The 72,089-nt window shown below is 33.2% G+C and overlaps 5 protein-coding genes and 1 pseudogene across 12 annotated transcripts; 2 read left to right on the top strand and 4 right to left on the bottom strand.

Moving 5' to 3' along the window:
- Positions 1-3,315: 3,315 nt before the first annotated feature.
- Positions 3,316-5,641, top strand: LOC131172730 (YTH domain-containing protein ECT4-like). The gene is made up of 5 exons (XM_058134249.1): positions 3,316-3,372; positions 3,831-4,017; positions 4,465-4,500; positions 4,652-5,028; positions 5,168-5,641. Exons 1-5 carry the CDS (start codon positions 3,316-3,318, stop codon positions 5,639-5,641), a joined length of 1,131 nt encoding a protein of 376 aa, XP_057990232.1.
- A 3,080-nt stretch (positions 5,642-8,721) lies between these two features.
- On the bottom strand, positions 8,722-10,936 carry LOC110666519 (disease resistance protein RUN1). Its single transcript, XM_058135727.1, has 2 exons — positions 10,136-10,936; positions 8,722-9,904 (listed from the first exon to the last, which is right to left on the bottom strand). The coding sequence occupies exons 1-2, from the start codon at positions 10,606-10,608 to the stop codon at positions 8,734-8,736; spliced, it is 1,644 nt and encodes a 547-aa protein (XP_057991710.1). The 5' UTR covers positions 10,609-10,936; the 3' UTR covers positions 8,722-8,733.
- Positions 10,937-14,632: 3,696 nt separating this feature from the next.
- On the bottom strand, positions 14,633-35,912 carry LOC131173400 (uncharacterized). Of its 8 annotated transcripts, XR_009143702.1 has the most exons (11): positions 35,162-35,912; positions 34,979-35,087; positions 28,154-28,284; positions 26,713-26,809; positions 26,498-26,634; positions 24,531-26,330; positions 21,176-21,275; positions 20,618-20,755; positions 16,158-16,308; positions 15,592-15,993; positions 14,633-15,194 (listed from the first exon to the last, which is right to left on the bottom strand). XR_009143702.1 is itself a non-coding variant. In XM_058135729.1 (4 exons), exon 4 carries the CDS (start codon positions 26,286-26,288, stop codon positions 24,774-24,776), a length of 1,515 nt encoding a protein of 504 aa, XP_057991712.1. In that variant the 5' UTR covers positions 26,289-26,330; positions 26,713-26,809; positions 34,979-35,087; positions 35,162-35,912; the 3' UTR covers positions 24,074-24,773. The 8 variants fall into 8 exon arrangements, 1 of the variants encoding a protein (XP_057991712.1); XR_009143701.1 differs by lacking the exon at positions 26,498-26,634; XR_009143698.1 differs by lacking the exon at positions 28,154-28,284.
- Positions 35,079-40,188, top strand: LOC131172729 (YTH domain-containing protein ECT4-like; annotated as a pseudogene).
- A 161-nt stretch (positions 40,189-40,349) lies between these two features.
- LOC131172728 (disease resistance protein RUN1-like) lies at positions 40,350-46,010 on the bottom strand. Its single transcript, XM_058134248.1, has 5 exons — positions 45,174-46,010; positions 42,783-43,845; positions 42,351-42,662; positions 40,626-42,013; positions 40,350-40,544 (listed from the first exon to the last, which is right to left on the bottom strand). Exons 1-4 carry the CDS (start codon positions 45,656-45,658, stop codon positions 40,652-40,654), a joined length of 3,222 nt encoding a protein of 1,073 aa, XP_057990231.1. The 5' UTR covers positions 45,659-46,010; the 3' UTR covers positions 40,350-40,544; positions 40,626-40,651.
- Positions 46,011-67,473: 21,463 nt separating this feature from the next.
- On the bottom strand, positions 67,474-68,052 carry LOC131172727 (uncharacterized). Its single transcript, XM_058134247.1, has 2 exons — positions 67,697-68,052; positions 67,474-67,639 (listed from the first exon to the last, which is right to left on the bottom strand). The coding sequence occupies exons 1-2, from the start codon at positions 68,050-68,052 to the stop codon at positions 67,474-67,476; spliced, it is 522 nt and encodes a 173-aa protein (XP_057990230.1).
- Between the last annotated feature and the right edge of the window lie 4,037 nt (positions 68,053-72,089).

Here is a 72,089-nt window from a genome sequence, read left to right as displayed (position 1 = left end):
CTCTAAACGATTTTGGGTTAAATCATATAAAAATATCATATTGTACTACTCTCCTCTAAGTCAATTTAGGTCTACTCCTTCTTTTCTTTCTATTATATAACTTAATATGCTCTACTTGTCTAACTGGAGCCTCCGTATATCTACTGACCAAACTATCTCATCTCTCTTCTCTCAACTTATCCTCAATTGGCACCACACCTACTTTTTCTCTAATACTCACATTATCGATTTTATCTAATCTAATATGACTACTCATCCACCTTAAACATTCTCATCTATAGATTTCTTAAACACTTAATTAAAAAAAAATAAATTAGATAAATCAATCAATAAATAAATTAATCAACCTATGTTAATACACTTAACAAGTCAGAACAATCAAAATACACAAATAAACATATAATTATCATATAATATACATATAATTTAAAAGAAAAGAAAAAAAATGATAGTTCTTCACAGAAGAGGCAGAGAAAGTGCTAAAATTAGAAAAAAAAAAAAAGAAAAAAAGAAAAAAAAAACTAGGCGTTGACTAGCTATGCTTCTCAATCTTCTGCTTCAAAGAAAGATCTGAAATTGTACCAAAAAAGGGAATGCAGCTAAAGGGAGACTCATTGAAAAGGTGAAGGAGAAAAGGGTCAATGAGGTAAAAGCGAGAAGGGGTCACCATTGAATTTTATAATTTTTTTTCATTTATTTATAAAAAAGACAAATTTAAAATTTTATATAAATTTCAAAAATTTATTATCACATTAAATCTATAGATGCCTAATTTATTTTGTTTATAAAATTAACTTTATTTAAAAAAAAAACGAACTTTTAATTATAATCGGTATAAAGTCAATAAAAAAGGCAATTAAGATTAGAAAAGATCTTATGTAGATTAAAGTATGAATCTATACCCATAATTAAATAAATATTAATTATATCCTGTATAATTAATAATGCCTTAATAATAATAATAATAATGTATTGTTACAATCATCAAAATATATATACATACACTAAAGTTGATTACAAACCATTTATGCATTACATGGTCCTATGTTCAAATCTCCTAGCACCCTATTTTCGATTTTTTTTTTTTTTAATTTTAAACGAGTTAATTAAATCATTTAAAACCCGAATGCGTAACCAATGAACCCTAATTTTCTAACATTTCAGATTTATTATCTAAATCAAATTGATTATTAGTTCTTTACCTAATTAAACCCATCCGATTCTTACAACAATAATGTTAACTAGAGTAATTATTATTTTTATTATATATATACCAATTTATAAAAATTAAAAAAATAAATTATAAACTAAAAATTAAAATGAATAAAATACACACGCATATCATCAAATTTCAAAATAATATGAATTAGTTGTATGGTAGAATTCACATGGAGCATCCCTTATGTAGGTATGAACTATTTTCTCAACAATAAATTAATATTTCATAGAAGAAATTCATTCCATGTAAATATTTTCTTATTTATATAAAAATATTAGTGATTATATTTACATTATCTTTTTAAGCCATAGACATTTTAATTAATGAATTATATTAAAAAAAACTTTTAATATATCATAAAATATATAAATATAGTCATGTCATTATAAAACTAATATAAATTATAATTTATATATTTTGTACATTTTTAATTATATTTTTAACCAATCAAATTGACATATGCAATTTTTTTTTTCAAATCAATAACAAAATAACACTAAATATCGAACCTACCTAGATAAGTTGTGAATTATATCAAAATTAAAATCTGAAATTGGCTCAAATTAATAATTTAAGGGTTTGAATCGGAATCAAACTGATTATAATTTATAGAGTGATGGGTTTTAATTTATAGAGTGATTATAATTTCTTCTTCTCAAACCAGGAACTCATCTCACCTGTCCGATCTTTCCATAATTAGACCCTTTTGTTTCCCTTCTTCTCCTTCCCGACCTTCACTTCACTGCTTTCTTTTCTTTCCTTCTCTGGAAAACCACTTTTCTACTCTACTGAAAAGCGGTTTTCCGGACCCATCAGATCGGGTCTCTCGGTTTCGTATCGGCCTCGATCCGTCGCTTCTAGGTCCGCTTCCGATTTCCCATTTTTCTTCGTTTTTAGTCCTCTGTTACTTCCTCTGTAGCATATGCGTATCAAAGGAAATGAAAAGTTTTAATTTTTTTTGCTCTCTATGAGCAGTTTGATTCGGTGACTTCTGTTTCTAATTTTCTATTTTGTAAATTGATTTCTATTTTATGTGGACTTGAAGTTGCTAACGTGTGCCTGGTGGACACTGGAGAGCGTGCAACCAGAGTTTTTGCTTTTGAAGATGAGATTTTTTTTTTTGAATTTTATTATTAAAAGGAAAACAATAAAATTCAATTTTTATAAGAATAAATATTTTGTTTTATCGACAGTGGTTGAGTTTGGTTGTATTGATATTGTTATTAAAATTATTATTAAAAAAAATTATTTTTTAAAATATATTAATTATAAATATTAAAAAATAATTAAAAATTAAATTAAATTTATTTTAATTATAAAATAATAAATTAAATTTTTTAAATTATTTTTTTAATAATATTTAAAATAATATTTTTATCCAAAAAAAATAATTTCACCCATCAAAATACAATGCTAAATCGTAAGACTTTTGGTATAAAAGTACTAGTGCTTTAACTTTGACTAACACTTTTGCTATTTATTTTGTCTCTCTGTTTGCAGGTGTTAACTTGGGCTTTTATCGATCGACGATTGCCGCTGGAACAGAACTTGCTCTCTTATTGGGTTTCTTTTCCCCTTTCCCCCTCCTCCTCTTCTTCCCCCTCCTTCCCCACCGCCAACCCCCACCCTCCCCGCCCCCCCCCCCCCCCAAAACTTTTTAAATATAAAGCTATTATGGGTTCTATTTTTAATTTCATTTGTGTTACTTTTTTTTAACTGAAAATGGGAAAAAAAAAATCTGGGTTGTTCATTTTATATTGAAGATGGGTAATAATTATCATGGATGATCAAGATTTTCATTTTATGGAAAGTAAATTGTTTGGCTTGTTTGATTTATGCCCTTTTCGCCCCTTTCAGTCCTTCCTCTTGCTGCTAAAATTGCGTATTGGCTTTGTCCTGTGGAAAAAAAAAAAAAGAAAAATTCTGTATTGACTATTTAATGGTGTAGATATTGTTCGCAACTCCATGATTTGTTGGCTAATTGAATAAGTATTGTATTCTTAACTATATAATGCAGCTGAATCTCTTCCTACAGAATTGAAGTAGGAGTCCATTAGGAAATTGGCTGGGCGTGATGTGGTATGTCATATTAATCTATGTTGCTTTTGTTTTCTTCCTTGTGGATAATTGCTTGGAAAAATGGCGTTATGAAGGTGAAAAGGCTTGGTTTTAATTTATTGTGGATTCCTATCTTTCTTGTAGTTGTGCCAACTTTCACTTTGCGGTTTGGTGTATGGTATGCATTGGATTACTGAGAATTATAAAACACTAAAAGGTCAAGGAAATATGTTTTTGGTCATTATAACATAAGTTCAAGAATATGATCTATTTGTGTGAGTACCATGAGATCCATTCTTCTTGTTTAAAAGGATTGCTAGTGTTTTATTTAAATTTTTTGGATCTTAGATTTTTGTGGCTCTGTATGTGTATCTCTAGGCATCCACATTGCACAAATTTATTCTGTGCATGGTAGATGGTTATTTTAACAACAAACTTAATGCTTAGTAGAACAAGATTAGATGGTTATTTTAAGAACAAACTTACTTAATGCTTAGTTGAACAAGATTATCTTTTTATTATCTTATTTTCCTTTGTATGTCTTTGTTTTCAGGCTTCTGGAAAAGATGGATTACCATGTGGCTCAACATCATTCAGTTGCTTTTCACGGGATGCTACTTCTAATACCAAAGGTGAAGTAGATGGTAATTCTGGTATCAAAGGGGAGACTGACCAAGAGTCTGTTGGAGACCTTGGTATTTACAATCCACCGACTAGTAGTTACAATTATTACTACCCAGGTGGGATATTGAGACGGTTATATATTCTTCTTATATATAATCTTTTGGAGTTGTGATAAAGTCAATTAAATGGAATGCCATAATCTTAGTTAAAAGTACTCATAATAGGTTTTCAGTAAAGTTGAGACTTGAGATGTCTGGTAATATACTCCTCAATGTGTTGCATAGGATGATGTTAATCGGCCTTGTGATTAACTACTCATATTTCTTAGTTGACTTCCATATAGTCAGAATCATTTTTTAGGCTAATGGTGCAATCATTTGAAAAATGAAAAGATAATACTTTAGCACGTCTTCAAGCATGATAATTTTGAAAATATTAAGTTACTTTACTTTGCTTCAATTAAAGATTTTTTTTTTCAGTTTGATTTGCAGCTCTGAAGTTTATAATTTGAGAATTAGATTAATTTATGGTATATTATTTCTTAAACTTACTCTTTGTTGCAGAGTATAATGGATCCTTCACACAATTGGATGATCATGGTTATTTTCAAGCACATGGATCTCATATGGTATGTTCTTCTGACGTATACTTTCATTTCTATTTGCAAAAATTAGGCAAAACTATGTCTCGTTCTGCTTGGCTGATAAGGGTAGTTTTGTATAATTGTGTCTTGTTGATAATTGATACTAGGGTATCGGTTGATCACATCAGGGATGCAATCAGACAATGGATCACTAGTCTATTATTTACCTGGCTATAATCCATATGCTTCTGGGGCAGTGGTTGGGGTAGATGGGCAAAGTGTTGGTCAACAAGCATATTTTTCTTCACCTGGATACCTTCCACATCCTGTTTTCTATGGATCAGAAGCCATGCCTTGCTATTCATGGGATTCAGCATATTTTAGTGATGTCTCAAATGGCAATACTGGTTCTCAAAATGGAAAATATGGATCAGCTTCTACTTTTGCCAAGTCCAGTGGTTTTAACTATATGAAGTCTAACGACAATACTGCTGGCAAATCCTCTAAGTCTACTAATACACAAGCAATCAGACCTTTAAACAAGGTATGAAATATTCTTACTTTTTATGTCTATATCTTTAAACTTTCCCAAAAAGAATTGATTTTGAAGTTTGTTGTGCTTGTTGGTCATCACTAGTCTTCAGTTTTGAGTGTTTTTGCTGATTTAACTTTTTTTGTTACAGGTGTCTGCATTGGGTTCTGATTTCTCAGCAGGTCTCTCGAAAGGATACCATCCTGTAGGAAATTTGCCTCCTTTTTCTATCCAAAAACATGGTCCATTCCCGCATAATTGTCCTATGAACTATAGACAGAACGGAAGGATATGGAATGGAAATGATAGAAATAAATCTGGAGACAGATTCTATAAAAACAGTGATTTTGAAACCTCAAATGAACTAACTTCTGGTCTTAGGGGCTCTAACAAATTTCCTTCTCTGGAGACTGCTGTCAAGGAAGACTTGGGAATCACTGTACAAAGAGATCAGTATAACAAACCAGATTTTGAAACTAAGTACGCAGATGCTAAGTTCTATGTTATCAAATCTTACAATGAAGATGACATTCATAAGAGCATTAAATATGATGCATGGGCAAGCACTCCAAATGGAAATAAGAAGTTAGATGCAGCATTCCGTGAAGCAGAACAGAGATCTTGAAAATAATGGTAGGCGGCCTGTAACTTATAGCAGAGACACTCAAGAGGTATCTCCTTTGCTTTAGAACTCAATTGTCTTCTGATGTTTCTGTTGTGAAAGCCAGTCTGCTCTACATTTACATCTTCTAATTTGTTATATTATATTTTAAGAAATATGGCTAGAACTAAATACATATTGATTGTCGAAAATTGTGTTTACTTCATGGTAGTGCTGCTTTACAATGAATATTTGTTATACCTGACCTTGTCATGTTGGGAATGGAGCAGAAATATTTTTAAGTTCATGTTAACCTCAAAAAAAAAAAAAAAAAAAAACTACTCTCTATTTTTGAAGTTCGTGGTTTTGAGAAAAGACCTGTTCTCTTACACAACAGCTTCTATTTGTGGAAGTCTTCTGCAATATGCTGTGCATATGGTTCCCCTGCATTAAAAACTCAACTTAGCAGAGTATGTTGCCATTTTTCTGTTATTTTCAGTGGTTGTACTATACAATTTAGGCTTGATATTTCAATATATCTGGCAAAAGATGCTGCTAGAATAGAAACTTGTGCATGGTGGCCTCTGTTCTTGTTGAATATATTAAAGGTTGGATTGACACGATTTGTTATAATAATTTGCAGATTGGACTTTAGCAAGGTTTGGAAATGCTGAATATATTTGAGAGTTATTCAGCTAAGACCTCATAATGTTAGATGACTTCAATTTCTATGAAAATCGAGAGAAATCTCTACACACTAAAAAGAACAATAAGCCTGCAACTTTGCAAATGGAGATACAAGAAAATGGTGAGTTTCTGCAAGTTCACTCTCGAAAACTAGCCTTATAGTTGTGTCAACAATTCAGGTTTGACCATTGCATCTTCTGAGAAGATGCATTTATTCCCTAAAATTTGCTATTGTTAAAATCATGATCTTATTGTTATCAGTTTGGACTAGTAGCTGAATTCTATGAATTTTGCTGTGCAATGTTAGGGATCTTGCCTAGATACAACAACAACTAAACCTTAAGTCTTGCCTAGATACTTAACTAAAATTGAATGACTATTTATATGTTCACACAACAACATATTATATTGTAATATTGTTCACATTACATATAACGAAGATACTATTTATCATTTCACCTGTTGTTTTTCCCCTGATTTGAGCTTAATTATTCTCCTGTATAGTCTTCCCTCTCTCAAATGACAATAGAGCGGCAGATGATAGAGCTGCAAAAGATTGCAGTTATTTGTAAGAGTAAAGCAATTAAGAATGCTAAAAAGTAACGGCAAACTAGAAATGAGTTATACCTGTTGTGAAAGTGAGTGGGGTTTGGTTAAGAGGAAGCAGGAAGAGATAGAGAGAGATTTAGATCGAGTGAAGAAGAAGAAGAAGCTTCCTCCTCATTATTTATTCTTCTTCTCTTCGATTTGTCTTCCAATATTTGAAGAAGTGATTGGCATTCCTCGTCATCTTGATGCTTTTCATTTCTGCTTCTCCTTTTATCTCTACTATATATAGGATGGACCCCAGACTCCATAATTTTCTCCTCTTGCCAGTAAGGCATGCAGCAAAATGAGGCCTTAACCAAACACTCTTCATCAAAACGTGTCCTCAATCCATTGAATGAAAGCAACACGTGTGATGAGTCCGAAAGATACGGAGCTGCATAATAACCATTCCAATTCGCAACGTCCTTATTGCTAAATAAGTTGAACGCATGCGTTCCGCCTATTTCCAGATTCACATATGAAATCCACTTCAAATCTAGGAAAATAAAACCACCTGGGACGAAGAACAACGCAGAAAGAGAAGGCAATTACGTGTGAAGGTCAAGTTTGAAGGAAAGCGAGGTTCCTTTATTCTTATACCTCATCCTTTCTGGCACTTCACCTCCTGCCATCAATAATGTAACTTTCTGACCCAACAGGTGCGCTTCAAAAACATCCTCCATTACTTTCTTATTCAATTTGACGCAATTACTAAAATCAAGAAATTTGCAATCTTTAGATTCACTTTTATGTGCTTCTTCATTTTCATGTTCACTTCTATCTGCTTCTTCATTTTCATCTTCATGTTCTAAGAAATTGAAAGAAATTGATGCAGATTCCAGAGAGCGACAATCAGTTGCATTTAATAATTTTAAGCATGATGGAAGCCCTGGTAAACTTTTAAGTCTCTTGCAATCTTCTAAATTAAGCTCTTTCAACTTCGAAAGTTGTTTGATGCTTTCAGGAAGACTTTCTAAATTTGAGCAATTCTCGAGAAATAAATATTCAAGACATTTCAACTCGCCTATCTTTGCTTGGAATAGTCACGAGACTTGGACATTCGGATAGATGAAGTTCTTCAAGACGCGTTTCAAATTGCCAATCTTTGCTTGGAAGACTCTCGAGTCTTTGTACACTCACCCAAGGACAATATGACAAGTTGAGACAGATGCTTAATTGATGAGGGCAGTTGTTCTATTCCAGTTCCGTCTAATTTTAGAATCCTTATATTACACGGAATCTCTGGACAATCTTTGACTTCATCGCAGTAAGTTAGATCAAGTTCAGTAAGCTTGGTCATATTTTGAAGAGAGGGAATTTCAACCAAACTCGAACATTCTTCCAAATATAAAAACTCGAGATTTGGGGCAATACTAGACAGGTTCGGAATCCTGATCAGGTCATCAGAGTAGTTGAGGTCCATTATTTTCAAATTTCCAAGAGGCTGTAATTAAATAGAAAAATATCAATAAATTAGAAGATACAAATTAACTTCTATAAATGTATCTAAAATTTATAAAGCTGCACTTATCTCCTCCATTCCACAGTTGTATGAGTTTGCTCTCACGCATACGAAGTTCTACAAGATTCTTTGGCCAAAAATTTAATGGCAAAGATTCCAGAGGATAATAATCCCAGTAAAGACATCTTAGTGCTTGTGCACAAAATTCAAAGTTCTTAGGAAGGAGCACTCTGTTCGACTTTGCATATACTTCGATGAATCTAAGATTGCACATCTTCGCAAAGGCCGTGGCACTTAGCTTCAAAATACCTCTCCCACCTGGACGAAACGATATGGCCTCAACATTTTCGGTTCCCTAGTAAAATAACAGCAAAAAGGATTATTGATTAATACTTAATTCGTCACGAGATCTACAATTCTTACAAAATTCAAATATGATAATGATCAAAGCTTCAGTGATTAATTTGGTCCTCACCGTTTCTGTTATCAATACATGATTAATATCTTCATAATTCCACAACCTGCTGCGCCTTCCAAGCTGTTTGCATTCCTCATTAACAATATCCTTGCCCATTTGCTCTAACAAGTCATGCATATCTACCGCACCGTTTGAAATAGTTATAAGAGATTTCTCAATTAGACGAGGTATTCCACTTTCTGGATAGAAACCACATGCTTTTAATTTTCTCTCAACCTCATCTTTATCTTCCCCTTTGAAGAAACATGCAATATCAAGAAATATTTCCTGTTCACTCTTTTCTAGCCCATCATAACTTGTTTTCAAAACATCTTGAATTTTCTTAAGAGATTTGCCTTCCAATTTTTCCAATTCACTTTCCCATTCTTTTATCGTCCTGCGAAATAAATGAGATCCCAAAACTTTAAGAGCAAGTGGATTGCCTCTAGCATAGATTGTCACCTTCTTTGATAGCTCCAAATATTTTTCCTTAGGAAGATTTTGGTTGAAGGCATGCAAGCTAAAGAGTTCCATACTTTGAGAATCAATTAACTTCTCAACCTCATATACGCCTTTCTCTGAAAAATCAGAATTAAGTACGTGTGAATCTCTACTAGTTATGATGATTCTACTTCCCTCACCATACAAATCACACTCTCCTGCTAAATCTTTTAAATGGTTTCGATCCTCTACATCATCAAAAACAATCAATACCTTCTTACTCTTAAGCCTTCTCCTAGTAGAATCATTCAAACTGTCTACATGTTTGTCCCTTAATAATTGTTGAATGATTTTGACTCGCACTGAATTTGATGATTGCTTTGTCATTGTTTCCCTAACATTTTCAACGAAACAATGACCATCAAATTTATTCTTGTTTCGATGAAATACTTCTTGTGCAATAGTTGTTTTACCAATGCCTCCCATCCCCCAAATTCCTACAATCTGCTTCTCATTTAACAACCGTTCCACTTCTTCCACACGCAGTTTAATTCCAATCAAGTTGAGATCATAAGAATCATCACCTTTAGACATATCACTAAATTTGTTCAAAACATCATTGACAATTCCCTCAACTAATTTGGCCTCATATCTAGTCACATGTGAACAACAAACACTAGTAAGTAATGGTAGACTTACACTTCTAAGTAAACAGTAATATATAATTACTATGTTTTCCGTATAAGTGCTGTCTATGTTTGAATTGGTGCTTTGTGTTAAGATTAATGTACTCAGTTAAAAATTTCTAAATTTTGATTCCCTTCCCTTAAATTGAAAACTAGAAAAACTACAGTAAAGAGTAATTAAAAAGTAATATACTTACTTGATTTCCTGTAAATCCCATCCTGCAAAGTTGCTTACTTCCATCAAAGCACGCTTCCAGCTGTCCACCTTCTGTGAATTGCCTTTTTCTCCATGCATAGCAAGTGCCTTCCCGAAATTCCCTGTCAGGTCTTGAACCTCAGTGGGATCTACTTTGTAAAAAACTGGTAGGACTATTTGTCCTGATTCTTCCCTGCATTTAAGTATCTCAACAAGCTCATCCAAGCACCATGCAGAATCTGCATAATTTTCAGAGAAAATGACTATTGAGACACTGGATTCTTGGATTATTTTCAAGAGAGCTGGTGAGATCTCTTCTCCTTTACGAAGTTCTTCATCCAAGAAGGCATTGATTTGCTTTCCCTGCAAAGCTTCAAAGAGATGGGAGAGAATACCATAACGGGTATCTTTGCCTCTAAAACTAATAAAAACATCGTACTTGCAGGGAGGGGCTGATGAAGATGTAGAAGCCATGATAACTGAGTTTGAAGAAGGTAGAGAAAGCAAAATACTAGAGATGAATATTTGGGTAATCTAGTCTGATACAAGAAATTTGTGAACAAATGAAGAAGTAAAGGAAGAACTAAAAAAGAAAGAAGATGAAGATGACCAAAAACACCATAATATTCTTCTAGGAAGGAACATATTACTAATGGACAAAAAGGAATGACTAGCATTTAGTCAACAAAGTATGTGATAATTATGTAGAATCATTTCGTCAACATCAGAATCGCCTTCCAGGAAGGATCGTATAGCTTTATTTAGTCCACACAAAGTAAATGCAAAACAGTAGAGTAGAGTGGGTCTAATAATTCGTTGGGATTGAATTCCAAACTTACTCTTAGCGTGTGGGGTTTAGTAATAGGAACTATCAAAAGCTTTGCCCTTTATTTTCTTTTCTTCCTTGTAGAAAAATTTGGGGCCTGTTTTGTTGTTAGTGAAAGGAAAGGGAGAAGAAAATGGTTGCGGAAGATAAAAGGCAATTACCTTATTTTGTTGGAACAAAAATGCTTAAAGAGTATTTTGTGTTATTTTGTTTTCATTTAAATTAGCTAGAAAAGAGAGGAAAATAAGATTAATTTTTTTTTAAATTTTTTTCCTTTAATAATTATTTTTATTATAATTTATTTATTTATTTAATATGAGTATAATAATAAAAATAAAATAATTTTCTTTCTTTATTTATATTTTAAATAAGGAAAATAAACATACCACTTTTTTTCATTTCATTTTCCTATGAAAAAAATTTATAGTAATTTTAAAAGAAATTTATGAAGCGACAAAATTTACTTTTTCTGATATTTCTAAGTTTCAACAATCCATTTCTTTTATTTTAAGATACTGAAATAAAAAATCCACCCAAAAGAAAATAAAGAAATAATTTTTTTTATTTATATATAAATTTATTTAATAATTAAATAATAAAAATAAAAACAAAAATGAATGTCCAAATTATTTAGATACGCATGTTTTATATTACGCCCCAATTGTACCCTGATTCATACTAAAAAAGTTTTATATCTTGATGTTAAAAATTAAATTTTAATTTCTTACCCAATAATAATAATAATAATAATCACAAATTCACACTTTACCCGAGTCTTCATGAATAATTTGATTTTAAAATTATAATTAGAATTAAAATAATAATAAAATTTTAATTTTGAATATATTTTTTTAATATCAATGTATTCTATAAGAATTAAACTTCAATAGTAAAATTGCACAGCTTTTAGAATATAAAATATTAAATTTTTTTTTCCCTAGAATGCCATGCATATAAATGCTTAAAATACAAAGCATTACAGGTCGAATTGCAGGGAAAGGTTGATGAAGGAACATATTATTTACTAATGAACAATTAAAGGAACGGCTAGCATTTTGTCAGCAAAGTAAATCCACAAAGCTGCAAACAAAGTCCTCATAAATTTGAATTCCAAACTTAATGTGGAAGGCAACGTTTAAGGGGTAATTTTTATAGTTGTATTTGAATTTTGCCCCATATTTTATTTTTGTTTTTTAATTTTAAATTTTTTATTAAAAAATTCTTAAATTTTAATTTTGTTTAAGAAAATTCCTCTAATATGTAATAGTGAATTTTTAAATTAAAAATTTACTCTAAACTATAGTATGATATCTATAAATATAGTTTCAGTATAGTAAATTTTTAAATTAAAAATATACTCTAAACTATAGTATGATATCTATAAATATTGTTTTAGTACTTTTCATTGATGGATAAATCCTCTTATTTTAAAGAAAATAAATTATTATGATAGTATTGATATTTTTATAATAAAGTCCAAGTAATTTTTGAAATGGCTGATTTTTTTTTTTTTTTGGTTGAATGTGAAAGGATAAGGTGTAAAAAGATAATTTCTATACAAACACTGCTAAATACAACACAGAACACAACCACGGTGTCAACCTAAATAGTCTCAACAAAACAGACCTTTCAAGGTTCAAACAACCCAACAAGCCATTATCTGGTGCAGCCAAAAAATGCACTCGATCCCAGTGTTAGATTGAGTTCTTTCTCCAGAATGAGAGCACCAAAATTTTCAATGCTTATTACTGAACTTTGATTCAAGATTGAATTTGCGTCCCCTGTAATAGGAAATTGAAACCAACTGTAGGAAGGTCATGTTTAGAATAAAATGTAAATTACCTACGTGTTTAGAAAACAGAAAAATGAGAAAATGGCCAACTACTGATTTGGGAAATTCATACCTAATTGCTTCTATGAAAATTATTCCTAATTTGAGAATGAACATTGTCCTGCTTGTCAGGGCACAAGGCATCAATTGGCAATTGACTGCCATTACATACCTAGCAACCGATTCTGAATCGATAGCTAAATTGTAGAGTCTTTTTTTAATTGGCTCTATAATTTGCAACTGATTCACAATCGGTTGCTATTAGCAACTAATTTTTGAAACCAACTAAAATCAATTTAGCAACTAATTTTTGCAACCGATTGTTAATAGATTGCTAAATTTAGAGGCAAAAATATCATCAATTTTTTTGAAAATCCATTTTTTTTTCCCAATGGATTTACGAATCAATTGCTAAATTGAGAGGGAGAGATACCACCAATTTTTAAAAAATTAGTAACCAATTCTAAAATCATTTGCCAATTTGTTTATATAAATTAATTAATACCAGTCTCATTGTAATCGACTAAATTGGTTGCTAAAGTAATTAGCAATCACTTTTAATGGATTTGCAATCAATTCAGTTGGTTGCTAATCATTTTTTCTTTTTTAGTGAGCATTTTTCAATGATGTATGTAGATGCATTAAAATTACAAAAAATTTATTGAAATTTGACCAAAATTTATATTTTAAATTTTAAATTTTATTTTAATAATTGCTTTAAAATTATTTTAATATCGTTCAACATATTTAAATTATTTTTATATATTTTAAAACTATTTTGAACGTCTGACATTTTTTTAAAAATTTTTGAGATTTAATTTGTCTAAAAGCATAGCAAAAAAGCAAGAACTACGTAAAATGAGATGAAAATTACGCACCAAACGACGTGCTTATTTACCCTGGTTGTATCAAACAAGTAAGTGGAAGAATTTAGAAAAATAATGCTACTGTTATTTTGATTCAGGACAATACCATCGCGGGACTGGAGGGTATTTGTTTCTCTAGTTTTTCAGAGAGAGGATTTCTTTGTGTGTGTTGCTCCTTCTCGAGTCCAAGTCCTTGCTTGTCTCAGTCGTTCCAGGCTTTCCCGTGCCCTTCCTAGGCAAGGGAAGGCTCTTCTCCGACCCAGGGTGTGGGACACTCCCTCCCTACTTCTGGATTGGGCTGCAAATATCTTCTCTTTTCGTTTTGTTGTAGATTACATATTGTTTTGTCATTGGTTTTTTACACTAAACCTGCGTTGGTGTGTTTTCCATTGGCTTAAGCCTGCAATCGGCTTAGTCTAGTATTTCGATTAGCCCCACGGGAGGCTGCCTTCTATTGCTGAACGTCAAGGGTCCTATAGCCAACACGATCTGATGATCTAACCCCCAAGGCAAAGTTGCCATTTGAGTTTTGCTTATCAACTCTTTCCGCTAATCACCGAGTAAAGATCTGATTTCATTGTCTTGAGGCCCTTGTGCTTTCTCTAGAAGATTAATATTAATGGATAGTGACATGAATTACGTCTATTACTTGATCAAAACGCCCTTTTATCCCTTCTTCCAGCTTCCCAAGTTAACCCCCCTTTTTTTACTTCGCCATGTGGGCCTGCAAGCCGATAGACAAGTGTCTATTCTAGAAAAAAAAAACAAAATCTAACCAAGCTTGGAATGTTCGCAATTGTAACTTTGGTTTCAGCGCATGAAGGCTTCTACCATATTTTTAAATTAATCCTTGTGGGAGATTGTTAGGATTTTGTGCTTGACACCCTCAGAAACCCAATGCCCCTGAACATAATTTCCTAGGCTTCCACCTTAAATGCTGCTGTTCATTTAGAAATGAAAAGAAATAGATGTGCGGAAATAAAAAGGATCAACTATTTACAGTTTTACAAGTGATTGTTTCCTGCAATAACACACTAAAAAATCTTAGCTCAATATTAAATCATTACAGTTACCAAGTGTATTCACAACAAGAAATACCAGTGTATCTTCCCACATACCCAAAAGGTCACAACAAATGCTCACTAGGGATTGTAAATCAAGACCATACCAAAGCAAATTACCATTCTCAGCTGAGAAGAGACACCAACTACCAGACATTCCATTTGTATGCAAGCATTTATGTCAAACATGCCACACTATAACATTATATTTGATCCAGGCGAAGCATAAGATTGATTCAGATCCTTTGTAGGGGCAATCTGAAGTAATCAAAACGTACCTACTTCATCAAAATTTCAATAGCAGCATAAATACAACTTCTACGACGGGAACCTTCACGCTGAACCAGTGCGCGAGGTCCACTCCAGACATATTTATGGTTGTCAGGGAAGAGAGTTCTGCACACATTTAGAAGGAAAGGATTTTCAGAATGGAACTTCTCAAACATTATAGCCTTCTGCTCTCCTTCTTGTGATTCCTGTAACCGTGTAAAATAATGGAGTCAGTGTACCAGATAAAAAACCTAACATCATAGAAATGTATTATGAGCATTTTTTGCACGAGAAATAATGTTATGCCTGCTGTAAAATTGGGGGAAAAGAATATCAAATTATCAATTTTAAATATTTTTAATTTTATCAATTTTGCCCTTAACATTTAGGATTGATTTCAATTTTAGCAATAGGTGTGTGTACATCTTCCAATGTGGCATGGTGACATGGATGAATTAATATTATTTTATTGAGAAAATGTCTAATGACAAAAAATCCACCCACCCATCCACATGCTAGGCTTCCTATGTCATCAATATGCTAAGCAAACTTGGTTTACAAGCCCACACATAAACATCACATTAAATTTATTAAGGGAATTACCTTATTCTTATTTTGCTGAACTTTTTGAGTTTCTTCCTCATGTTGCCCTATTGCATGTCCCTTCTCGATATGCATTTGGTCCACTGCACCTGCATTCCCTGCTAGTCCAGGCTGAGATTGTTGACTAGGCTTCTCTCCTGATCTATCAGCAAACTCTGATTGCTCTGACATTTCAACCTTCCCTTTCTTTTGAATCTCTATCTCATTCTCCTCCTCTTCCTCTTCATCATCGTCTTCCTCTGCCTCCTCATGCTTCTCCTTAACAGGGCTCTACAGTTGCTCACTATCCCCCATTTTCACCCGTCTCTTTTCTTCCACCTCAGCATCTGCATCTGGATCTATTGATTCGCTCATATTTGATGATGAATCTTCATCTCCTGGACTTTCTATAAGTGAACATCCCTTCAAAAGTGTGTGTGTGTGAGAGAGAGAGAGAGAGAACAAACAAGTATTATTATTATTATTATTATTATTTTCACTTCACAACATGAAATTTTAATATTATTCTTTTTGTAACAAATAAGCAAAGAGAAGAATACTACAAAGGGAACCAAGGTGGTGCCAACCTTATTACGTTTGGAAAATTATTTACAAGACAAAATCAAAGAGACCCATGACAGCTGCTTCTTGCTCAAAGGCAAAAATCCCAGAAACAGTTATTGGGATGAGACTTATCCTCTTCTTTCTCCACTAATGTGCTGACCTCACAAACCAATTCTATTATAGAAAAGGGGAGTACAATCAATGAGATTGAACCTCAAAACTCAAGCACACTTTTTAAACATGTATGCACAATCTAGCCAGTCAATATTTACATTTCATAATTTAAAGGAAAATTCGATGCCATTAAGTGGGACCCTCCAGATAACCACCCAACTAATTGATTTGGCATGCATTTGTACAAATGCATATAGATTCCCTCATTTCCTTCTAATTCAATATTCATATAAAACAGAAATTCTACTGCAGAATTTTAGCACATTAGCAAATGGGCAATAATTGTCTTTCTGCTGAACCACAAGACAATAATTATCTTGGGGACAAATTAACAGAGGAATCAGTATGTAACCATTTATTACACTCAATCAACATATAAAAGTAAGTAATCATGCGCATACATATGCATGTTTATAATTTACATTAACTTTTTATGAGCAAAATTCCAGAGACATTGACTAATATAATTAAACTAGCTGGTTTTCCACTATATTGCAATTTTGTTCTATAACTGCTAAGAACAAAAAGGGGTGCACACTAAGGTTCCATCTGTAACCACCAACACATATCGGTAAATTTAAGAAATATTGGGTATGTAACCAAGATCTTGTCAAATCGGATATTGTTATAAACCACATATTATCAAACCAACTTTGTAACGCCCACACCCTTGTATTAGCGTGAATAATAACATTTATAATACAATAAGCGTTGAAATTTGACGGAAAGACTAGAATACTCTAGTTAGTCTAAGAACCTATTTGGCATTGCTATTGAAACTGTTGTTGAGAAAATCATTTTTTTAAATATATTGTTAGAAAGTGTTAAAAAATAATTAAAAATTAAATTTAATTAATTTTAGCCATAAAAATACTAAAATAACAAAACAACTTTTTCTAAATTACTTTTTCTCAATAACATCTAAAATTGTATTTTTATTCAAAAAAATAGTTTCAGACTCTGAAACTCAATGCTAAACACGCGTTAAGAAAAGAGAAAAGGCAGTGTAATAATAATAATAATAATAATAATAATAATAATAATGAGAGGAGATATTTAAATAAGAATTAATTAAAAATAATAATAATAAAAAATTAAGAAAGATCTAGACTCTTTTTAGGGAAAAAGAAGGTGCTGAAAAAAAAAAAATCCTAAGACATCTTCACAATTCATCATGGATTCTTTATTTCCTCATCTGCCACTCTTCTTGGCCCTCACTCCAAACTCCAGCCAGCATCAACCCTCACCCCTCAGTTCCTTCCTCCATGGCATTGTCTCATCGCATCTTATCAACTGCTGCTCCACCTCAGGTCATCGTCGTGGCATCACATTGCATGAAGGAATCGAGTTGTGACTTTACTGACTTAACACAAGAGAGAGAGAGAGAGAGAGAGAGAGAGAGAGAGAGAGAGATGTGGAATCAATGATCGATAATAGGGAAAGAAGTGATCCTATTGTTCTCCAACCCAGTAAAGAAGCAAAGCAAGGAAACTGTGAATTAGTGGAGAAGGAAAATCGAATATTTGGGAACAGAACTTGAAGGTTCCAAATTCATGAAGCTTCAATGAAATTCAACATGTGGAGGCTGCCATTAAGGTCTGTTGAGCCTCTTAGCTTTGTTTGGATGGGGTGAGGGAAGGGTATTAATGGGAAGGTAAGGGAGGGTAAGGAGAGAGAAGGGTAAGAAGGGTTATAATAAAAAAAAAAATTTCATGTTTGGAAAGAGGTGAATTAATGGAAAGGTAAGGAGAGATAATGTATATTCTTTATATTTGGAAAGAGGTGAAAGAGGGGTAAATAATTGTTAAAATTATAAAAATACATTTTTCTATTAGATAAAATTTATTCTTTATTTTTTTTAATATGTAAATTAAGGCATTTTATTTTTAGTTTAGTGGCCTATAATTTGTATTTTTTATTATCTTTTTATGTCAGACCATAGCATGTACAATTTCAATATTCAACTTAGATATCTATAAAATAATACAATCAAGCATTGTATAAAGAATAAATTATTTAAAAAATTAAGGCATTTTATTTTTAGTTTAGTGACCTATAATTTACATTTTCGATTGTCTTTTTATGTAAGACTATGACATGTACTATTTCAACATTCAACTTAGATATCTACAAAATAATACAAAAAATGATTGAATAAAGAATGAATTATTTAGCAAAAAAAAAAAGTTGACAATATGAGCATAATAACTGTAGCAAACTATTGAAAGAATGAATGATTTAATAACTGAAATTAAATAGAAAAATAAAACTAACATTTTTTCTGGAAGAATTCAAAATCCACTAGAGCGAAGAGATTAAATACGACCATTTGAGAGAGAAAACATTTATTTGTATTGGTAAACTAGATTTATTTTTTAATAAAAAATTTTTTTTAAAGACACAATAGGAAAATAAAAAATAAAATAATTTTCATCTCTCACCTACTCTGCTTACACCCCAATTTGGGGTATGAGAAAAATTATAATTTGAGGGGTAAAAGAGGGTAAGCCTTATCCTTACTTACTCTTACTATGTCCACTCTTTTCCAAACAGAGTTATAATAATTACTTACCCTCCTTACCTTTATTTACCCTCCCCTCACTCTCATCCAAACAGAGCCTTATTTTCAGCACCATCACTAGATAGTCTATTTGTTGGAGATAAGCGAAGCACAGACACCAGCAGTAACCAGTTTATATTTCTTTCTTGTATTTTTCCGTTTTCATTTGTTGAAGCATTAGTTAAACTAGATTAGGTATTGATGCCCGAGTATAATAGCTCAATTAAATTAATAAGTCATTAGAATTGTTACTCATTCTTTCATGCTATTGAAATGTTAAAAAGATGACATGATTTGTGTCTAACTAATCAATCAATTAGTAGAGTATGAAATTTTAGTATGAGAAATTGGGGATTGATGATTTTTTTTTAAAAACAAAACTTGTTACTCGGCTGATAATGCAATATCTATCAATGACCTATATGTGAAGAGTTAGGCTAGGTGGAGGAATTTATGCATTAAAAGAGATTTTGAGGTGGAACAAGATTTATTTTCTAAGCCTGTTTAATCTGCCACTTTATAATAATAATGAAAAAAAATGATTTAACAACTACTTGCATTTGTTTATATATATATATATATATATATATATATATATATATATATATATATATTTTTTCCAATTCATTCAGCTTTGTATCTCCATAGGACCTTCAAGATTTAATACTTACAACAATTTAAATTACATATATTTGCTAAGCTCAACAAGGGGACTAGTGTCTTCCACTAGTGTCTTGTTTACGAGCTTACCTAAATTATGTTTGCTAAAACTAGGTAAAATTTGTGTATTTAAATATAACAATAATCCGAGCCTTATTTCTCCAAGGGTAAGTGAAATATAATTAAAATTTTATTCTTGAATATTGCTTTGTGATTTTCTTTTTGGGCTGTATATATGAAATTCTAGTTAATTGAATGATACATAAAATTCTTGAAAGTGGTGTTATTATAGTTGGTGCATATGTAATCATTCTGGATTTGGAGTCAAATATCTATTTTATTATTATTAAATCAACTTTGGCTGTGAGGTTGGAATTGAGGTTGATTAAATGACACACTACCATATTCATAATTTAGAAATTACGATGTGGTAGGTCGAACCATATGCTAATATTTTAGGCATTCTTTGTGATGCTAGAGGGGAAAATAAAATAAAATGAGTTAGAGAATGGATTTTACCTATCTATCTTTGTATTATTATTATTATTATTATTATTATTATTATTATGTGTGTGAAACTTTGGATGGGCGCTTGTCTCAATTGAAAATTGTTTGTTGAAATTTGCGTTTGAATAAGGAAAATGTCCATTTTACAACAAGGAAGATGTTGTTGAATTTTTGGCAAGAATTGGAAATGGTTAAAATTTTTGCAATAGAATTGATAATAAGAAAGTATAAAGTAGAAATGTCAATTATAAGTGATTGACCTGATCCTCCATTCATTTTGTAATGGAGGTACGTAGGCAGCCTTCGGGTGCAGTCCAAAGTAGGTTAATTTTAGTTTTCTTTATTTTCAAAGTTTTCTTTCTATTTCTTTAAATTTTGGATCTAGAATAATATTTATGAATTTTCCTTGTTAGTTATTTATGTATCTCAAGAGAGTTAAGATATTACAATATAAATTAAATAGATTTTACTTGTTAGTTATATAACATGAAATGGTGGATTGGTTATGACAAACTTAATATCTACTTGATCAACGAAGTTTGAATATGGATACCATTCATTAGTAAAAAAATATAGACACACCTCTTGCTTCAACTCATGAGCATGTTTGTTATCAGCGCCTCCAATCTTACCGCTAGCAAGTCCAGCATTCTCCTCACGCTCTCTTCTACGGCGCTTTAGAACACATACGGCGCATAGGCAATCAAGTTATGGCGCTTTCTGCAAATTAGAACTAGCTATGTCATTTAAAGCGAAGAAAGATTATGATACAACATTTTATGCAATCTAAGACACTGTCTAACATGTGAGAACAAAGCAAAAGCAGGGTGCACTGACACATGGGCCACATGGAGTCTGTTTGATGTTTACATTAGATTTTATCCAAGTTTATTAACACCAGTTAACAACTGGACTACACTGAATAAATTTCACAACTATAAGATTTAATCATCCAAAATATCTCACAGGACCAGCAGAAAATTGAGCATGAAAACAACAAAAGAAAGATGAAAAAATTGTCCTCTGCTACTTGTATGACCATTCATCATTTCCTGCTGGATTCATCTGCTGCCAATGTAGATTTACCAAATAACCCCAATGAGACGTCTAAAAGTTGGATATTCAGAATCCGGGAATTACCATTTAATTTCAAGAATTCCCAAAATATGTGTAGAACAGTGTCAAGAATTGGTCTCATAGAGTTCTCAAGACCTGACGGTGGATCTCAGACCAGCAACTCCTTCAATCACAGAGTAGCAACATGAGTAACAGAAGAATAGAAGAAAGAAAGAATAAAGAAAGAGAAAAAGATGTGAGGAAGAAGAAGGAGAGAGAGAGAGAGAGAGAGAGAGAGAGAGTAAATGATTGTATTATTGATTAGATAATTCCTAATCCAAGATTTGTACAGTATTTATGCTTGCTAGTACATTGAGTTTATGGTTGTAACAAGTGCTAACTTCAGTAACAAATTACAAACAAACTCCTTAACTGTTCCCTCCTAAAATACAACTCAGCAAGGATCCTCTTGACTTGTTGACTTCTCCCTCTTCTTGAGTTACTGTCACAACATTACCTCCCTCCGCAACAGCTTTCTTGTCCTCAAGAATGATCTGAGGAAATTGTTGTGAAATAAAATTCTTATCCTCCCAAGTTGATTCTTGAATTGACAAGGTATCCCATTGCACCAACACTTGCTCCACATCTTTGCCATCCTTTTGAATAGTCCTCTTATTCAAAATTGCCACAGGACCCTTCCATAGCCCCTGTTTGTTGAACTTAGGTAAGGAACTATGAAGAAATTGATCTGCTCCCACCTTCTTCTTCAATAGTGACACATGAAAAACATCATGTATGGAGGAATCCGCAAGTAATTTCAATTTATAAGCAACTGATCCAATTCTTTGCAAAACTAAAAATGGACCATAATACTTGCGAGACAATTTCACACATTTCCTAACTGCCATTAATAGTTGTTTATAAGGTTGCAACTTCAGAAACACCCAATCCCCAACATTAAACTCTCTCTCAGTTCTCTTCAAATTGGCATAATGTTTCATTCGATTTTGAGCAATCAATAAATTTTCTCTCAACGCATTTGCCAATTGTTGTTTTTCTACTAGTAAATCCTCCACTTTAGCTACTAAAATTGCAGCAGGTTTTGCTATATTAAAAATGGGTGGTGGATATCCGTATAAGGCCTGGAAAGGAGACATTTTGATGCTGGAATGAAAGCTAGAATTGTACCACCATTCAGCTAAACTTAGCCATGAACTCCATTTATAAGGATGCTGAAAAGTCATGCATCTAAGATAATTTTCCAAGCATCTATTGAGTCTTTCAGTCTGGCCATCTGACTGAGGATGGTAGGCTGTACTCATGTGCAATTTAGTTCCCAAAGCCTTAAACAATTGTTGCCAGAAAAGATTGGTGAAGACCTTATCTCTATCACTCACCATGCTTGTAGGAACCCCATGCAACTTGAAAATGTTATCCAAGAATATCTTGGCTATTTTCTCAGCTGAATAAGGATGTGCAAGGGCTATAAAGTGAGCAACTTTGGTGAACCTGTCAACAACCATCATGATGACATCTTTACCTTCAGATTTAGGCAACTGATCTATAAAATCCATAGAAATACATGACCATGCATGAGATGGGATGGATAGTGGCTGCAATAACCCAGGGTAGGGCAATGATTCACCTTTGCATCGTTGACATACGTCACAACTCATAATCCATCTCTCCACCTGCTGCAACATTTTAGGCCAATAGAACAATTGAGACAACCTGTGATAAGTCACCTTGATACCCGAATGTCCCCCAATTGGAGAATCATGAGCAGTAGAAATAAGTCTCTGTTGGAGCTCAAAAGAGTCACCAATATATACCTTGCCCTTGTATCGGAACAACCTTGCTTTATATTGATAATGTGGCTTAGAATGAGGATCTATTGTAAGTGCAGTAATAAGGGCTTGAGCCAATTGATCAACCACATAACTATTACTGACTTCTTGCTGCCACACTGGCACCACAACAGAAATGGCTTGCAATTCTCCTTGCTGATCAGTCAAGGCATATCTAGATAAGGCATCAGCAGCCTTGTTTTCATGCCTAGACCTGTAATTGATTGAATAATCCAATCCCAGCAACTTCATTATGCCTTTTTGCTGCACATAAGTATGAAGCCTTTGCTGCAACAAAAACTTAAGACTCTCATGGTCAGTGTTAATAATAAAGTGAGCATTTTCCAAATAATATCTCCATTTAGTCACTGCCACAATTACAGCTAAGAGTTCTTTCTCATATATGGATAACCCTTGGTTTTTTACTCCCAAGGACTTGCTCAAATATGCAGTTGGACTCCCATTTTGCATCAAAACTGCTCCCAACCCTATATGACTAGCATCGGTCTCCAAAACAAATGGTTGGGTGAAATTAGGCAATGCCAAAACTGGGGCAGAAGACATCAGTTGCTTCAATTCATTAAAAGCTACCTCAGCTTCTTCATTCCAACAAAAAGAATTTTTCTTCAATAAATTTTTCGATGGTTTAGTAATAGCCCCATTACTTTTGACAAATTTCTATAATATCCTGTAAGGCCCAAAAAACCCCTCAAGGACTTCAATGAGGTAGGCCTAGGCCATTTAATCATAGCTTCAATCTTTTTAGGGTCAGTATGCACCCCTGCCCCACTGATAATATGTCCTAAATACTCTACTTCCCTTACTGCAAAAGAGCATTTAGATTTTTTGGCAAAGAGTTGTTGTTGTCTCAGTATGTCAAAAACTAAGGAAAGATGTTCCAAATGATCCTGAAATGATTTACCATAGACAAGTATATCATCAAAGAAAACGAGAACAAATTTTCTCAAATAAGGAGCAAAGATATGGTTCATCAAGGATTGGAATGTTGCTGGGGTATTGGTCAACCCAAAAGGCGTAACCTTAAATTTATAGTGGCCCTGGTGTGTTCGAATTGCAGTTTTAGGGGTGTCTGGCTCAGCCATCCTAATTTGGTGATACCTAGCTTTCAAATCAATTTTGGAAAAAATGGTGGCACCATTCAATTCATCCAACAAGTCATCTATAATTGGAATTAGGAATTTGTTTTTAATGGTGGCATCATTAAGTTGTCTGTAGTCTATGCAGAACCTTCCAAGTGTTGTCTTTTTTTTTAACTAACAAAATAGGAGAGGCAAAAGGACCGTGGCTAGGTTGAATGACTCCTGTTTGTAACATTTCTTTCACTTGCTTCTCAATTTCATTTTTCTGAAAATGGTTGTATCTATAAGGTCTGAGATTTACAATTTTGGAGTTAGGTTTGAGTTGGATAGAATGGTTATAATCCCTATAAGGTGGTAATTGCGTAGGGTCTTTAAACAGGTCTGTATAGTTGTCTAATAAAAATTGTAGTTCAGGTGGAACATCACTCTTAGATTCAACATGTTCATCATTGACAGCAACAGCATGCAAAGAAAATAAATGAGTGAACATACCAGAAAGTCCCTCCTGAACAATTTCTGTAATTGCCTCCTTGTCATCAGTTTTTATGAACCTTTCTCAGTCACCCCAATAAGGTCAATTTGCTTCCCTTCCTTTTGAAATGAAACTTTTAGGTTTTGAAAATCGAAAGTGATTGGACTATAAGACCTCATCCAATCCACTCCAAGTACCATGTTATAACCACCCAAATCCAACAATCTTATGTTGAAAAAGAAGGAATGACCCTGCATATTCCACTAAAACCCAACACACTTGAATCTACTAACCATCTTGTGACCATTTGCTACTGTCACAGAAAGTGGAGGGGCTTTTACCATCCTACATCCCAACTCTTTAGCAATTTTATAATCCAGGAAACTATGTATGCTTCCACTGTCAATTAATATGACAATTGACTGCTTGTCTATCTTCCCTCTAATCTTCAATGTATTAGGAGAAATACTGCCATCTAAGGCATGCATGGAGATCTCAACCTCCTCTCCCCCCATATTCCCCACTTCTTCCAATCCCTCTTCATCAGCCTGCAATGCTAATATTTGTTGAGTCTTACATTGATGACCAGGGTAATACCTGTCTCCACATTTAAAACAACTATTATTACCCTTTTTCAAGTCAGAGTTAATAAACTTTGAGGATGGTTTCTCCAATTCAGCAACAGAGATTGGTTTAGAGAAAGAAGAACTTGGGTTTGCAGTAGAGAAATTAGGTTTACATGTGGGATTGGCATTTCTAAACTGAGCATTTCTTGTGTTGTAGGAATTGAAGTATGGCCTAATATATGGCTTTTGTTTTCTCAAAATAGCCTCAATGGATTGCTCTTGCAATTTTGCTTGTTCAAAGGCTTGCAACAATGATTCAGGTCTAAACATTTTTATTACAGGTCTCAATTCCTCACTCAACCCGCTGATGAAACTAGAGATAAAATAAGGTTCGGATAGACTTGGATTATACTTCAACATTAAAGCCTTAAGCTCCTCAAACTTCTCCTGATAATCCAATACTGAACCTTCTTGATTTAACTTGTTAAACTCCTCAACTACATCAGTTACAGTCAACTTCCCAAATCTCTTGCATAACTCTTCTGCAAATTCACTCCAAGATGCAGTTGGTCTACTGACTTGCCAACCTTGGAACCAAATGTCAGCTTTTTCCCCCAAAAATAAAGAAGCTACTTCCACTTTTTGTTCCTCACTCACATCATAAACTTGGAAATATTTCTGGCATTTTCTTACCCATCCTCTCAGATTACCACCATCAAATTGGGGAACATCTACCTTCAATTTCATCACAGAATTCCTCAAATTACAAGAACTCTTATGCCCTTGAGAACTATTACCAGAATCCCCATTTTCTTTCCCCTTCGGCAGCGGCAAAATACCCCTTCCTTCATTACTATTTGCTCCAATTTCAATAGGATTGACCCTAGTTCCATTCACATTAGATTGAGTTTCAGGGACCACAGGTTCCTTACCTTTCCCTTGCGACGGCTTCATCAATTCCATCATTTGACTCATCATCTCCTCCATTCTATGGCTCATCATTTCTTCCATTCTATGCAGCCCTGCACTCAAATCTTGGATTTTCTGATTCTGTGATTGCATTTGCTCCTCCAGATTCTGCAATCTAGGTTTTTCGATCGCCATATTCTGCTTAGCCTTCCTTGCCAGCTTGATCAACTCAGCTATAGTGGAATCTTGAGAGACCTCAGAATCTTGATGCTTTGATACCAAAATGTCAGGAATTGGTCTCATAGACTTCTCAAGACCTGACGGTGGATCTCAGACCAGCAACTCCTTCAATCACAGAGTAGCAACATGAGTAACAGAAGAATAGAAGAAAGAAAGAATAAAGAAAGAGAAGAAGAGAGAGAGAGAGAGAGAGAGAGAGAGAGAGAGAGTAAATGATTGTATTATTGATCAGATAATTCCTAATCCAAGATTTGTACATTATTTATGCTTACTAGTACATCGAGTTTATGGTTGTAACAAGTGCTAACTTCAGTAACAAATTACAAACAAACTCCTTAACTGTTCCCTCCTAAAATACAACTAAGCAAGGATCCTCTTGACTTGTTGACTTCTCCCTCTTCTTGAGTTACTGTCACAACAAACAGTGGAGGAAAATTTCATATACTTCGCATTAACAGAAAAACAATTAATCCATACAGAGACATACCCATCACGCCTTTTTGTCTTCTGTTTCGATTGACTGCTTTTACCATGTCCTTAACTCGATGCTCCAATGTCCTACTCCCCTTGAGGGCCTTCAGCACCTGGCACAATGAAAATGAATGATGCTCAGGCTACCATGGTAAAATGAAGCCAGACAGCCTTAAACCAATGGAGCACAGCATTTACCAATAAACAACAACAAGAAAAAAAACTTTCCTAAACTATCTAACATAGACAAACCATGAACATATGAATCAGCTGTTTCAGCTGTCCACACAAATCCCACTATGAACAAATTGCTGTACTTTACAATTGATAAAGGATCAGAATGAATCATGGTTGACTTATGATGTTTTGGGATGAAAGAAGGGTTACTTTATGGTAGCAATCATGAACTTTTCCTCTGATAGCATATATGATTTGGCACTAAAAAATATCTTATGGCAATGTTTCATCCGATTTGTTGCCATATATATTGCCCTGCCACATTAGTTATTTCTCGGCATAGTTTGGCCCCAACAACTCCTGCTTAACACCCATGTAAGCAAGCTAATGATAATTTTGAAGGAAAACTAATGGAGGATATAATTATGTCACAAATTAAAATTTATATATTTTCATAAAAAAAAGTACTGATATATTGCCTAAAGCACTGAAATTCATTTTTTTATAGTGTTATCAAGTCCTAAAATAATAGCTATTCCTCCATTTTTGACGCTATGATTTATAACAACAAAAAAAGACCTAGGATAAGTAAGACCTGGTATTTGTGTGGTGGCAATGTTTCCGCGTGCCAACCAATAAAAGGTTATATTGGTGTCAAAATGGTAAAAATGATAAAAAAGGAAAGGCAAGTTCACCAAATGAGCCTTAGCAGACAAATAAAAAAGATTTGATTGAGAAAGAACACTATCATAAAACGCATACCACTCGAACCTCTTGATTGTTCAGCGAATAAACCAGCTGCAGCTCATGAGGTCCAATGCATAGTCACCTTTACTACCATACTTATAACAGTTGTCCCAAATGAATTGAACATCTTTATAGACATCTTCAATATATTTATCACCTTTTTCAAGATTTCTGCATATTGTTACAAAGTCCATTGGTGTATCCATTATGTCAAAATAACCTTGTTTTAAATGATCCCACAAAAAAAAAAAAAAAAAGCCAGTTGGACAATTGAAATTACCTAACAGGAATGCTACAGCTATCTAATTTTGTGCCTTAACAACTATAATAGATATAAGAATGAGTTTAATATGTTATTGACATTATAATTGCACAAACAGAAATAACATCTCTTGCTCAGGTTGTTTATGTGGAACTTAAGGTGAAAAGCGTATGATGTGAGAATCAACAAGGCTAATAGTCAATTAAATCATTAAAGATTTAAACTTCTTATCAAGAAATTGCTAAAAATTATAACATCTAGTATTCTTCACCTCATGGACTGAATAGATATGCAAGTCTAGGAATAGGAATAACAGGGCCTTCACTTGACACTGCATGGAAGATTGGAGAAGCTTTGCCCAATTTGCATTCCAACAATCAAATGAAATTTGCATTGTTAAACCTGAAGGCAGGAAAAATTGAAGAAATTGGGGCTGTTCACATGAAACCCAAAGAGCTGCTAGTCTTTTTTTATTTTTTATTTTTTATTTTTTACTCAACACGTTCAAAATGGCCTAATGAAGATTTCATGGTGTAGATAAGGTTCCAGTGACCTCTGTGACCTTCTCCTCTGCTGATGTTTTGTCGAGTTCGTGTATTAACTGTAGACTTAGTTTCCCCAAAACTTTTGATTCTTCTTTCTTTCCAATTATTGGCTAATAATGGAGGCTTGGGAGAGTTTTATAGTGGCTAAATGATGGAAGGAAACTGCATGCAGGCACCATTGGCATCAAAAACGTCATGTTAAGGGATGGACAGTGCGACACTTTCTCTCCACTTCTTCAATTTTGGGTACTTGGGTGAAAGTGTACAGCAACTAACTTCTTCAAGGTGAGAACATTCTGTGGTGATAAAAAAAAAGGCTTGAGAAAATGGAGTTTGGTTAAAAAATTGGCTGGATTGGGTTCGGCACCACTATTTTTCTCCCTCCCCCTCTTTCTCTAACCCGTAGATGCTCCCCCTGTTTCTCCCCCACTATTTTTTTTTTCCTATTTTGCCCCTTTCTATTACAGCTAGAGGCTTGGAGAAATCTCTAGACTTCTTTCTTTCTTTTATTTTTTTTTTTTAATTTTTCAAAAATTCAAAACTTAACAATTTATTAATTTATTTAATTTACTTTTTAGTTCCTTATTAGGGCGTTACTGTTCCTTATTAGTTCTCATTTCTTTCTCTTCTCACCTCCATATAGCCTATTTAATGAAAATCATTTCAATTAAAAAAAAATTAATATAATTATGATTCTCCTAATGTTAGAACCAGGATGTTAGCAATATAGTTTTCTCACCAATTCAGGTTTTGACGTTGCTTCTTCTGAGGAGTTGCATTTTTCCTCTAAAATTTGCTATTGTTAAACTCATGATCTTAATGTTGTATTCACTTTCTCCAATCGGTTTTGGACTAGTCGCTGAATTCTATGAATTTCGTTGTGCCATGTTAGGGATCTTGCCTGGATACAACAACAAAGCCTTTAGCCTTGCCTAGATACTTAACTATAAAATTGAATGACTGCTGTGAATTGTATTATAGCTCCCATTTTAAATTTTCCGACTGCTATGGAAGTTAGCTGAATTCTGCTTAATGTTTGTTCATTTTTAGTTGCTAATTTTGCAACTCTATTTTTACTGTGCAGAAGCATACAAAAGCAGAAGATAGGAAATGTGCTGATGATTTGCGGATCAAGAAAACTACTAATCCCATGATTGTTATCAATCTAAAAAAGAATCTCTCTCCACGGCTACAATCCAAAGAGTAATTCTGTAAAGAAGCCAATAGAAAATTCAATTCCTGTTGTTCCTACACCATAGGCATTTTAGAGCCTTTTTAGTTATTTACAATGTTTATTCTACTAGAGAGGTTTTCCTCTAATGTGATGTTGTTGTTCCTCTTCCTTATTTTATCATTTCTTTAGCTTTCCATTTTAAGCCTGTTATAACTGTTGATGTAATGAGATTTTTCCTAGATACTTAAAAGCTATTTTGGTTTATGTTTATGTCCTCACAGCTGTGTATTTTGTACTGATGTAACAGCTCTTTTGGTCATGTATGGTTGGGCTTAATTTGCTGCCTAATTTGCTGAGAGTTGTTATCTAATTACTGCTGTAGTTGTTAGGGCAGTAGGTGGTGTGTATTGACTGATGTAACTCTCTTTTTGAATATATATAACCTGTAAAATAAACTTTCCATATGAGAGAAGTATTATCTTCAAAAAAACTGGTTCTTTGCAGTTTTTTATCTACTTACTCTACTCTGTTTTCACTTCCAGAATTGTAACAGTGGTATCAGAGCTCCTTATGATCTTAAGGGCATGAAACAAAGAGAGAAAACAAGTAAGAATTCCTTTCGCTAAAAAACCTTAAACACTAGAGCTGAGAGTGATGGCTTCAAGTGGATACTCTGCTCCTACTCCACCAGTATTTTTGGAGAAGGCTATGCTATTTGGGCTGTCAAGATGAAGGCTTACCTTAAAGCCTTTGATTTGTGGGAAGCGACTGAAATAGGTAGGCAACCAGGACCTTTGAGGGAGGATCCTACTCTTGCACTAATAAAAGCTCATAGTGAGGAGTGTGCTAAGGGTTTTAAGGCATTGTCATGCATTCATGCTTCTGTTTCTGAGGTGATTTTCTCCAGAAATATGGCATGTGAGACAGCAAAGCAAGCTTGGGATTTACTTAAAGCTGAGTTTCAAGGAAGTGAGCAGACAAAGCAAATGTCAATACTCAACTTGAGAAGGGAATTTGAGGTTCTCAAGATGAAAGAGTCTGAAAGTCTAAAAGATTATATTGATAAACTAATGAATGTTGTTAACAAGATCAGGCTTCTTGGTGAAGAGTTAACTGACAGGAGAATTGTGGAGAAAGTCTTGGTTAGTTTACCTGAAAGGTTTGAATCAAAGATCTCTTCTTAGGAGGACTCTAAAGACTTGAGGAGGATTAAATTGTCTGAGCTAGTAAATGCATTGCAAGCTATTGAGCAGAGAAGAGCTATAAGACAAGAAGATGCTTCTGAGGAGGCATTTGTTGCAAAGCAAAAGGGAAGGTCAATAAAAGAAGGAAATGGAAATGGCAAAGAAAAGGACAGCAAAGGGAAGCAAACTGAAAGTGCAAAGGAGGGTGAAAAACAAGGGAAATACCCACCTTGTTCTACTTGCAACAAGACTAACCATCTTGAGAAAGATTGTTGGAAGAAGAAGGGAATCAAACCTGTCCAATGTCACTATTGCAAGAAGTATGGCCATATTGCTAAAGATTGCAGAATTAAGCAATATAAGGCTTAAAAACAACCAGCTCAACAAGCCAATTTCACTGGTGATCAGTCCAAGCAGCAAGATAATCACTTATTCATGGCTTCACAATCACTCAAACAAGCCGACAAACTCACCTGGATTATTAACAGTGGGTGTACAAGTCACATGGCAAAAGATAAAAGCTTGTTCGCTCATTTAGATAACTCTTTCAGAACTAAGGTGAAGCTTGGAAATGGTGAGTTGGTTCAAGCTGAGGGAAAAGGAACAGTTGTTGTGCAATCCAAGCAAGGTATTAAATGCATTCCTGATGTGCTTTACATCCCTTGCTTAGATCAAAACCTCTTAAGTGTTGCTCAAATGATTAAAAAGGGTTATTCCTTATATTTCAAAGATTTATGCTGTCATGTTTATGATGTTAATGGCTGTGAATTGGTCAAGGTGAACATGATTGATAATAGTTTTCCCTTGGTGTCTAATGGTGTATCTCAACATGTGAATAGTGCTAAAATTGATGATTATTGGTTGTGGCATAGAAGGTTTGGGCATTATAATCTGAATTCCTTAAGGTTTATCCAAAATCAAGACATGGTTAGGGATATGCCTGAAATCTCTATCCGTAATGAAGTATGTGATAGTTGTCAATTGGAAAATTGCATAAAAAATCCTTTCCAAGTAATCAGTCTAAAAGAGCTAGAAAGAAGTTGGAGTTAATCTATATTGATGTCTGTGGTCCCATGAGCATTCCTTCCTTGAGCCAAAACAAATATTTCATTTTGTCTATTGATGATTTGACAAGGATGACTTGGGTGTATTTTTTAAGCAAAAAGAGTCAAGTGTTCAATGTTTTTAAAAAATTCAAAGCTTTTGTTGAGAAGGAAAGTGGATGTGTCATTAAAGCTTTGAGGTCTGACAACGGAAAAGAGTACACTTCGAGTGAATTTGATAAATTCTATGAGGAAGCAGGAATTGAGCATCAACTTTCAGTGCCTTACTCACCACAACAGAATGGAGTTTCTGAGAGGAAGAACAGAACTATTGTTGAAATGGCTAGATGCATGTTGAAGGAGAAGGGACTTCCTAAAGAGTTTTGGGCTGAAGCTGTGTATACAGCTGTGTATTTACTCAACAGGTTGCCCACTAGATCGGTTGAAGGTAAGACACCCATAGAAGCTTGGCTTAAGACTAAACCTTCTGCAAAACATTTGAGGGTTTTTGGTTCTATCTGTTACATGAATATTCCTGATGCCAAGAGAGTTAAATTGGATGATAAAGCAGAGTTGGGAATCTTCTTGGGTTATGCAGCAACATCCAAGGGATATAGAATTTATAATATAAAAATAAAGAAAGTTGTGATATGCAGAGATGTACAAATTGATGAAGAAGCTTCTTGGGATTGGGATAGACCAGAAGTTATATGGAGGCATCAAACTCACAACCAAAAGTCAATTTCAGATTCTAGTGATATTGAAGTTGATGATGATGAAGCTTCGAATGTTGCTTCTGATGAAGATGTTGATTGCAGCATTGATTCTCCTATGTTGAAGACTAAACCTCTCTCTAAAATTTATGAGAGATGCAATTTGGAAAAGGTTGAACTTGTGACCTTTCAAGAAGCAATTCAGTTGGAAGAATGGCAACAAGCCATGAAGGAGGAGATTGCTTCAATTGAAAAGAATGATACTTGTGAACTCACCACTAAGCCAAAAGGGAGAAATGCTATTAGAGTTAAATGGATTTATAGAACTAAAGTAAATCCAGATGGCTCAGTATACAAACACAAAGCAAGGCTTGTGGTAAAGGGACACGCTCAGTTACTTGGTGTAGATTATGGAGACACTTTTGCACCTGTAGCTAGGCATGACACGATCAAATTGCTGCTGTCCCTTGCAGCTCAAAATGGGTGGTCATTTTATCATCTAGATGTCAAATCTGCATTTTTGAATGGAGTTCTTACTGTGGAAATTTATGTTCAGCAACCAGAGGGATTTGAAGTTATTGGGAAAGAAGACATGGTTTATAGGCTCAAGAAAGCACTTTATGGACTCAAGCAAGCTCCAAGAACCTGGTATGCTAGAATTGACTCACACTTGACTCATCATGGATTCAGGAGGAGTGACAATGAGCCAACTTTGTATATAAAATCTGACAAGAATGGAGTTCAGCTGGTGGTCTCACTGTATGTAGATGATATGCTTGTGATTGGAAGTGAACACAAGTTTGTAACTGAATTCAAGAGGGATATGCAGCTGGAGTTTGAGATGTCAGATTTGGGAATCATGAAGTATTTCTTGGGTCTGGAAATCTATCAAGAGGATGCGGGAATTTTCATTAACTCAACTCAACTCAACTAAGCATTTATCCCAAAGATTTGGGGTCAGCTATATGGATTCGCTTTCTCAACTCTAAACGATTTTGGGTTAAATCCTCAGAAATGTGTATTGCTTCTAGGTCATGTTGTATTACTTTCCTCTAAGTCAATTTAGGTCTACCCCTTTTTTTCTTTCTATCCTCTAACCTAATGTGCTCTACTTGTCTAACTGGAGCCTCCGTATGTCTACGCTTCACATGAGAAGTTAAGCAAGGATGATGAGGTAGAAAAGGCAGATTCTTTAGTGCATAGAAGTCTTATTGGAAGTTTGCTATATTTGACAGCTTCTAGACCTGATTTAATGTACCCTGCTAGTTTACTATCTAGGTATATGCATTCACCAAGTCAAATTCACTTAGCTGCTGCTAAAAGAATATTAAGATACCTTAGAGGTTCTGCAAACTATGGTGTTTGGTATTTAAAGGGAAAGGAAGTTAAGCTTGAAGGTTTTGTGGACAGTGACTGGGCAAGCTGTTCGGATGATTTAAAAAGTACATCTGGTTCTGTATTTTATGTGGGATCAGGTCCTATATCATGGAATTCAAAGAAGCAAGATGTGGTGGCACAATCTACTACTGAAGTTGAGTATATATCAGCTGCTGCTGCTGCAAATCAATCCATTTGGTTTAGAAAATTGATGGTTGATTTGGGAGTTGAACAAGTTGATCCTACTGTCATTTGGTGTGATAGCAAATCTGCAATTGCTATAGCTAATAATCCTATTCAGCATGGGAGGACTAAACATATTAAAGTGAAGTATCACTTTCTGAGGGAATCTGAGAAGAATGCTGAGATTAAGTTGCTTCATTGCAAGTTTGAAATGCAACTTGCTGATATTCTGACCAAAGCCCTTCCTAAAAGTAGATTTGAAGAGATAAGGAAAAAGCTTGGAGTATCCAGGAAAACTCTCAAGGAGGAGTGTTGATGTAATGAGATTTTTCCTAGATACTTAGAAGCTATTTTGGTTTATGTTTATGTCCTCACAACTGTGTATTTTGTACTGATATAACTGCTCTTTTGGTCATGTATGGTTGGGCTTAATTTGCTGCCTAATTTGCTGAGAGTTGTTATTTAATTACTGCTGTAGTTGTTAGAGCAGTAGGTGATGTGTATTAACTGATGTAACTCTCTTTTTGGATATATATAACCTGTAAAATGAACTCTCCATATGAGAGAAGTATTATCTTAAAAAAAAAACTGGTTTTTTACAGTTTTTTATCTACTTACCCTGCTCTGTTTTCACTTCCAGAATTGTAACAATAACTATAAAGGCTATTTATTCTTCAGGTTAGAGAGTTGTAGTTTATTTGCAATGTTTATGTTAGTTGATTTGGAAGTGAAGAAGGTTCAGTTTCAGTCAATCATTGGATTTCGAAGTTAATGTAGTAATGTGGATGACAGAATAGATTATATGTTCACATAACAACATATTATATTGCAATATTGATTACATTACATATAACGAAAATAGTATTTATCATTTCACCTGTTTTTTCCCCCTGATTTGAGCTCAATTATTCTCCTGTATAGTCATCCCTCTCTTTCTAAAATATGGAGCGGCAGGTTGTTAAGAACCAAATAAGGGGATGATAGAGCTGCAAAAGATTGCAAGTATTTGTAATAAGAGTAAAGCAATTAAGAGTAACAGCAAACTAGAAATGAGTTATACCTGTAGTGAACGTGAGTAGGGTTTGGCTAAGAGGAAGCGGGAAGAGATAGAGAGATTTAGATCGAGAAAAGAAGAAGAAGCCTCCTCTTCCTCTTCTTCTTCCTCATTATTTATTCTTCTTCTCTGCAAGTTGTTTTCCAATATTCCCCGTCATCCTGATGCCCTTGATTTCTGCTTCCCCTTTTATTTCTACTATATATAGGATGTACCCCACACTTCATAATATACTCCTCGTCATCGTTAGCGGTGAAGCAAAATGAGGCCTTAACGAAACACTCTTCATCAAAACGTGTCCTCAATCCATTGAATGAAAGCAACACGTGTGATGAGTTCGAAAGATACGGACCTTCATAATAACCATTCCAATTCGCAAAATACCCCTTGCGAAATAAGATGAATTTATTACGTCCCTGCCTATTTCCAGATTCATATATGAAATCCACTCTACATTCAATTCTTCCTGGGTAACAACAAATTTTTTTCGTGGAATAAAGAGCAACGCAGAAAGAGAAGGCAATTAAGTGACGAAGGTCAAGTTTGAATGAAAGCAAGGACCCTTTATTCAAAAAAAAAAATAATTTCACCCATCAAAATACAATGCTAAATCATAAGACTTTTGTTATAAAAGTACTGGTGCTTTGACTTTGACTAACACTTTTGCTATTTATTTTGTCTCTCTGTTTGCAGGTGTTAACTTGGGCTTTTATCGATCGACGATTGCCGCTGGAACAGAACTTGAGAAACGTATCCTCTCTTATTGGGTTTCTTTTCCCCTTTCCCCCTCCTCCTCTTCTTCCCCCTCCTTCCCCACCACCACCCCCCCCCCTCCCCCCCACCAAAAAACTTTTTAAATATAAAGCTATTATGGGTTCTGTTTTTAATTTCATTTGTGTTACTTTTTTTTAACTGAAAATGGGAAAAAAAAATCTGGGTTGTTCATTTTATATTGAAGATGGGTAATAATTATCGTGGATGATCAAGATTTTGATTTTATGGAAAGTAAATTGTTTGGCTTGTTTGATTTATGCCCTTTTCGCCCCTTTCATTCCTTCCTCTTGCTACTAAAATTGCGTATTGGCTTTGTCCTGTGGAAAAAAAAAAAAAGAAAAATTCTGTATTGACTGTTTAATGGTGTAGATATTGTTGGCAACTCCATGATTTGTTGGCTAATTGAATAATTATTGTATTCTTAACTATATAATGCAGCTGAATCTGTTCCTACAGGATTGAAGTCGGAGTCCATTAGGAAATTGGCTGGGCGTGATGTGGTATGTCATATTAATCTATGTTGCTTTTGTTTTCTTCCTTGTGGATAATTGCTTGGAAAAATGGCGTTATGAAGGTGAAAAGGCTTGGTTTTAATTTATTGTGGATTCCTATCTTTCTTGTAGTTGTGCCAACTTTCACTTTGCGGTTTGGTGTATGGTATGCATTGGATTACTGAGAATTATAAAACACTAAAAGGTCAAGGAAATATGCTTTTGGTCATTATAACATAAGTTCAAGAATATGATCTATTTGTGTGAGTACCATGAGATCCATTCTTCTTGTTTAAAAGGATTGCTAGTGTTTTATTTAATTTTTTTGGATCTTAGATTTTTGTGGCTCTGTATGTGTATCTCTAGGCATCCACATTGCACAAATTTATTCTGTGCATGGTAGATGGTTATTTTAACAACAAACTTAATGCTTAGTAGAACAAGATTAGATGGTTATTTTAACAACAAACTTACTTAATGCTTAGTAGAACAAGATTATCTTTTTTATTATCTTATTTTCCTTTGTATGTCTTTGTTTTCAGGCTTCTGGAAAAGATGGATTACCATGTGGCTCAACATCATTCAGTTGCTTTTCAAGGGATGCTACTTCTAATACCAAAGGTGAAGTAGATGGTAATTCTACTATCAAAGGGAAGACTGACCAAGAGTCTGTTGGAGACCTCGGTATTTACAATCCACCGACTAGTAGTTACAATTATTACTACCCAGGTGGGATATTGAGACGGTTATATATTCTTCTTATATATAATCTTTTGGAGTTGTGATAAAGTCAATTAAATGGAATGCCATAATCTTAGTTAAAAGTACTCATATAATAGGTTTTCAGTAAAGTTGAGACTTGAGATGTCTGGTAATATACTCCTCAATGTATTGCATAGGATGATGTTAATCAGCCTTGTGATTAAGTACTCATATTTCTTAGTTGACTTCCATATAGTCAGAATCATTTTTTAGGCTAATGGTGCAATCATTTGAAAAATGAAAAGATAATTCTTTAGCACATCTTCAAGCATGATAATTTTGAAAATATTAAGTTACTTTACTTTGCTTCAATTAAAGATTTTTTTTTTTCAGTTTGATTTGAAGCTCTGAAGTTTATAATTTGAGAATTAGATTAATTTATGGTATATTATTTCTTAAACTTACTCTTTGTTGCAGAGTATAATGGATCCTTCACACAATTGGATGATCATGGTTATTTTCAAGCAGATGGATCTCATATGGTATGTTCTTCTGACATATACTTTCATTTCTATTTGCAAAAATTAGGCAAAACTGTCTCGTTCTGCTTGGCTGATAAGGGTAGTTTTGTATAATTGTGTCTTGTTGATAATTGATACTAGTGTATCGGTTGATCACAGCAGGGATGCAATCAGACAATGGATCACTAGTCTATTATTTACCTGCTATAATCCATATGCTTCTGGGGCAGTGGTTGGGGTAGATGGGCAAAGTGTTGGTCAACAAGCATATTTTTCTTCACCTGGATACCTTCCACATCCTGTTTTCTATGGATCAGAAGCCATGCCTTGCTATTCATGGGATTCAGCATATTTTAGTGATGTCTCAAATGGCAATACTGGTTCTCAAAATGGAAAATATGGATCAGCTTCCACTTTTGCCAAGTCCAGTGGTTTTAACTCTATGAAGTCTAATGACAATACCGCTGGCAAATCCTCTAAGTCTACAAATACACAAGCAATCAGACCTTTAAACAAGGTATGAAATATTCTTACTTTTTATGTCTATATCTTTAAACTTTCCCAAAAAGAATTGATTTTGAAGTTTGTTGTGCTTGTTGGTCATCACTAGTCTTCAGTTCTGAGTGTTTTTGCTGATTTAACTTTTTTTGTTACAGGTGTCTGCATTGGGTTCTGATTTCTCAGCAGGTCTCTCGAAAGGATACCATTCTGTAGGAAATTTGCCTCCTTTTTCTATCCAAAAACATTGTCCATTCCCGCATAATTGTCTTATGAACTATAGACAGAACGGAAGGATATGGAATGGAAATGATAGAAATAAATCTGGAGACAGATTCTATAAAAACAGTGATTTTGAAACCTCAAATGAACTAACTTCTGGTCCTAGGGGCTCTAACAAATTTCCTTCTCTGGAGACTGTTGTCAAGGAAGACTTGGGAATCACTGTACAAAGGGATCAGTATAACAAACCAGGATTTGAAACTAAGTACGCAGATGCTAAGTTCTATGTTATCAAATCTTACAATGAAGATGACATTCATAAGAGCATTAAATATGATGTATGGGCAAGCACTCCAAATGGCAATAAGAAGTTAGATGCAGCATTCCGTGAAGCAGAACAGAGATCTTGAAAATAATGGTAGGCGGCCTGTAACTTATAGCAGAGACACTCAAGAGGTATCTCCTTTGCTTTAGAACTCAATTGTCTTCTGATGTTTCTGTTGTGAAAGCCAGTCTGCTCTACATTTACATCTTCTAATTTGTTATATTATATTTTAAGAAATATGGCTAGAACTAAATGCATATTGATTGTCGAAAATTGTGTTTACTTCATGGTAGTACTGCTTTACAATGAATATTTGTTATAACTGACCTTGTCATGTTGGGAATGGAGCAGAAATATTTTTAAGTTCATGTTAACCTCAAAAAAAAAAAAAAAAAAAAAAACTTCTCTCTATTTTTGAAGTTCGTGGTTTTGAGAAAAGACCTGTTCTCTTACACAACAGCTTCTATTTGTGGAAGTCTTCTGCAATATGCTGTGCATATGGTTCCCCTGCATTCAAAACTCAACTTAGCAGAGTATGTTGCCATATTTCTGTAATTTTCAGTGGTTGTACTATACAATTTAGGCTTGATATTTCAATATATCTGGCAAAAGATGCTGCTAGAATAGAAACTTGTGCATGGTGGCCTCTGTTCTTGTTGAATATATTAAAGGTTGGATTGACACGATTTGTTATAATAATTTGCAGATTGGACTTTAGCAAGGTTTGGAAATGCTGAATATATTTAAGAGTTATTCAGCTAAGACCTCATAATGTTAGATGACTTCAATTTCTATGAAAATCGAGAGAAATCTCTACACACTAAAAAGAACAATAAGCCTGCAACTTTGCAAGTGGAGATACACGAAAATGGTGAGTTTCTGCAAGTTCACTCTCGGAAACTAGCCTTATAGGTTTGTCAACAAATCAGGTTTGACCATTGCATCTTCTGAGAAGATGCATTTATTCCCTAAAATTTGCTATTGTTAAAATCATGATCTTATTGTTATCAGTTTTGGACTAGTAGCTGAATTCTATGAATTTTGCTGTGCAATGTTAGGGATCTTGCCTAGATACAACAACAACTAAACCTTAAGTCTTGCCTAGATACAACAACAACTAAAATTGAATGACTGCTGTGAATTGTATTAGTGCTCCATTTTAAATTTGCCGACTGCTACGGAAGTTAGCTGAATTCTGCTTAATGTTTGTTCATTTTTAGTTGCTAATTTTGCAACTCTATTTTTATCGTGCAGAAGCATATAAAAGCAGGAGATAGGAAATGTGATGATGATTTGACGATCAAGAAAACTACTAATCCCATGACTCTTATCAATCTAATGAAGAATCTCTCTCTCCACGGCTACAATCCAAAGAGTAATTATGTAAAGAAGCCAATAGAAAATTCAATTCCTGTTGTTCCTGTACCATAGGCATTTTAGAGGTTTTTTAGTTATTTACAATGTTTATTCTACTCTAATGTGATGTTGTTGTTCCTCGTCCTTATTTTATCATTTCTTTAGCTTTCCATTATAAGCCTGTTATAATTATAAAGGCTATTTGTTCTTCAGGTTAGAGAGTTGTAGTTTATTTGCAATGTGTATCTTAGTTGAGTTGGAAGTGAAGTGGGGTTCAGTTTCAGTCAATCGTTAGATTTGGAAGCTAATGTTGTAATGTGGATGACAGAATAGATTATATGTTCACATAACAACATATTATATTGTAATATTGTTCACATTACATATAACGAAGATACTATTTATCATTTCACCTGTTGTTTTTCCCCTGATTTGAGCTTAATTATTCTCCTGTATAGTCTTCCCTCTCTCAAATGACAATAGAGCGGCAGATGATAGAGCTGCAAAAGATTACAGGTATTTGTAAGAGTAAAGCAATTAAGAATGCTGAAAAGTATCGGCAAACTAGAAATGAGTTATACCTGTTGTGAAAGTGAGTGGGGTTTGGTTAAGAGGAAGCAGGAAGAGATAGAGAGAGATTTAGATCGAGTGAAGAAGAAGAAGAAGCTTCCTCCTCATTATTTATTCTTCTTCTCTTCGATTTGTCTTCCAATATTTGAAGAAGTGATTGGCATTCCTCGTCATCTTGATGCTTTTCATTTCTGCTTCTCCTTTTATCTCTACGATATATAGGAAGGACCCCACACTCCATAATTTGCTGCGCAGCGTTGCAGCAAAATGAGGCCTTAACGAAACACTCTTCAGCAAAACGTGTCCTCAATCCACTGAAAAAAAGCAACACGTGTGATGGGACCGAACTATACGGACATCCATTCCAATTCGCAACGTCCTTATCGCTAAATAAGTTGAACGCATGACGTTCCCGCCTATTTCCAGATTCACATATGAAATCCACTTTAAATCTAGGAAAATAAAAACCACCTCTGGGACGAAGAACAAAGCAGAAAGAGAAGGCAATTAAGTGACGAAGGTCAAGTTTGAAGGAAAGCGAGGATCCTTTATTCTTATACCCCATCCTTTCTGGCACTTCACCTCCTGCCATCAATAATGTAACTTTCTGACCCAACAGGTGCGCTTCAAAAACATCCTCCATTACTTTCTTATTCAATTTGACGCAATTACAAAAATCAAGAAATTTGCAATCTTCAGATTCACTTTTATGTGCTTCTTCATTTTCATGTTCACTTCTATCTGCTTCTTCATTTTCATCTTCATGTTCTAAGAAATTGAAAGAAATTGATGCAGATTCCAGAGAGTGGCAATCAATTGCTTTTAATAATTTTAAGCATGACGGAAGCTCTGGTAAACTCTTAAGACTCTCGCAAATGCTTAAATCAAGCAGTTTCAACTTCGAAAGTTGTTTGATGCTTTCAGGAAGACTTGCTAAATTTGAGCAATTCCGGAGAAATAACTTTTCAAGACATTTCAACTCGCCTATGCTGCTTGGAATAGTCACGAGTCTTGAACATTCAGTTAGATCAAGTTCTTCAAGACGTTTCAAATTGCCAATGCTACTTGGAAGACTCTCAAGTGCTGTACAATAATACAAGGACAATATGACAAGTTGAGACAGATGCTTAATTGATGAGGGCAGTTGTTCTATTCCAGTTCCGTCTAATTTTAGAATCCTTATATTACACGGAATCTCTGGACAATCTTTGATTCTGCAGCAATCACTTAGATGAAGTTCAGTAAGCTTGCTCAGATTTTGAAGAGAGGGAGTTTCAACCAAGCTCTTACATCCTTTCAAATATAAAAACTCGAGATTTGGGGCAATACTAGACAGGTTCGGAATCCTTTCCAGGCCCCAAGAGTTTCTGAGGTCAATTAATTTCAAATTTTCAAGAGGCTGTAATTAAATAGAAAAATATCAATAAATTAGAAGATACAAATTAACTTTATAAAATATAGCTAAAATATATAAATTGTACCTTATCTCCTCCATTCCACAGTTGTATGAGTTTGCTCCCACGCATATGAAGTTCTACAAGATTACTTAGATTTTGAAGAGAGGGAATTTCAACCAAACTCTTACAGCTATTTAAATATAAAAACTCGAGATTTGGGGCAATACTAGGTCCATCAATTTCAAACTTCCAAGAGGCTGTAATTAAATAGAAAAATATCAATAAATTAGAAGATACAAATTAACTTTATAAAATATAGCTAAAATATATAAATTGTACCTTATCTCCTCCATTCCACAGTTGTATGAGATTGCTAGAAGGCATGCGAAGTTCTACAAGATTCTTTGGCCAAAAATTTAACGGCAAAGATTCCAGAGGATAATGATCCCAGTAAAGACATCTTAGTGCTTGTGCACAAAATTCAAAGTTCTTAGGAAGGAGCACTTTGTTCCACATTGTATTATGTACTTCGATGAATCTAAGATTGCACATCTTCGCAAAGGCCGTGGCACTTAGATTCAAAAGCTTCGAATGCTTCCAAATAGCTCTCCAACCCGGACGAAACGATATGGCCTCAACATTTTCAGTTCCCTAGTAAAGTAACAGCAAAAAGGATTATTGATTAATACTTAATTCGTCACGAGACCTACAATTCTTACAAAATTCAAATATGATAATGATAAAAGCTTCATTGATTAATTTGGTCCTTACCGTCTCTGTTGTCAATACATGATCAATATCTTCATAATTCCACAACCTGCTGCGTCCGCCAGGCTGTTTGCATTCTTCATTAACAATATCCTTGCCCATTTGCTCTAGCAAGTCATGCATATCTACCCTATTGTTTGAAATAGTTATCAGATACTTCTCAATTAGACGAGGTATTCCACTTTCTGGATAGAAACCAAATGCTTTTAATTTTCTCTCAACCTCATCTTTATCTTCCCCTTTGAAGAAACATGCAATATCAAGAAATATTTCCTGTTCATTCTTTTCTAGCCCATCATAACTTCTTTTCAAAACATCTTCAATTTTTTTAAGAGATTTGCCTTTCAATTTTTCCAATTCGCTTTCCCATTCTTCTATCGTCATACGAAATAAATGAGATCCCAAAACTTTAAGAGCTAGTGGATGGCCTCCAACATAGATTGTCGCCTTCTTTGATAGCTCCTTATATTCTTCCTTGGGACGATTTTGCTCGAAGGCATGTAAGCTAAAGAGTTCCAGAGCTTGAGAATCAATTAACTCCTCAACCTCATATATGCCTTCTTTTGATAAACCAAGTGAATTTCTACTAGTTATGATGATTCTACTTCCCTCACCATACAAATGACACTCTCCTGCTAAATCTTTTAAATGGTTTCGATCCTCTATATCATCAAAAACAATCAATACCTTCATACTCTTGAGCCTTTTGCAAACATGATCATTCAAATCATCTATATCTTTGTCCCTTAATAATTCACAAATTATTTTTTTTCGTGCTGATTTTGATGATTTCTTTATCATTGTTTCCCTGACATTTTCAACAAAGTAATGACCATTAAATTGATTTTTGTTTCGACGAAATACTTCTAGTGCAATAGTTGTTTTACCAACGCCTCCGATCCCCAAAATTCCTACAACTTGCTTATCTTTTAACAAGCATTCCACTTTTTCCACATGCGATTTAATTCCAATCAATTTGGGATCATAAGAATCATCACTTTTAGACATATCACTAAATTTTTTCAACACATCATTGACGATTTTCTCTACTAATTCGGCCTCATCCCTAGTCACATATAAACAACAAACACTGATAAGTAAGATAGACTCACACTTGTAAGTAAATACTAATATATATATATATATATATATATATATATATATATATATATATATATATATATACACACGCTAAGCCTTAAAATGACTTTACATGTGTGTGCTGCCTAGAAAAGGGCACATGAGGCACAACCTTTTTATTTTTGTTTTTATATTTTGTTATATCATAACTAGTTGTATCACATGAAAAATTAACTTTTTATCCAAAAATTTTAGAATTTCGACCATTAAAATACAAAAATATTAATAACTATTTAAAATTCATTTTCCTATTTTTTAAAAAAAAAATTTTAAATTTTTGAACTTCTACTGATCATAATATTTTTAAAAATTAACCATTTTTAAATTCATTTAAAATTATATTAATATATACATATTTATATCTAAATAATTATTCGCTAAAAAATTATTTATAAAATTTAAGTAATTATTTTTAAAGACATTTCTTATTATATTTAAAATTGAAAAAATTTAAAAATAATATTTAAAATATTGCTACGTTTAAAAATAAGAAAAACTAATATATTAATCAACTTATTTATACGTTAGCACTTGAAATAAAATTATAATTAATTAAAAATTGTATTATTAACATTTTATAATATGATTATAAAAATAAAAAATATAGAAAAATACACATTAAATTATTTTATTAAATACATATTATTGATATAATTTTTTTAAAATAATTCATTGTTTTTCTAAGTTAATAAAAATGAAATTAAAAACAATTTGTTCACTAAAAATTATTTATAAAATTCAGGCATTTATTTTAAAAATATTTTTTATTATATTTAAAATTTAAAAAATTTAATAATGTCGTTTTAAAAATTATCACCTGTCATCCAATTTTTCTTATTTTATTTATTATTTTACTTATATATGTCAGATAACTTAAAAATAACAAAAATTAATATATTAATCAATTTATTTACTTATTAACACTTGAGATAAAATTATAATTAATTAAAAATTTTATTATTAACATTTTATAATATAATTATGAAAATATAAAAATATAAAAAAATATATTAAATTATGTTATTAAATAAAAAAATAAACAATATGCTCAACATAAGGCAAAACGATTAGTATATAATTAATATGTTTTGATTTTAGAATAAGTTAACAAATATCGATTTTCATATTAGTGCTGCCTATATTCGAATTAGGTATTAAGATTAATGTAATCTATTACAAGTTTGTATATTTTGATTCTCTTTCCTTAAAATGAAAAACTAAAAAAAAAACTGCAGTAAAGAGTAATTAACTTACTTGATATTCTGTGAATCCCATCCTGATAAGTTGCTCACTTCCATCATAGCACGCTTCCAGTTGTCGACCTTTTGTGGACTGCCTTTTTCTCCTTGCGTAGCAATAGCAAATGCCTTCCCAAAATTCCTCGTAAGCTTTTGAACGTCAGTTGGATCTACCTTGTAAAAAACTGGTAGAACTATTTGTCCTGATTCTTCCATGCATTCAAGTATCTCAACAAGCTCATCCAAACACCATGGAGAATCTGCATAATTTTCAGAGAAAATGACTATTGAGACACTTGATTTCCGGATTATTTTCAAGAGCTCTGGTGAGATCTCTTCTCCTTTATGGAGCTCTTCATCCGTAAAAGTCTTGATTTGTTTGTCCTTCAAGGCTTTAGAGAGATGGGAGAGAATACCATAACGCGTATCGTCGCCTCTAAAACTAATAAAAACATCCCATGGTTTCCACTGATTGGGAGGAGTGGAAGAAGTAGAAGCCATGATCAGTGATAACAGAAGGATCTTGTGCAGCTGAGTTTGGAGAAGGTAGAGAAAGCAAAATACAAGAGATGAATATTTGGGTAAACTAGTCTGATGCAAGAAATTTATGAACAAATGAAGAGCTTTTAGTCAACATCAGATTTGCCTACCAGGAAGGATCGTATAGCTCCATTTGGTCCACACAATTAAATGCAAAACAGTAGAGTGGGTCTAATAATTGATTGGGATTCAATTCTAAACTTGGCGTGTGGGATTGAAGCATTGCAGCTTTCACAAAAGCTTTTCCTTTACTTTCAGCTCTTCCACTGTGCTTCTTCCCACCAATGTGGAGTCTTCACCAACTTCACATTTTATTAAGCTCACTTCTTTTATTTTATTTTAAAAAATATAATTACGACCCTAGGGAGAGTATTAATTTTGACTTGACACTTTATGAAATTTATAATTTTATAGTTTTAAAAATAAAAATTATTATTAAATTAATTATCACCTATCATAAAAAAAATACTAGAAAATGTGCTAAATTTTTATTCATCTTTTATTAATAAAATTTTTACTTATAAAAAAAGAAAAATAAGGCATGTTTGGGTAAAAAAAAAAAAGGTCGTAATTTGAAATTTAAAATTTCAGTTAAAAAGAAAATCTATTTTGACAAGGTTTATAGCAAAGTGAAAGTAAATTTATTAAGTAGTTAGAAATAACTTTTATTACTTAACTTCTATTTTTTTTATAAAAAATAATTTATATATAAAAAATATTTTTTATAAAAATTATTTCAAAAAAAAATTTCTGTGATAATATTTTATATTATTTAATTATAATATTAAGTTAATAATATATATTTATATTATATATATATAATATGTATTCCAGCTTTTTTCATCTTTGCTACGCGTGCAAATACTGCCAATCCTGCCCACCCCTCCATGTTTCCTTACTCGCAAGCTTCACCATACGATTAATTATATGGTCAAAAATTATGAGTGGCAGGCAACTAAAAAGCTCGTGGGGTCTCTGCCTAGAAACTAGCAAAAGCTTTGAGGCCCTTTACTTCCCTTTCTTCCTTCTTGAAAAACTTGGGGCCTGTTGTGTCGTTAGTGAAAGGAAAGGGAGAGGAAAATGGTTGTGGAAGATGAAAAGCAATTACCTTATTTTGTTTGAAGGAAAAATTAAAAAGAAAAAAAAAATAAATCTCCAATTATTCTGTTTTGTTAGAAGCTGTAAGGGAAAGAACTCTAAAAATTAAGCATTTTGTTTTTTATATAAATTGAATGGAAAAGATAAGAAAATAAAGTTAATTTTTTCGTTTTTCTTCTATATCTCTTTTTTTTTCTTTAATAATTATTTTTAATATAATTTATTTGTTTAATAAAAATATAATAGTAAAAAAGTGTACGTCTTTTTATATTAAAAAGGTGTTATATCTTGATGTTAAAATATAAATTTTAATTTCTTATCCAATAATAATAATCGTAAATTCATGCTTTATAGGAGTTTTCATGAATAATTTAATTTTAAAATTATAATTATAATTAAAATAATAATAAAATTTTAATTTGAATATTTTTTTAATATCAATATATTCTGAATTAAACTTCAATAGTAAAATTACAGTCAGACAAAAAAAAAAAAGTAAAAATCACAGAGTTTTTAAAATACAATTTTATTTTTATAAATACTTAAAATATAAAGCATTACATGTGAAATTGCAGGAAAATGGCTGATGAAGAAGAAGCTGGCCATGAGAAGATGAGTGGAAGGCATTTTGTCGGCAATTACTAATGAACAATCAAGGAACGGCTAGCATTTTGTCAGCAAAGTAAATGCACAAAGCTGCAAATAAAGTCCTCATAAATTTGAATTCCAAACTCAATGTGGAAGGCAACGCTTAAAGGGTAATTTTTATAACCCTATTTCTCTTTCTTAATTTTAACTTTTTATTAAAAAATGCTAATCTATAACAAATTTTTAAATTAAAAAATCACTCTAAATTATAGTACGATGTTTACAAATATAATTTTAATACTTTTTATCAATAGATAAATTCTCCTATTTTATAAAAAATAAATTATTGTGATGATATTAATATTTTTATAATGACGTCCAGATAATTATTAGAATGATCAAATTTTTTGAATGTGAAAGAAAAGAGAATAAAAATAAATTATTTTATTTTTTTAATATAAAAATATATATATATATATCAGATTAAAGAGATTTTAGTGAAACAAAATTAAATTTATTAACTAGTCTCATACAAGAAATTTATGAAGAAATGAAGAAGTAAAGGAAGAACAAAAAAAAAAAGAAGGGGGGAAGACGAAGATGATCGGAAGACCATGATATTCTTCTAGGAAAGAACATATCACTAATGGACTACAGAAAACGACTGGCATTTAGTCCACAAAGTCATGTGAGTTGGAATTATATATTAACAAAAAGGTGCAATTCTTAATTATTAAAATTGCTAGCAATTCTTGATTATCTGCCATCCAGGAGGAGGGATTGCTCAAGCATTGCTTTATCTAGCAACACAAAGTAAGTAAATGGAAAGCAATGGATTAATAAAATTTAAATAGAAATACTATTTTTTTAATAAAATAAAATATTAAAAATTTATTTATTTTAAATTAAAAATAAATAGATTAATTTATAAAATTTGGTAAATTTTTTAAGGACTAATTTTTTTTTTCTTCAATTAGTTAGTTTTCTTTCTTTCTCTTGTAAGTTCTATTCTTGCTTTGTCACATGTGTCCTCCACAATTTATTCATAGAATTCCTTTAGAACAAATCATGTGTAAGAAAAAGAATCGAATTAAATTTTCACATCATTATATAATTTAAACTATTTCACCTAGAACTAAATTGACTCTCCATTTCATAACTGCACAGTTGTAAACCATATTTAGTAAAATATTAACTTAAACTGAATAATATTAATTTTATTAATTAGCAGTCTAATTACTTTTGTCAAAAGAGGGGGCATGTATAATTGTAGAAAATTATTTTCTATTTTTTATTTTCTTTTCTAAGAAAATTTGGATTTTTATTTTCCGTTTATTTAATTTTAGTTATGAAAGTTATAGTATAAATTTAGTTAACAGTTGAAAATAATTTAAAAAGATGTGCCTAGTAGACTCTGTTCTTGTTGAATCTATTAAAGGTTGGATTGACACCATTGTTATAATAACTTGCAGATTGGAGTTGAGCAAGGTTTGTAAATGCTGAATATATTTAAGAGTTATTCAGCCAAGACCTCTACACACTAAAACGAGCAATTACTGAACAACCCAACAAGCCATTTTCTGGTGCAGCCAAAAAATGCACTAGATCCCAGTGTTAGATAGAGTTCTTTCTCCAGAATGAGGGCACCAAAGTTTTCAATGCTTATTACTGAACTTTGATTCAAGATTGAATTTGCATCCTCCTGTAACAGGAAATTGAAACCAACCGTGGGAAGCTCATGTTTAAAATAAAATGTAAATTACCTACGTGCTTGGAAAACAGAAAAATGAGAAAATTTCCAACTACTGATTTGGGAATTTCACACAGCCTAATTGCTCCTATGAAAATTATTTGTAATTTGAGAATGAACATTGTCCTGCTTGTCAGGGCACAAGGCATCAATTGTCAATTGATTGCCATTACATACTTAAGACACTTGAATGAATCTACCTGGTTTTTATTAACCCAAAAAAAAAAAAAAAAAGATAGCCCCAGTTGCAGCAAATTGTGTCATCTCCCACCTTGAAGCGGTTAAGAAGCAAGTGTGCTGACAGAGAATATTGAAATTAAGAATGCTAAAACAGCAAATAAGAAATAGATTTACCTTTTCCCTTTCCTCTTTCTCTTCCTTTTCCTTCTCCCATGATTCAAGATGTCATTTTGGTTCTCATCCTCCTCTAGATTCAATAAGTCATTGTGTTCCTTATCCACATGTTCGCCTTCGCTGTCTACCTCATGTTTTTTTTTTTTCAATGCTTATTAATGAATTATGATGTCCAATTTAACAGGAAATTGAATCCAACAGTAGGAAGCTCATCTTTCAAATAAAATGCATATTAACAACATGCTTGGAAAAGAGAAAAAAGGGAAAATGGCCACTACTAATTTGGAAATTTCACAGAGCCTAATTCTTCAGGAAGGCCAAAATGCATGCACTGCTTCTATGAAAATTTATTGTAGATTGAGAACGAACATTGTCCGACTTTTCAGGGCACATGGCATCTATTGGCAATTGATTACCATTACATACTGAAGACATTTGAGTGAATCCACCTGGTTTTTTTTTTTATAACCCAAAAAAATAAAAAAAGAATAGTTCTAAATGCTGTAGATTGTGTAATGTCTAACCTTAGAGCAGTTAAGAAGCAAGTGTGCTGAGGGAGAATATTGAAATTAAGGATCCTACAGCAGCAAATAAGAAATAGAATTACCTTTTCATTTTCTTCTTCCTCTTTCTTTTCCTTCTCTCACGATTCAAAATGTCATTTTGGTTCTCATCCTCCTTCTTCTTCCTCTTTCTTTTCCTTCTCTCACGATGGAAAATGTCATTTTGGTTCTCATCCTCCTCCCGATTCAACAAGTCATCATGTTCCTTATCCTCAGGTTTGTCTTCATCATCTTCCTAATGTTTTTTTTTTTTTTTTTTTTTAATTTCAGTGCTTATAAATGAATTTTGATGTCCAATTTTGCTCCTGTAACAGGAAATTTAATCCAATTGTAGGAAGCTCATCTTTAAAATAAAATGTATATTAACTACTGATTTGGAAACGTCACACAACCTAATTCTTCGGGAAGGCCAAAATGCATGTATTTCTTCTATGAAAGTTTATTGTAGATTGAGAATGAATATTGTCCTGCTTCTCTGGGCACAAGGCATCCAATGGCAATTGATTGCCATCACATACTTAAGATACTTGAGTGAATCTAACTGCTTTTTTTTTATAGAAAAAAGAAATTGAATATTTCTAAATGCAGCAGAAATATTATGTCACAAAAATGAGAGTGAAAATCAATGAATGAAAGGATAATATCCATCTAACATATGGCATACATAAATAAGTTGGTCAAGCAATAAGTAGGCATCAACATGAACAGAGTAAAATTGGGGTCCAATATTGTAAAATTTAGTATTTATAAACAGAATATGGAGCAGCAGATTGTGTAATGTCTAACATTGGAGCAGTTAAGAAGCAAATGTGGTGACGGAGAATGTTGAAATTAAGAATGCTAAAACAGCAAATAAGAAATAGATTTACCTTTTGCTTTTCCTCTTCCTCTTCCTTTTTGTTCTTTCATGATTCAAAATGTCATTTTGGTTCTCATCCTCCTCCTGATTCAATAAGGCATCGTGTTCCTTATCCTCAGGTTCGCCTTCGTCGTCTTCCTCATGTTTTTTTTTTTTTTTTTCAACGCTTATTATTGAATTTTGATGTCCAATTTTGCTCCTGTAACAAGAAATTGAATCCAACAATAGGAAGCTCATCTTGAACTGCAAGTATTTGTAAGAGAAAAGCAATTATGAATGCTAAAAAGTAACAGCAAACTAGAAATTAGTTATACCTGTTGTTGTGAAACTAGAAATTAGTTGTCTTCCAATATTTGAAGAAGTGGTTGGTGTTCCTTGTCATCCTGATGCTCTTCATTTCTGCTTCTCTTTTTATTTCTACTATACATCGGATGGACCCCACACTCCACAATTTTCGCAAACACAGTGGGGAAGTAAAATGAGGCCCTAACGAAACACTCTTCATCAAAAGGTGTCCTCAATCCATTGAATGAAAGCAACACGTTTTGATGATTCAAAAAAAATACAAATTTGCAAAATCATCACCTTCAAAGAAGATGAATGTACGACGTCCCTGCCTATTTCCAGATCCATACATGAAATCCACTCTACATTCAATTGTTTTAATGAAAAAATTACGAAATGTGGTATCAGCAACAACGCAGAAAGAGAAGGCAATTAAGTGATGAAGGTCAAGTTTGAATGAAAGCGAGGACCCTTTACTCTTATATCTCATCCTTTCTGGCACTGCACATCCTGCCATACATAATCTAACTTTCTGACCCAACAAATGCGCTTCAAAAACATCCTCGATTACTTTCTTATTCAAATTGACGCAATTACTAAAATCAAGAAATTTGCAATCTTCAAATTCAATTTCATATGCTTCTTCATTTTCATCCGCTTCTTCACTTTTTTTTGCTTCTTCATTTTCATCTTCACTTTTATCTGCTTCTTCATTTTCATCTTCATGTTCTGAGAAATGGAAAGAAATTGATGCAGATTCCAGAGAGGGGCAATTACCTGCAGCTAAGCATTCTAAGCATGATGGAAGCTCTGGTAAACTTTTAAGACTCTCGCAAACGCTTAAATCAAGCTGTTTCAAATTTGAAAGTTGTTTGATGCTTTCTGGAAGACTTGCTAAATTTAAGCATCTAAAGAGACGTAATTTTTCAAGACATTTCAACTCGCCTATGCTGCTTGGAATAGTCACGAGTCTTGAACATCCACCGAGATGAAGCTCTTCAAGACGTTTCAAATTGCCAATGCTGCTTGGAATAGTCACGAGTCTTGAACATTCAACTAGATTAAGTTGTTCAAGACGTTTCAAATTGCCAATGCTGCTTGGAAGACTCACGAGTTCTGTACCCTCGTTCAAGGACAATGTGACAAGTTGGGACAGATGCTTAATTGATGAGGGCAGTTGTTCTATTCCAGTGTAATCTAAAGTTAGAATCTTTATATTACACGGAATCTCTGGACAATCTTTGACTTTTTAGCATTCACATAGATCAAGTTCAGTAAGATTGCTCAGATTTTTAAGAGAGGGAATTTCAACCAAACTATAACATCTTTTCAAATATAAAAACTCGAGATTTAGGGCAATAGTAGAGATGAATATTTGGGTAAATTAGTCTGATACAAGAAATTTGTGAACAAATGAAGAAGTAAAGGAAGAACGAAAAAAAGAAAGAAGATGAAGATTACCAGAAACAACATAATATTCTTCTAGGAAGGAACATATATTACCAATAGACAAAAGGAACGACTAGCATTTAGTGAACAAAGTATGTGATAATTATGTAGAATCATTTAATCAACATCAGATTCGCCTTCCAGGAAGGATCGTATAGCTCTATTTAGTCGACAAAAAGTAAATGCAAAACAGTAGAGTAGAGTGGGTCTAGTAATTCATTGGGATTGAATTCCAAACTTACTGATTAGCGTGTGGGGTTCAGTCACAGGAACCTTAACGAAAGCTTTTTCCCTTTACTTTCCACTCTTCCAATCCTCTGTGCTCTTCATGCTTCTTTCTTCTTGCTATGCAAATTGACCCAATTAGAGCAAATATCTCCTATTTTTTTTTTAATTTAATTTTCTTCTAAATAAAATTCTAACTTCTAATTTAATATGAACTCTAGACTTCCTATTTAATCTAAACCCCTAATTAATTTCCAATTCCTAATTCTAATTTAATCATATTGTAGATGCATTTTTCAAATCCATGTTTAAAATTTATAAACCCTATTAAATATATGTGGCTATAATGGCATACAATTACAATTAAGATGACTAAAATAATACTATCATAATTTTTTTCATGATTTATGACAAAAATTTACGATTAAATATTATATTGACTAAATTATTTCCTAATATGATAATTTTTTTCATATTTCACTTTAGACTAGCTTCTTTTTTCTTGATTTTGCTTGTCTTCATTCTCTTCTATTGTAGGCATGCCACATGTATCTTCCTCAATTTCAAAGTCAATATATAATCTAAAAAATCAAATTCCTACCATTCTTTATTTTTTGAACAACTTTATTTGGTACACTTTGTTTTCCAATATTCTTTATTGCTATTAATGTTGTTGTCATAAAGATAATTCAAATCTGGTCCCCACAATTTATTCTTGACTGCAACCAAACCATTACCCACCTATTTTTGGTGAAATTATTTTGCGATATTATTATGACAGATAAAAAATTTTCAGCTTAATCATAAAATTTTTATAAATTTATATTGTAACTTTTTAATATGTTATATAATTAAATTAAAATAAAATATAACGGGAATAAAAAGACATATTTTAATTTATATTTACTTTATAATATAATAATAATTATAAAAAATTGTTAAAAAGTAATTATTATTATTATTATTAAAGGTTTTCTAGTAAAATATTAATTTAAATTGAGTAATATAAATTATATGAAATTTATTAAATAGAGTTGTGAAAAGGAGAAAGGAGCGGAGGAGAGTTGTGAAAAACTAGAAAAGAAAGGGGAAGGGTCACTAGAAGTCGGCACCTCATCTCTCTCTAATAGATAGAGAGAGAAGAAGTGGAATTCCTCTTTCAGTTATCATTAAATGACTTAAATATAAAATGAGCTCATGAACTTAATGAACGAGTTAAATGCAAGTTGAATTTGAATGTAGTGTATTTTTTTTTTTTTTAAAAAAATTTTATGGTCTATCTAGATGTAATAAAATTAGAGAAATTTATTACAATTTTTCAGAAATTTAAATTTTGAGTTTCTCTTTTTATTGCATTTTATTTCATTAATTTATTTTAAAATTACATGGCAAATTTTTAATAATTTTATGCTTTAAAAATATTTCAGATCTTTGAAATTTCTTTTAGCATTTTTGAGATTCAGTTTACGTCCTGAGATAGAGTGAGAAAGTAAAAAACGTCTAAAAATAATTGAAAAACAAAAGCGCGGACAATGAGTTGAAAAATCATGGATCAAAGGCAACCTTATTTCCCCAAGTTATATTAACCAGGCAAGTTGAAGAATTTGGAAAAAAAAAAATTGTGCTAATGCAATTTTGATTGAGGAAATTGACAAATGTCTATTCTGAAAAAAAAAAAAAAAAAAGCCTTAATTAAGCTTGGACATATTCGCAATAGTAACTTTGGTTTGAGTTCATGAAGGGGCTCCTGCCACATTTTTAATCCTTGTGGGGAATGCTTATGATTTTGTGGTAAGCACACTCAAAAATCCAAAGTCCCTGAACATAGAGGTGTGAAAATAAGAAGGATCAATTATTTACAGTTGCACAAGTTATTGTTTCCGGCAATAACACTCTGCAAGAATCTTTGGTCAATATTGAATCAATTTCGCAATAAGAAACACCAATAGAAATGCTGACTCAGGATTGTAAATCAAGATTATGTTATCGATCTCGAGGTATGTCATTCCCACCCTGACTATGCCAGAGCAAATTATCATCCTCAGCTGAGAAGAACCACTAACTACCGGACATTCCATTGGTATGTAGGCATTTATGTCAAACATTCCACACTGTAACATTATATTTGATCTAGGCAAAGCATAAGATTGCTTCAGATCCTTTGTAATGACAATGTGAAGTAATCGAAAAGTACCTACGTCATCAAAGTTTCAATAGCAGCAGGAATCGAACTTCTACGACAATACAATTCAAAAAAAAATCACCGATTAAAAGAAATCTTTCTTTTACATATTTCTACAACTCAAACATTCAAGAGTATACTTTTGAATTCATTAAACTTCAATGAATCAAAAAATTCAAAATATGCTAATAAATTTCAAAATTCATAAAAATTAATGCGTACTTTATTTGAAAATAACCCAAGAATCAAAGGAGTTCAATATCATCCATATAATCTAGGAAAAATGTAGAAAGAGTAAATTTTAACTTTAATTCTACTTTCTCTCTCTCTCTCTCTCTCTCTCTAAACAAACCCATTTGTTTCTCACTCTAAAACTTACAATTCTCACCATAAACTCTTATTTCCTACCAAAATTTGGTTGATCCTCCATAAAAATGAAGTTTAGAACAATCTTTTGTCTCTTGCTCTTCCTCTTTTCCTTCCTTCCTCTTTTTTCTTTCCTCTTCTTCCCCTCTCTTTCTTCTTTTCTTTTTCCTCCTCTCCTCCCTGTTTCTATTTTTTCTTGGAAACAAAAAGAAATGTGCCCATGTGCTAAAAATGAGTGATAATGAAATTGTCACATGTCAAAAAAAATTACAACTTGGCAACTAACTTTAGGAAATTGGGTTTTGACCCCAAAACTTTAAAAATGTCACTAAAGTCCGTAAGTAAATTGTGCTTTTCACCCAAACACTTTTCAGTATCCCCCCTTTTTTTTCTTTTCAAATCAAAATATTTCTAAATAAAATTACTAATTGGAATATATAAGTATCCTTTTATATTCTTAAAAGCCAAATAAAGTTAACCATGTATATTTTATATAAAATAACTAGTAAATTTTATTAATTTACAAAACAATATCACCTTAGAGTGATATAATAATTCACAAAAAGATGAAAGATCACATTTATAAATACAAATAATTTATTTAATTTAATTCTTTAAGATTTATTCCAAATTTTCCATTAAACTTTCTTTCAAAATTTTTGTAAATTCACTATTCAATTTTTAATATATCCATAACTATTATTATTTTATTTTATTGTATTTTCAAAAACTGGGGTGTTACATGTGATAATGAAGATGCTGCATACTGGGTTGTGTTGGGCTTGGCTAATCCCATGGTTTAGCTATGTCATGACTAAATTTTGTTCATATTGCAGAATATGCATACACATTGAAGGTGGACGAGAAGAGTGATGTGTATAGTTTTGGAGTTGTTCTCTTGGAGCTGTTAACCGGACGGCGACCAGTGGGTGATTTCGGCGAAGGGGTGGATATTGTACAATGGAGCAAAAGAGTAACAAATAATCGGAGAGAATGTGAGGCACATTGTTGATCCCAGACTAACAATGGTGCCCAAAGATGAAGCAATGCATCTATTTTTCATTGCAATGTTGTGTTGCCAAGAAAATAGCGTTGAATGTCCTACAATGGGAGAACTAGTTCAAATGCTTTCTTAGTTTCCTCGTAACTCTCCAAATTACCATTCTTCATCGTCTTCTATTGTTTCCCAACAATTGAAAAATGGGGAAAATGAGAAAATCCATGCAAAATCCAAACAAGATCTTTTAGTTTAAGGAGCTGGAATAATTTTCTTTTTCCCTTATAAATTTAATGCTGTCTTTAAATTGGCTTGATTTTCGTTATGTCTTTTTTTTTTCTTTTAAATTAATGTGCAAAGAATATATATATATTTTTTATTTATAATTCTTGGGCATAGAATTAGGCATATAGATGTAGGAGTAATTTGTGGGTTACCTTCTTTTTAAGGAGTGTCCTCCTTAGTTGGAGAGCTTGCAATCTTTTATTAAAGGGATCATGAATGCTTTTTGTATTATATACTCTTCTCTATACAAATGCTACATTTGATTGCTTTACATTACTTCATTTTTTGCCCCTCCTCTACATTTCCTCCCCCCTTCATGTTATAATCAATGTTCATAGCTATGAAGTGATGGCATTAGTTATATGTTCTAAATGGGAAATTACACCAAATTCACTTTGAATTTAAAATATAAACATATGAGATTCATATATTTAATAAGTGAATCTCACCGCATACTTTATATTTTGAATTCAAGAAAATTCCTTTTTAAATATGTGGAGCCAATGCAGATTAAAAGCATCCATGTAATAATTTTTTAAAGGAATTAGAATAAGAAATTTAACTCAAAAACACTATTTTTATTTTATTAAGTAAACACTGAATCCATATATTGTAATAATTAAGTATTTACTTTATAATAAAGAAAATAAAAAATATTTTATATATATGTATTTGTGTTAACCCATGAAATTGAATTGTGTTTAAACTTTTGTTAATTAAAGCTCGGACAATGCACAGGCCATCGAATAATTATGGGCGAACTAAAAAATATATATATTAGAGGAGCTAACATATTCTTTTTTTTTTTTAATTCAAATTTTTTTATTTAATTATTAGCTTAATTTCATCTACTGCTTTTTAATTTAGAAATTATTATCACTCCCTCTCTCAATTTAGAAATTAATATATATATCTATATATATAAAGTGAACAGATGTTTCCAAGGAGCTGAGGTACGGTTTTTTTTTTATTTTCTAATATTATCATGTAACAATTTTTTATCATATTAATTTTTTTTAAAGAATATTATTTTTAAAAATAATATTAATATTAATAAATAAAAATAATATTTGATATATATTATATTTTTTTAATTTAAAAATATAATATCATATTTTATATATTCTATTAATATATTAAAACATATGATATTATATTAAAAATAATCATATAATTAAATCTAATTTAAATGATTTCATATCTTTAATAATATTTTTAATATATTATTATATTTTTATTATGAATGTCCACTCATTTCATTGAATTGATAAAAGGCAACAAAAATTAAGAATTTAAGATTTAACTGAGTCAAATTAAGAATGAATTCAAAAATTTTTATTAGTAAGGGGCAATATATAGACATTTTAATTATAAATCAAATTGATTATCAGTCCTATTCCTAGTTAAATCAATCCGATTTTAATAATAAGTGTTACTAAAATAATTATTTTTTAATTATATATATACCGATTCGTAATAATTAAAAAATAAATTAAAAATTAAAAATTAAAATGAATGAAATACACACGCATATCATCAATTTTCAAAAATAATTTGAAGTAGTTGTACGGTAGAATTCAAAATTCATTCCATATAAATGTTTTCTTATCTATATAAAATTATTAATGGTTATATTTACATTATCTTTTTTCGCCATAGACATTTTAATTATTGAATTATATTAAAAAACTTTTAATATATCATAAAATATAAAAATAAAGTCATATCTTTATTAATGATATATAATTAATATAAATTATAATTTATATATTTTGTACATTTTTAATTATATCTTTAACCAATCAAATTAATGAAAGCGAGTCTTATGTCTCATCCTTTCTGGCACTTCACCTACTGCCATCAATAATCTAACTTTCTGACATAACAGATGCGCTTCAAAAACATCCTCCATTACTTTCTTATTCAAATTGACGCCTTCACTAAAATTAAGAAATTTGCAATCTTCAAAAAAATATTCATCTTCACTTTTACCTCCTTCATTTTCATCTGCTTCTTCATATTCATCTTTACTTTCATCTTCAATTTTGTCTGCCTCTTCATTTTCATCTTCATATTCCAAGGAATGGAAAGAAATTGATGCAGATTCCAAAGAGTGGCAATCACTTGCAAATAAGAGTTCTAAGCATGATGGAAGCTCTGGTAAACTTATAAGACTCTCACAACGACTTAAACCAAGCTCTTTCAACTTCGAAAGTTGTTTGATGCTTTCTGGAAGACTTGCTAAATTTGAGCATTCATAGAGAAGTAATGTTTCAAGACATTCCAACTCGCCTATGCTAGTTGGAATAGTCACGAGTCTTGAACATCCAGAGAGATTTGAAATTGCCAATGCTGCTTGGAAGACTCTCGAGTGCTTTACACCATTGCAAGGACAATATGGCAAGTTGAGACAGATGCCTAATTGATGAGGGCAGTTGCTCTATTCCAGTGTAATCTAAATTTAAAAACTTCATATTACACGGAATCTCTGGACAATCTTTGACTTTATGGCATTCACATAGATCAAGTTCAGTAAGCTTGCCCAGATATTGAAGAGAGGGAATTTCAACCAAACTCTCACATCCTTCCAAATATAAAAACTCAAGATTTGGGGCAATGCTAGACAAGCCAGGAATCCTGATCAGGTCATCAGAGTAGCTAAGGTCCATTAATTTCAAATTTCCAAGAGGCTGTGTCGGTAATTAATGGAAAAATATCAATAAATTAGAAGATACAAATTAACTTTTATAAAATGTATCTAAAATTTATAAACTGTACCTTATCTCCTCCATTCCACAGTTGGATGAGCCTGCTACCCCGCATATGAAGTTCTACAAGATTATTTGGCCAAAAGTTTAGTGGCAAAGATTCTAGAGGATAATGATCCCAGCAAAGATATCTTAGCGTTTGTGCACAAAATTCGAAGTTGTTAGGAAGAAGCACTTGGCCTAGTCCTCCTGAATTTGTGACTTTGACAAATCTAAGATTGCACATCTTCATAAAGGCCGTGGCACTTAGCTTCAAATTGCAATTCTGAGGCGTATAAAGCAATATGCCCTCAACATTTTCGGTTCCCTGATAAAGTAACAGCAAAAAGGATTATTGATTAATACTTAATTCGTCACAAGAGCTACAATTCTTACAAAATTCAAATATGATAATGAAAAAATTAAGCTTCATTGATTAATTTGGTCCTTACCGTTTCTGTTGTCAATAAGTGACTAATATCTTTATAATTCCACAACCTATTGCGTCCTCCAGGCTATTTGCATTCCTCATTAACAATATCCTTGCCCATTTGCTCTAGCAAGTCGTGCATATGAATCTGATTGACTGATGAAATAGATATGAGAGACTTCTTAATTAGACGAGGTATTCCACTTTTTGGATAGAAACCAAATGCTTCTAATGTTCTCCCAACACGGTATTTATTTTCCCCTTTGAAGAAACAGGCAATATCAAGAAATATTTTTCTTCTCATTCCTCTGTAGCCCATCATAACTTGTTTTCAAAACAGCTTGAATTTTCTCAAGAGATTCGCCTTTCAATTTTTCCAATTCACTTTTCCATTCTTCTATCGTCATATCAAATAAATGAGATCCCAAAACTTTAAGAGCTAATGGATTGCCTCCAGCATTGTAACAGCCCGATCCTTCTCCAGTTAGTATTGTCCGCTTTGGCCCATGGGCCTCACGGATTTGTTCCTTTGGAGGTTTCATTCCCAAAAGCGCGCTAACCAGGTGAGGAAGGCTCCCACATATATGGCCCAAATCTTTTCTTCCCGTTTCCGATGTGGGACACGAAGTTTCCACCCCAGTGCGTAGCTGGTTGAACAAGCATGTCCCAACCCCATCCCTGGGTCATGACAAGCCCACCAGCTTCCGCCTGGTGCGTCCTCGCACCACACACCGTACTAGAGGGAGTCCAGCTCTGATACCAAATTGTAACAGCCTGATCCTTCTCCAGTTAGTATTGTCCGCTTTGGCCCATGGGCCTCACGGATTTGTCCCTTGGGAGGTTTCATTCCCAAAAGCGCGCTAACCAGGTGAGGAAGGCTCCCACATATATGGCCCAAATCTTTTCTTCCCGTTTCCGATGTGGGACACGAAGTTTCCACCCCAGTGCGTAGCTGGTTGAACAAGCATGTCCCAACCCCATCCCTGGGTCATGACAAGCATAGCTTGTTGCCTTCTTTGATAGCTCCATATATCCTTCCTTGGGAAGATTTTGCTTAAAGGCATGCAAGTTAAAGAGCTTCAGACCTTGACAATGAATTAAATTCTCAACCTTATATATGCCATCCTTTGAACAAACATATTTAAGTACTTGCCGATCTCTACTAGTTACAATGATTCTACTTCCCTCACAATACAAATCGCGCTCTCCTGCTAAATTTTTTAAATGGTTAAAATCATCTACATCATAAAAAACAATGAATACTTTCATACACTGGAGCATTTTCATTGTAAAATCATCCAAATTCAATGTGTCTACATGTAAATTTTTTTCCCTTAATAATTAACAAATGATTTTTTTCTCGTACTAATTTTAATGATTGCTTTGTCATTGTTTCCCTAACATTTTCAACAAAGCAATGACCATTAAATTTATTCTTGTTTCGACGAAATACTTCTTGTACAATAGTTGTTTTACCAATGCCTCCCATCCCCCAAATCCCCACAACTCGCTTATCTTTTGACAACTGTTCCATTTTTTCCACACGCGATTCAATTCCAATGAAGTTGTGATCATAACAATCATCATTTTTAGGCATATAACTAAGTTTCTTCAAAACATTATTGACGATTTCCTCAACTAATTTGGACTCAAACCTAGTCACATATGAACAACAAACACTAGTAAGTAATGATAGACTCTGTAAGTAATAAGAGCTGGAAAAATCTTTTTTAACTACTAGAAACTCATACTTTATTAAGTACCAAAACCACCAATTTATACAGCATAATGTTGAAACTAAAATGCAGAAAATCTGCTACATATCAGCCTAATCTCAACTAATATTTGACTGGTTTATTTTTCTAAAGAATAGCAAAACATAAACTGAATTTGTTGATGATTCAAAGACATGATACTGATCACTCCTCCATGGCTTTGGAGCTGCATACACCACTCTTTTGTCTTAAGAATTCATATCTAGCTTTAGGCAGAGCTTTAGTTAAAACATCAGCACATTGATTTTCTGTCCTACAATGGAGCAGCTGCACTTCTCCTTCTTTCTGTACATCTCTTAGAAAATAAAAATTTTTTTTGAAATGTTTTGTTTTGCCATGGAACATCGGATTATTAGCTATCGAAATTGCAGCTTGGTTATCCACAAATATCTGTGTGCTTTCTTCTTGCTTCATATGCAAATCTGTAAGAAGTTTTCTAATCCAAAGTGTTTGATTCTCAGCAACAATACCGCCACATATTCTCGTCATTGTGGATTGTGCTATGACTTCTTGTTTCTTCGAACACCAAGAAAAAATTTCAGAACCAAAGTTAAAACAATTACCTGAGGTGCTTCGCATATCGTCAATGCATCCAGCCCAATCACTATCTGAATAACAATGAAAACTGAAATTTTCTACTTGGTTGAACTTTATTCCATAATCAACTGTGCCTTTAACGTATATGAGAATCCTCTTCGCTGCTTGAAAATGAATTTTACTAGCACAGTGCATATACCTGGATAGCAAACTTACTGCATACATGATATCTGGCCTAGTTGCAGTCAAGTACATTAAGTAGCCTATTAAGCTCCTATACATCCTTTCATTAACTTTTTCAACTCCATCTTCTTGACAAAACTTCTCCTTTTGATTCATTGGAGTTGCAGTTGACTTGCACTCCTCCATATTAAATTTTTTGAGGACTTCTTTTGCATATTTCTGCTGGCACACAAAAATTTCATTTTGCTTTTGTTGTACCTGCATACCAAGAAAGAATGTCATATTGCCAAGATCTGTCATCTCAAAGACATCTTTCATTTCTTCTTTAAACTTGTCAATCAGCTCCTTTCTACTTCCTGTTACAAGCAAGTCATCAACATAAAGAGACACCACAAGTATTTCATCATAAACATTCTTGATATACAAAGTAGATTCACTTAGACATTTTTCAAAGCCTAAGTTCTCCAATTGTGCATCAATTCTGCTGTACCATGACCTTGGCGCCTGCTTTAGGCCATAGAGAGCCTTCTTCAACCGATTTACCTTCTCTTCTTATCCTTGAACAATGAAACCTTGTGGTTGCTCCACAAATATTTCTTCCTCCAAATGCCCATTTAAGAAAGATGATTTAACATTAAGTTGGTGTACAACCCAATCCTTTTGTGTGGCAACAGCTAGCAACATCCTTATGGTATCCATCCTAGCAACTGGAGTGAAAATTTCAGAAAAATCTACCCCAAACATTTGAGCATACCCTTTGACTACAAGCCTTGCCTTATACTTGTTTACAGAACCATCAGAATTGAGCTTGCTCCTATAAACCCATTTAACTCCTATAGCTTTCTTATCTTTCGATCTATCCACCAATTCCCACGTTTGGTTTTTTTCGATCATGTTAAGCTCCTCCTTCATTGCAGCTACCCATTTTTGATCTGTTGTTGCATCTTCATATCCTGTAGGCTCCATCATAGTTGTCATGACCCAACCTATGGGCCGGACCGGCACTAAGACTTGGGCCATCCTAAAGCCCCCGAGGCCTGTAGTAAGCCTAACTATTCCTTAACCCAACTCTAAGGCCCATTTGGGCCCAGTTTCAAGAATTAAACTGGACAGAGTCCAGCCATAAAATGGACCTTTTAACGGGGAGTTTTTAACTCACCCGACCTGTAAAAACAATATATAATCAATTGGGGAGTTCAGATCACCCTCCACATACTCATAACAATATAAAAATAAATGGGAGCTCAGCTCCCTCATCCAGTCCATCAAACATGCATAAAATAATAAGTTTACAGGTCCAAAATAATAAGTTATATTACAGATCCAAATCAAATAAATATTTCTAACACATGCAAAAATTCTAAGAGTTAACAGGTTTATACAAACACTAATAAACGACCTGCGAGGGAGAAAAGTAGGTTAACCTCAAAAATATCCTCCTGTGGCCTGGAAAAATATTGAACAGGAGTGAGCGTTCGACTCAGAGAGTAAAATATCAATTTTAACCATAATCTCTATAACTATCTAAAACTAATGCACCCTGTAGAGTGAAATGCAACATCAGCAATATTTTCACATCATAACAGTAAAAAGGTAATTTAGAGCACTCACACACCCGATAATGTCAAACAATACATATATGGGAGCTGATCCCCTATACAGCTCTCTTAATCCAACCTGTGCTAGCGAAGAACTCAGCTCGGACTTCCACTTAATAACCAAATCGGGGTCCCAGCGAAGAACTCAAGCCATGTCTACCCCGAAGGACTGGGTCCCAGGGAAGATCTCAAGCCGTGTCTACCCATCCTATCCATAGTCAACACCACATCACATGCACGCCAACGCACGCACACTGCTCTAAATTACCACAACAACATACATGACACTTTAACAGTTGTGAATGCAACATAAAACATGCCTAGAGTTTAACTACATAGATATATAAATATAAGTGATGCATGGGCATACTTGAACATATAATAATATCGAAATTACAATTAAAATTAATATTTTACTAACAGACTTGACAACAATCACTGTGGTGGCTGGGCAGAGGAAGAAGGCTGTCTCAGCTCACCTGACTATTTTATTACAATCATTTAATAAATTTGACTCAATACAAACTAAGAAAAGACCAAATACGTCCTAAGTCGTGTTGAAAATCCGGCAGAGTCTCTCCTATATCTAGGACCTACCCAACCTGCAAAAGGGCTCAAAACGCACTTCTATATTCATAATTCATACACTCACAACTCAATCACATCACACAGCCCCTCCTGGGCCCATCCAAATAGTCTCAATCACAATATGTAAATTTATAGTGTAGTCCTTATAATTGATCATTTTTGCAAAAACTGCCCAAATAAGCTCTAAAAATTCTAAAACTTTGCCCCGCGGTACTTAGCAATATTACTAGGCTATTGCAAAAAGAATCATAATTTTCTGAGCTACCACGAATATTTTGTGGATTTTTAATCCCATTTAAGCATTAGAAAATTATGAAAAAGCAAGGTTCGGGTTTACCTATGCTGATTCCGACTCTGGGGACATGCTCGGGACGTCTGACAATGGTGGGGTGTCCAAAATCTCGATCCAATTCGGAGACTTTTTCGGTAGCTGGTCTGTCTGGCCAAAAATTCACAAATCCGGACAACTCTCGAATTTTCGCGAATTGAAGATACCTACACAAAGCCCACAACACGGGGGTTAGTACATAAATTTTACAAAATTTTCTAAGCTCATTTAATGGTCAAAAAAACACTACGAAGTTCCGTGGGACCAACTAAAAAACGGTGTCGGAAAATTTTGAAATTTATATTTCCGCAAAGCTCTCGACGAGTGGAGCGCTCTGGTATTCTCGGTTTTCTCGTGGGGTTTACGATTTGCGAGAAATCTAGCCCAAAAGTCAAAATGGGCTAAAACTTCTCGGACAAAAATTAGACAAACCGCTCGATGGATTTTGGTGTTCTTGGTGTCTATGGAAAGCTCTCGAGGTGTAGATGGTGTTTGATACAAGACCCGGCCCGATTGGTGGCCGGATCGGTCGGATTTCGGCCGGGAAGACAAAGCGTCGCGCGCGCGCATTTTCTGGCTGCCTGGGGCGTCGGCCGGCCGTGGGGAGGTGGTGGGGCGGCGCACCAATGAGCTGGGGTGGCTGGGGAGGCGGCGGCGCAGCGAGGGGAGGAGGGAGGAGAGAGAAAATGGGAGAGAGAGAGAGAGGTCGGCACGCACGCGAGGAGAATGAAAAAGGAAGAAAGAGCCGGTCTGATTCGACCGGTCCGATTCGGTCCTGTTCGATTCGGCCGGTTTGATTCAGGATACAAAATTTTGAATTTTTACTCTACCTTGTAACCGAAAATGAGGCTCAAAAATTCTAAAAAAATTCTAGAAAACTTAGAAAATTTGTAGACTCCAAATATATTTTTAGTTTTGCCACATGGTCTTTAAATTAATTTTTAAAAATCATCAAAGTTTTTATTTTTGGAAAATCGAACCCGATTTCCAAAATCTAAAAAAATTTCAAATAATTTCCTAAAATTCAAATAAAATAAAATATCAATATTTACTCAAAAATAATAAATTTAAAAATTAGGAGTGTTACAATAGCAACATTACACTATTGATAAATGTCAGAGAGTGTTCAGGTCCCTTTAACAGGTTCATCATCGACGTCATCGTTCTCCACATGAGGCCCAGTCTGCTGGTCTATCTCCCAGTTCCAGTTGTCTGACTCATGAAATTGGATATCTCTGCTGATAATAACTTTGTTGTTTTCTGGTAAGTAGATTCTGTAGGCTTTTGAGCTTGAGCTGTAACCTACAAAAATTCCAGGTTCTGCCTTCTTGTCCAATTTGTCTCTCTTAACCTAATGAATGTAAGAGAAACACAAGCAAACAAAAGTTTTTAGATTAACAAATTCTGGTTTGTAGCCATACCAAGCTTCAAATGGAGTTCTTTTGTGCAAAGCTTTTGTTGGAAGTCTGTTTAGTAGATAAACTGCTGTATTTGCTGCCTCGGCCCAAAATTTTTTTGGTATCTCTTTGTCATGAAGTAAGCACCTTGCTATCTCCATAATTGTCCTGTTTTTTTCTCTCTGGAACACCGTTTTGTTGTGGCACGTAAGGTGTTGTCAACTGATGATCAATGCCTGCATCTTGACAAAATTTGTTAAATTTTTCGGAGCTATATTCAGCTCCATTGTCTGATCTGATCACCTGCATCTTGTAGCCACTTTGAGTTTCCACAAAGGCTTTGAGCTTCCAAAAAATGTCAGCAACTTCAGATTTAAGCTTCACAAAATAGATCCAACAGAATCTTGAGTGATCATCAATGAAAATAATACAATACTTATTACCATTCAAAGATGATGTCCTCATGGGTCCTGCTACATCTGTGTGTATTAATTGTAGTTTTTGAACTGCCCTCCAAGCTTTATTTTGTGGAAAAGGAAGCCTTGTTTGCTTCCCATATTAGCAAGCTGCACATGTAGAAAGCTCCTTTCCCAACTGAGGTAAGCCTTTCACAAGGTTGTTTTTTTTCATATAAAGTACAGCTGCACGATGGAAGTGCCCCAATCTCCTATGCCAAAGCATAGTATTATTGTCTTCTTCATGTATAACTGGTTGTGCTTCTTGCATTAGATCTAAGGCAAAACTTGTCTTTCATTTGAATGTTGAACACAACTCTTCCTTTGGCATCTTTAATAATGCAACTTTTATCTTCAAACAGCACCTTATATCCTTTTTCCAATAACTGAGCAACACTCAAAAGATTTTGATTAATTTCAGGAACATATAAAACATCTGAAATTAATTTCAAACCTGTGTGACTTTCAACAGCTACTGTTCCTTTGCCTTTTACAGTAATATATGCTCCATTCCCAATTCTGACTCTGGAGATAGCAGTATTATGAAGCTCTCTAAAGAGTTCACGATCATATGTCATGTGGTTGGTACAACCACTATCCACAAGCCAACTTTCGGTTGAGCTACTAGTGGTAAGGCATGATATTACAAACATCTTCTCTTCTTCATGTTGATTCTGAATAGCCTTGGCTTCTTCACGTTGCTGTTGAGCCTTGCATATTTTTTCCATATGTCCTAACTAACCACACTTATTGCATTTAACATCAGGCCTCCACCAACATCTTCTTTGTGGATGATTATCCTTTTTGCAATAAGGACAAGATGGAAAAACTTGGGTGTTACTTTTGTTGTTATTGTTGTTGTCAGCAGAACCTCCAGGCTTGCTGTTTCTTTTTTTGTTCTTGCTACCATTGTAGTTTTGTGATTTAGCTTACAAAGCACCCTCTACAGTTCCTTCTTACTTCATGAACCTCCTCTGTTCCTGCGCCTGTAATGCATTCAACAATTCTGCCAAGGTGATGCTTGACAGATCTTTTGAGTTTTCCAAAGATGATATTGTAGTTTCAAACTTTTCAGGAATTGTGACTAAGATTTTTTGCACAATTCTAGAATAAAAAAAGTCAGTACCCAGTAGTCTTACCCTATTAACTATGCCGAGTAGTCTGTCTGAATATTCTTTGATTGTTTCTGATTCTTTCATCTTTTGCAACTCAAATTCTCTAATCAAATTCAACACTTGTATGCCTCTAATCCTCTTGTCACCTTCATATTCTTGCTTCAAGAAATTCCAGATTTCTTTGGCTGTTTTGAGAGTCATTATTCTATTGAAAATTATTGAAGAGACTGCTGCAAACTAGCTTGCTCTTGCTTTTGATTTTCTTTGCCTCTTTTCTTTATGACTTTTGATTTGTGCAACGGTTGGATTGTTTGGCAAAGGAGGAATTTCATACTCCTGTTCTACAGCTTCCCACACATCAATAGCATCAAGATAGGCTTCAATTCTAACAGCCCATACCTGATAATTTGTACCATCAAACACCGGGGGAGCAAGTGCAGTGAATGAAGTTTCTGAATTCATCTTTAATGGGTTATAGTTTTGTGTTTGTGCAGGAGGAATGTTTATGGGTTGTGTTTTTGGTCCCTCAAGATGTAGCTCTGATACCAATTTGTAAGTAATAAGGGCTGGAAAAATCTTTTTTAACTACTGGAAACTCATACTTTATTAAGTACCAAAACCACCAATTTATACAGCATAATGTTGAAACTAAAATGCAGAAAAATCTGCTACATATCAGCCTAATCTCAACTAATATTTGACTGGTTTATTTTCCTAAAGAATAGCAAAACATAAACTGAATTTGTTGACAGATTCAAAGACATGATACTTAACAGACTCTTGCTTCTAAGTAAATAGTAATATCAGAATAAGGTAATAAATATCGATTTTCGTATTAGTGTTGCCTATATTTGAATTAGTGCTCTACATTAACATTAATGTACTCTATTAAAAATTTCTAAATTTTGATTTTTTTTCCTTAAATTGAAAACTAGAAAAACTATGGTAAAGAGTAATTAAAAAAGTAATAAACTTACTTGATCTTCTATAATTCCCATCCTGATAAGTTGCTTACGTCTATTAAAGCACGCTTCCAGTTGTCCACCTTCTGTGAACTGCCTTTTGCTCCATGCATAGCAAGTGCCTTCCCAAAATTCCCTGTCAGATCTTGAACCTCAGTCGGATCTACTTTGTAAAAAACTGGTAGGACTATTTGTCTTGATTCTTCCCTGCTTTTAAGTATCTCAATAAGCTCATCCAAGCACCATGGAGAATCTGCATATTTTTCAAAGAAAATGACTATTAAGAATCTGGATTCCTAGAATATTTTCAAGAGAGCTTGTGAGATCTCTTCTCCTTTACGAAGTTCTTCATCCAAGAAGCCATTGATTTGCTTTCGCTGCAAAGCATCAAAGAGATGGGAGAGAATACTATAACGTGTGTCTTTGCCTGTAAAACTAATAAAAGCATCATACTTGCAGGGAGGGGCTGATGAAGAAGTAGAAACCATGATAACTGAGTTTGAAGAGGTAGAGAAAGCAAAATACTAGAGATGAATATTTGGGTAAACTAGTCTGATGCAAGAAATTTGTGAACAAATGAAGAGGTAAAGGAAGAACAAAAAAAGAAAGAAGATGAAGATGACCAGAAACACCATAACATTCTTCTAGGAAGGAACATATTACTAATGGACAAAAGGAACGACTAGCATTTAGTCAAGAAAGTATGTGATAATTATGTAGAATCATTTAGTCAACATCAAATTCGGCTTCCAGGAAGGATTGTATAGCTCTATTTAGTCCACACAAAGTAAATGCAAAACACTAGAGTAGAGTGGGTCTAATAATTCATTGGGATTGAATTCCAAACTTACTGGTGTGGTGTTCAGTCATAGGACCTTTACACCATGTTTGGATAGGTAGAAAAGGGGGAAGAAGGAGAATAACTGGAGGAAAATAACTTTAAAAATCACCTTCCCTTGTTTGAATAAAAGAGGGAAAATAAGGGAGGGATGGAAAATAAAACTTATTTTCCTCTAGTTATTTTCTCTCCAAATTATAGAGAAAATGAGAAACAAAGAAAAAAAAAACACTTTTCTCTTTTTATTTTCAGGAAGGAAAATAAAATATATTTTCCTTCTTTTATTTTTCTTCCTCTCCCAAAAATTATCCAAACATAGTGTTAACAAACCTTTTTGTCACACCTTTATCTCTAGTGAATAATCATTCTTCCTTTGCTCTCTAAGACTATTGAGTCTAGTCAATCGAAGCTCTGAGATCCATCAAACTGATACCCACTATTCACCCTAAATTTCCTACAAAACTGATGAGTTGGGTGGGGTGACTATAAACTACCCAATGAGTTGGCACTTACAATATATATCATGCAACAAGCAAAAAAATTTAAAACAAGCTGAATAAATTGAATAATCAAATCAACATGCTATGAAAATCTAGAATCTCCAAATAACTCAAATTATATTTTTCCTAGTCTCAAAGTATTCCTAATAGATATGAAAATTATCGATAATTAGTACCTGACATCCAAAGATATGCCGGAGTATCGAAATAGATATAAAAAAAAATCATAGCAATGCTGTGTCAAATTTCCCAGTGGCAGCTCCACCCTCTCTATGGGCAGCCCTTTCCTACTACACAAAACTGAACTACCGGCACCCCTCTAACGGGAGCAAATATGTTAAATATAATTTTATATCTTATAGTGATACAAGAGCATATCATGATTGTCAATACCATAGACAATCAAATTTATAAACTCCAATAACCAACTTCTGCCAAACAAATCATTGCTATCCAAAGTAGCCAAGCAATTCCATCATAAATACCCACAATCTCATAATTTTTCTTACAATTCTAAAATATAAAATCACATCTGCTGAACTTTGCGACTATCATTTATCTCTCTGTACAAGCTATTAATCTCATCATCATTTACCATTTATCTCTATTTTATAACCTCCAACTCTCTTTCTAGACTTGCTAGTATGCATGAAATATTGGAATGGCAATGAGCAACAATATAATGTAATTAGAATGAACAATAAAGATGAATCAAATAATCAACAATAATATCGGAAGCAAATCAAAATTTTCAATTTTCAAAGGATCAAGAATCAATTGAGAAGTAAATTCATGCCATATATTGTAAATACCACTCTCTTGACCTCATGATACCGACTAGCAAATATCACCTTCCATCCACTTAAAACCATAATCAAAAGCTCCTCCTAAAACCATAACAATAATCAATCAAAATCAACCATAACCTTCTACTTTTCTAATTAAAAATCTTATAAAATTTAATAGCATTTCCATTTAAATTGGACTAAACTCCTCGTCATAAATCTAAAATCCACATGCCGTTAATAATATCAATATTTTCAATTATCCAACTTATAGCTCTATAAAAATTATAATATCAAAAATAATACTCAATTCCATAATTTTCTTAATTATTAAAATATACTTATACACCAAAATCTAACTAAAATCCACATATATATTTCTCAAAAATATTCCACAATCACTAAAAATTCAATAAACACCATATTCTATGTCAAAATAATCTTAGTTCTATCAAAATTACTTATTCAATTTAACCCAACCTTTAATACCTAATTTGGCAGCTTATACATTCAAATTTGTGTATAATGATCCAACCATCAGATAAATTTCAAATTTTAACCAAATAAACTGGACATCCGTATACATCATCAGTAAAAATTTTAGCACCAAGCTGTCTCTACATCATGAGATATCAACATATTTATCGAACCCTTCAAATTCTGAATTTTTTAGAAATCATTCTTAATTAGATAACCTATACAAAATAATTTATATCTCATAAACCGTAGGTCTAAAATTCACCAAATTTTAAAAAAACAGCCTTAACATCTCAAATATCATTTGTACCAAATTTTATAATTTTCTATGCATCCTAACCATTTATTTTTCTCAAATTTCAGTAGCTAAAATTCAGAATTCAACTTGCAGACATCTTGTGTTCAACAATTTATTTCTCCAAAACCAACAGTTGAAAAATCACCAAATTTTAACTATAACTTCTACACATATAGGCCTTCAACATATCCAAAAAATGAATGGTGAAAGATACACTAAACTTACCTGGACGGAAGAGAAACATGCTACCCCTGCTGAACCCCCTGTTTCTGCTACTGTTCACCTCCTTCTCCATTTCTCTCTTTTTAATTCTTATATCGTAGACAAAAATCCTTCTTTTCCCCTTGTTAGTGTTCTTTCTTACTAGAGAAACTTGGT

Source organism: Hevea brasiliensis, chromosome 14 (assembly GCF_030052815.1).
Source record: "Hevea brasiliensis isolate MT/VB/25A 57/8 chromosome 14, ASM3005281v1, whole genome shotgun sequence".
Classification (NCBI taxonomy): Eukaryota; Viridiplantae; Streptophyta; class Magnoliopsida; order Malpighiales; family Euphorbiaceae; genus Hevea; species Hevea brasiliensis.
This window is presented reverse-complemented; position numbering and strand designations above follow the sequence as displayed.

Bases quoted from the DNA above. Each gene is read 5' to 3' on its own strand.
- LOC131172730 (XM_058134249.1), top strand. From the start codon at position 3,316: ATGTTGCTTTTGTTTTCTTCCTTGTGGATAATTGCTTGGAAAAATGGC. The intron at 3,373-3,830 runs GTGAAAAGGCTT...CTTTGTTTTCAG, and splicing joins GGAAAAATGGCGTTATGAAG to GCTTCTGGAAAAGATGGATT. The intron at 5,029-5,167 runs GTATGAAATATT...TTTTTGTTACAG, and splicing joins CAATCAGACCTTTAAACAAG to GTGTCTGCATTGGGTTCTGA.
- LOC110666519 (XM_058135727.1), bottom strand. From the start codon at position 10,608: ATGGCTTCTACATCTTCATCAGCCCCTCCCTGCAAGTACGATGTTTTT. The intron at 9,905-10,135 runs GTAAGTATATTA...ACATGTGACTAG, and splicing joins TGGGATTTACAGGAAATCAA to ATATGAGGCCAAATTAGTTG.
- LOC131173400 (XM_058135729.1), bottom strand. From the start codon at position 26,288: ATGAGACCAATTCCTGACATTTTGGTATCAAAGCATCAAGATTCTGAG.
- LOC131172728 (XM_058134248.1), bottom strand. From the start codon at position 45,658: ATGGCTTCTACTTCTTCCACTCCTCCCAATCAGTGGAAACCATGGGAT. The intron at 43,846-45,173 runs GTAAGTTAATTA...ATATGTGACTAG, and splicing joins TGGGATTCACAGAATATCAA to GGATGAGGCCGAATTAGTAG. The intron at 42,014-42,350 runs GTACAATTTATA...ATTTAATTACAG, and splicing joins TGTGGAATGGAGGAGATAAG to CCTCTTGAAAATTTGAAATT.
- LOC131172727 (XM_058134247.1), bottom strand. From the start codon at position 68,052: ATGACTCTCAAAACAGCCAAAGAAATCTGGAATTTCTTGAAGCAAGAA. The intron at 67,640-67,696 runs GTAAGAAGGAAC...CTACAATGGTAG, and splicing joins GAACAGAGGAGGTTCATGAA to CAAGAACAAAAAAAGAAACA.